The sequence below is a fragment of the Cynocephalus volans genome, chromosome 11, assembly GCF_027409185.1.
Source record: "Cynocephalus volans isolate mCynVol1 chromosome 11, mCynVol1.pri, whole genome shotgun sequence".
NCBI lineage: Eukaryota > Metazoa > Chordata > Mammalia > Dermoptera > Cynocephalidae > Cynocephalus > Cynocephalus volans.
This window is the reverse complement of record NC_084470.1, coordinates 53,892,770-53,964,858: the sequence shown is the minus strand read 5'-3', so window position 1 is coordinate 53,964,858 and position 72,089 is coordinate 53,892,770. Positions and strand designations below refer to the sequence as shown.

At 38.0% G+C, this 72,089-nt stretch overlaps 2 protein-coding genes, 1 non-coding gene and 1 pseudogene across 3 annotated transcripts; 1 reads left to right on the top strand and 3 right to left on the bottom strand.

Moving 5' to 3' along the window:
- Positions 1 to 1,681: 1,681 nt before the first annotated feature.
- Positions 1,682 to 1,793, top strand: LOC134391436 (small nucleolar RNA SNORA26). The gene has a single exon (XR_010024974.1). It is a non-coding gene; the product is annotated as a small nucleolar RNA SNORA26 (small nucleolar RNA).
- Positions 1,794 to 32,015: 30,222 nt separating this feature from the next.
- Positions 32,016 to 37,383, bottom strand: LOC134391120 (zinc finger protein 501-like). Its single transcript, XM_063115045.1, has one exon. The coding sequence runs from the start codon at positions 37,315 to 37,317 to the stop codon at positions 35,926 to 35,928; it is 1,392 nt and encodes a 463-aa protein (XP_062971115.1). The 5' UTR covers positions 37,318 to 37,383; the 3' UTR covers positions 32,016 to 35,925.
- Positions 37,384 to 39,194: 1,811 nt separating this feature from the next.
- On the bottom strand, positions 39,195 to 47,462 carry KRBOX1 (KRAB box domain containing 1). Its single transcript, XM_063115046.1, has 5 exons — positions 47,346 to 47,462; positions 44,898 to 44,978; positions 40,657 to 40,783; positions 39,935 to 40,048; positions 39,195 to 39,461 (listed from the first exon to the last, which is right to left on the bottom strand). Exons 2-5 carry the CDS (start codon positions 44,931 to 44,933, stop codon positions 39,349 to 39,351), a joined length of 390 nt encoding a protein of 129 aa, XP_062971116.1. The 5' UTR covers positions 44,934 to 44,978; positions 47,346 to 47,462; the 3' UTR covers positions 39,195 to 39,348.
- A 24,502-nt stretch (positions 47,463 to 71,964) lies between these two features.
- The window catches only part of LOC134391294 (UMP-CMP kinase-like), a 626-nt pseudogene continuing 501 nt past the window's right edge, over positions 71,965 to 72,089 (bottom strand).

Sequence of the window (72,089 nt, the reverse complement as noted above, 5' to 3'; positions counted from 1 at the left end):
ATTACTTTCAGAATTTCAGCTGATTGCTGGTTGGCTGCTCCCAGGTTGTTGGTAGGATCTCTGGTTACACCGTAGACCTTGCAAGTAGGAAATACTCAACTGAGGCAGACTGGTGCTAGAGCAGAATATTTCGTTATGCCCACCAGAGGGCGCTTCCACTTCATTAGGAGTGAGTATCAATTTCACCACTTCTAAGATTTTCAATTTCACCGCTTCTAAGATTTCCAGCTTGCTCTATGGATGTTTTGGGACTCTTATAAATTGATACCCCAGGTAGCAGCCCAGTTGGCCCACTCTTTAATGATTCCATGTCTAGCTCCATCCCAGACTTACCAAATCAAAAGGTTTGACCACTTAAAATTTTTTAAGCACCATAGTTAATTCTAAAGCACAGCCAAGAACTGCTGAACTGCTGAAGTAAGCAATTCCTCTTCCTTGGCTCCCATATCCAAACAGCCATTCTAAATGATTCTGGAATCTTTCTCCTTCTCACTGCTGCTTCTTTGGCTCAAACTTTTGTCATCACCGCAGCCTCAGAGAAAACCCCAAATAGTCTCCCAGGCTGTGCTTTTGCTCCTTCCAATCCATCCCACACATCACTGCCAAAATGTAAACATGGGCCTGCCACAGGACTGTTGTTCCACATAACTTTCAGAATTAAATTCAAGTTTCTCAGCATGGCTTTCAGAGTCCATCAAGGTTTGACCTGCCTCTCCAGGCCTTTTACACACTTCTAAATGTCTTAAGTGCAGTGCCCTCCACGTCAAGGCCTTTTCTTGACATACTCCAACTTTCAGCCTGACATACGTCCCCCACCTTTCCTCTCCATCCTGAAGACACAGCAGGGCGTGGCCCCTGAAGTTACCTTGTTGCAAATATTATCTCCTTTTTGTCTCACCCAGTGGAGGAAGAAATGATTCTGGGCCTTCTGTCTCCGTCTGCCTGGCATCAAGTAGCTACCCAGCAAATGCTTTTGAATAAAGGAATGAGACAGAAAATTGGGGTTCAATAGCATGGGTCCTCTGTAAAGCAACTTCCCCTCCACAGGCTTCAGGTTCCTCCTCTGACAAACAAGGACCATCATCCCTGCCCAGACTGCCTCCCTGGGCTCCTGCATCCATGTAATGTGTTCATATAAGTTACACATCCATGACAGGGCTTTTCGCATAGTAAACTCTCAAAAAGATTTGTTGAATCCATGAATGATGAAGGAGGAAGGACCTTCTTTTGTGGAAGAGAATGCTAATAACATCCAGTTTACTTTCTCTCTTTTTTCTTCAGTCACTGAATTCCTATATTCTAGGGGCCAGCAGTGTACTCAAAGTAAAATTATGTATTTCACAGCCTCCCTTGCAAAAAGGGACAGCCAATGAGAAGTAAATGGTTGTCATTGGGTAGGGCCCACAAAGAGCTCTTAGAGGGGCTGGGGTCATTTAGATTACTGTTCAGTAAATATTCAGTCCCCTTGCCCCTCCTGTGAGCAGAGCATGTATCTTTCTGCTCCACTGTCGTGAAGCTTGGACATGGACTAACTTTGACCACTAGGACGTAAGTAAGCAAACACAGGTATTACATGTGCATGTGCAGTGTTGCTTGGCTGTGCATTCTGGTGATTCACCATGTGACGAACAAGCATAGGGGTAATCTGATCTTGTGAAATTGAAGGGGGATTCTAAATAAGTTACACTTTTTAATAAAGAAATTGAATAACACAAAAGCGTAAAACAAGTCTCCATAAAATCCAGAGAAGAGATTGTAAAACTTCTCTTTGGATCCTGTCTAGAGTCATAGCTGGAAAAAAAAAAAATGAGAAAATACTATTTATTTCGGCTGCCCTTTTCTGGTGATAGTGTATGGAGTTCTGGAGCAGTCTTATTTCTAAAAATCAAGTCATTTTTTGCTGTATGAGTTTTTGTCACAACCTATACATATCAAATGACTCAGGTATAGTCAGTTCATCCTTTTTCAGGCTCCTTGTGGCCTCTTCAAGGATCGTCAGTTATGGAGAAACAGCCTGTAAACTTGTTTTACCATAATCCTTTTCTCCAGTCTCATCCTCAATATATTTCCAGATTAAAAAAGAACATTGTTATGAACTGAATGTTTGTATCCCCCAAAACTCATGTTAAAGCCATAACCCCAGTATGGCTATATTTGGAGATGGGACCTTTAAGGAACTTATTAAGGTTAAATGAGGTCATAAGGTGGGCCCTGATAGCGTTAGCGTTTTTATAAGAAAAGACACCAGAAAGAACTTGCTTGTGTTCCCCCATGTGAGTACAAAGCAAGAAGGTGACCATTTGCAACACAAGGGGAGAGCCTTCACCAGGTACCAACCCTGCTGTCGCCTTGATCTCGGACTTCCAGTCTCCAGAACTATGAGAAAATAAATGTCTGTTGTTTAAGCCACCCAGTTTATAGTGTTTTGTTGTGGCAGCCCAACCAGACTAAAAAAGAAATCCTTCTTGTCCTACAGTTTGAAAATATGATTTTATGACAGGTCAACACTTTAAAATCTTTTCTATGGCTGACAGCAATAGCCATGTCTAAAGAGATGCTTAAGTCAAAAATTTCATTAAGTGCTTCAGCAGGTTTTGAGGAAATTTAAAAGTGGCCCAAAACTTTTATTACAAAAGCCTCAGTGTCACAGGTGAGCAAATGACACTCTTTTCTAGCAGTGTTGTGTATGAGACATGCAGGTCATCTAGCAGGTAAGGTCTTTTCTTTTTCTCTGGTAAGAAGTTCATAGACTAGATGGAATTTGTCGAAATTTACATCTGCACTGTCTGCTGAATAGGCAGATTGATAAGGAAAGTCTAGTTTATATTTGGACAAGATATCAACAATCTTTTATGTTTTCTGCAGTTTTATCAAGATCTTAATAGAAATCAAGAAGACAATTTGAAACTCCATTTTTCAATTCAAAGTACCCAACAGACAGGGGAAACCTTTTTGTTGCCATGATCCGTTGCATCACTTGATATAATGTAGAAAGGATGATCCTTCGTAAGATTTGACAGAATCAGCTCTACACTCTAAGGGGCCAACAAATCTCCCCCTTTTGTTTGCCCACAGGACATTTTAGTTGCAACCTCTGTAATCAGGAAATGTAACTTAACTCAGTTTCATAGAGTAATCAAGGGAATGATACAATAATGCACATTGTTCAGCGGTATGCCCAAGATAATTCAGTGGCCTCTATTTTCAACTGAGCATTGATGTCTTTGGGGAAAGATAAGGCAGGGGGGGGAAAAAGATACTTTTGATTGATTCAGAGGTATTTGCCCTGTCTCATCTAGATTTTTGAGATTCAGTGTCCGTGTGTGCTTTCATATCTCGTTCACCACGCCCAATCCCAAATTCTTTTCTGTATAGTATTCTGTGTTTTGGTTACTCACTTTCCTAATCCAGTTGTATGTGCTCTTCCATCTGTCATTGAAATAAGTCATTTAGCCTTTTTTTTTTTTTTTCCCAGTGATGTCTAGGTCATGCTGACAATGATATAATTGTTCTCATTTTCATTATTTGAACTCTTAGAAAACATGGTCATAATATTCATAATGTAAAAAATTAAACTAGCACTTCTCAACACGAAGTCCAATAGTTAATACACAGGCAAAATTAAAAACAGATTGTTGATGCTCAGAAAATTACAACACACTTAAGTTGGACACTTAAGTCACATCACTTAGAGTGATGCTGCAATGAATGTTCCATCATTGTGAATCACAAGTCATGGTTTCCAACATCAACAGTCAAGAGAAAAATAAGCAACAATAACTACAAAAGGCAGATATCTATGCCTTATTCATTGGACTCTGAAAACAGTGTTGCTTTCAACCCCTATTTCTGGGCAGCAATGTGAGTTCTGTACTTTCCCCTCAATTGTCCCTGCCTATCACCAAAAATTGAGACTTTTTGTGTCCTCAGGAGGGGTTTCCTGAGACATGGGACTTTCAGTGCTAACACTAGGACACTGCTGAGCAAACCAGGATGGTTGGTCAACCTAGCCTAAAGGAAGTTTAGGGTTTATATCAGTTATATTCACTTCCAGAATAGATGAATTCAACTAGCAATGAACTACACTTACCGAGCATCCACATTCTCCACTTGATAAATGGATAAACTGAGACTAAAAATCTGGACTCCACCACTTATGGACTTGGAGAAAGTGGAAATGGGTTTTTGTCCTCACCCTGTCTAGAAAGGAACCATATCTTAGTAACCAAGGATCAGACACACCGTCAAAGAAGAGAGAATTAGATAACTCTAACGGAAAGACCACAAATTATAAGGGGGATGAGTTAGGGCCTACCAGTCCCACTATCCTTCGCTGCCTCCAGGTGACTCCTTCTGCTCCTGGAAGATTGGGGCCTTGTTTTATTAAGAGTTGCATCTCTTATGTAGTTCTTAAACTTTTTCCCTAATGGTAGACCAGAAAAAATTCAGACCCTAAGGCACATGACCAGGGATAAGTCTCAAGTCACCTCACAGCAAGCATGAAACTTTTTTATCCCAGTCCATTATATACATATATATTTGTTTTAATGTTAAAATAATGAAATTATTATTTAAATGTCTTAATACATTTCTGACACAGTGTCTCAGAATCTTCCTCTAAAATTATTGCTCCAGAAAGCAGTAACTGTGGGCAAGTCACTTAACATTTATAAGCTTCCATTTCTTATCAAAGAAAGCATAAAATTATGCTTTTTCTCTCCACATTTTATAAGAAATGAGAGGAAATAACTTACACAAAACATATTCTTTAAGCTTACTACTATTTGGTAGTGCTTGCATAAATCCCTGACATGGATTAATGAACAGTGTCAATAATTGTATTTTTTCTGAAAATTTTTTATTTTATTTATTTATTTATTTATTTATTTATGTTTCTTCCAAATTTTATTTTATTTTGTCAATATACAATGTGGTTGATTATTGTGACCAATTACCTAAACCTCCCTCCCTCTGCCCTCTCCCCGCTCCCTCCAAACAATGTCCTTTCTGTTTGCTTATTGTATCAACTTCAAGGAATTGTAATTGTTGTGTCTTCTTTCCTCCCCCCACCCCTGGTTTTTGTGTATTTATTTATTTATTTTTAGCTCCCACAAATAAGTGAGAACATGTGATATTTCTCTTTCTGTGCCTGACTTGTTTCACTTAATATAATTCTCTCTAGGTCCATCCATGTCGTTGCAAATGGCAGTATTTCATTCTTTTTTATAGCAGAGTAATATTCCATTGTGTAGATATACCACATTTTCCGTATCCACTCATCTGATGATGGACATTTGGGCTGGTTCCAACTCTTGGCTATTGTAAAGAGTGCTGTGATGAACACTGGGGAACAGGTATACCTTCGACTTGATGATTTCCATTCCTCTGGGTACATTAGTTCTCACTTGTAAAACAGTCACAGCACAGCCAGGAAGAATATATCACATTTAAAGTCTAATTCCCTGGCCTAGCCTAAAGAGTTAAGATCATCAGTATCTCATTTTCATACTTACTTGTGTTCCAAGGACAGGCAACTAGGTAAGTATCGATTATTTCCGTGAATATTAAGATTTGTTATCTCCACACCACTACAGATCTAACAGCCATTGCAATAAAGAGTCTAATTCCACTACTGATGTTGGATTGCCAGCACTCTTCAGTCCTACCCTTCCTTCTCTCCCTCTTACCCCACACCTGGACAAGCCTATAAGAAAACCTGTGGGCTCCCTCCCTTGGCACCAGCAGGAAGTTCAGATCATGTGAGCCTCTGAAGGCACACTGGGAATCCCACCCCAACCCTACCCCCAGACCAGAATTAAACTTAAAGCCACTCCCCCCTCCTCGCTCTCTGAAAGACTAGTCTGAAGACTAGATGAGCATCTTCAGACTAGTTTGGGTGCCTGCCCTTCTCTCCCCCAAAAGCCTCAATATTTAAGTAATAAATTCCCTCATATCCCCTTGGTATATGTGTGGCATCTTCAGTTTTGTCATCCAAACCAATTTGATTGCAGGGGTGGGTGGATGAGTTTCATTCCACCTGGCAGAGTGATCACAACAGACATAAAAAATAGAAAAGGATATTATGAACAACTTCATGCCAATAAATTTGATGCCTTAGATGAAATGAACAAATTCTTTGAATAATTTTCCAAAAGTGACAAAATAATAAATGTCTGAATATTGTTAAAGATATTAAATTCATCTTTAAAAGTCTTCCCACAAAGAAAGCTCTAGGCTCAGGTGAGTTCAAAGGTTAATTCTGTCAAACATTTAAGGAAGAAATAATACCATTTTACACAAACCTTGTCAGAGAATTAAAAAAGAGGGAAGACTTTCCAATTCATTTGATGAGTCGCTGATACCAAAACCTAACAATAACATTACAAAGACGGAAAACTATAGGTCCTTATCTCTCAGGAACACAGGCACAAACAGAAGTCTTAAAATATCAACAGATAAAACCTAACCATATGTATACATACACACACATATATATAATGAGATATATATAATAATAATAATATAATTATTAACAAGCAGAGTTTATTCCGATAATAAAATGATCATTAATGTAATCTACCATGTTAACAGAATAAAAGAGAAAAAAACATCTCAATAGATTTTGATAAAATTCAAACCCATTGACAATAAAAAAGAAAAAATTCTCATCAAACTAAAAATAAGAGGGCACAACCTTAATCAAATAAAGGTTTCTATGAAGAAACTATAGCTAGCATTATACTTAATGGCGAAATGCTGAACTCTTTTATGGGGATAAGGCAAGGATCAAGTATGACTTCTACTCAAGATTTTTCTGGATATCTTAGTCAATGCAAAGATAAGAACAAGAAATAAAAGATAGAGAAATTAAAAAGAATAAAAATATCATTATTCATAGATATATTATTTTGCACATAAAAATGCAAAATAACCTACAAACTATTATAAATAATAAATGGAGTTAGCAAGATCGCTAAATAAGAAATCAAGGCATAAATATCAACTGTATTTCTATATGCTAGTAATAAAATTTTGAAATAAAACATAAAATGTATCATTACAATAACATCAAATACTCAGAAATAAATGTAGCAAAATATGTTCAAGACCTCTACATTGAAAATTACAAAACCTTTCTGACATAAATTAAAGAAGAACTAAATAAAAGATAGCAAATGTATGGATAGGAAGAATCAATATTAAAAATATAAATTGTCAAGCTGATCTATAAATTCAATTATAGTAAGTTGTTTTGTGTTAAAATTAATAAGCTGATTCCAAAATTCTACATCAAAATGTAAATTACTTAGAATGCCTAAAATAATCTTAAGAGATAACAAAGTTAATGACCTACGATGTCAGGACTTATTATAAAGCTACAGTAACTAAGAAAGCATGGTACTAGCGACAGGATAAAGAAACCAAAAAAGATCATAGACAGTCCAAGACCTCTAAACGCGGGCAATAAAAGCAAAAACAGACAAATGAGATTACATCAAAATAAGTTTCTACACAGCAAAAACAAAAACAAACAAGCAAACAAAACCAATCAACAGAGTAAAGAAGCAACTGGCAGATGGAAAAAAATATTTTCAAACTATTCATCTGACAAAAGATTAATATTCAGAATGTATAATGAGCTTAAATAACTTAACAGCAAAAAACCCAAATAATTTGATTTAAAAATTGGCAAATGACCTGATTAGACATTTCTCAAAAGAAAACACACAAATGGTCAACAGGTATATAAAGAAATGCTCAATATCACTAATCATCATAAAATTGAAAATCAAAACCACAATGAGATATCATCTCACACTGGTTAGAATAGCTATTATCAAAAAGACAAAAAATAACAAAGGCTGGTGAGGATGCAGAGAAAAGGGAACTCTTACACACTGTCGGTAAGAATGTAAATTACTATAGCCATTATAGAAAATAGTATGAAGGTTCCTCAAAAAACTAAAAATGGAACTACTTTGTGATCCAGCAATCCCACTACTGGGTATTTATCCAAAGGAAAGGAAATTAGCATACCAAAGAGATATCTGTACCTCCATGCTTATTGCAGCATTATTCACAATAGCCGAGATACAGAACCAATGGAATACTACTCAGTCATAAAAAAGAATGAAATCATGTCATTCACAGCAACATGGGTGAGCCTGGAAGATGTTAAGTGAAATAAGTCAGGTGCAGAAAGATAAATACTGGATGTTCTCACTCATGTGTGAAAGCTTAAAAAAAAAAAGTTGAGGTGTAGAGAGTAGAATTGTGGGTACTAGAGGCTGTGAAGGGGAGAGGGGAGAAATGGCTAGGATGAAGTTGGTTTGCAGATACAAAATTATTGCTAGATAAGTAAAATAAGGTCTAGTGGTCTATAGTAGTGTTAGGCATCTATAATTAACAATAATTTATTGTATGTTCTCAAGTGGCTAGAATAGAGTTCAACACTCTCATCACAAAGAAATGATAAATTTTTGTAGTTATGGATATGTGTGGGGAAAATAGGATAATTTAGTCAGGCTCCCTAAGCTCAGGTCTGGTTGGGGATCGAGCAGCACATTTCTTGTAAACAAGTTATGTGTGGGTGGAGGTAGTGCACATATGCACCAATGTATCTTTTAGTTTTGTTGCTATTGTGTGTTCTTCAGTTTGTAAAGCAGAGGCTGGCTGGCAGAGCTCAAGTCTAAAAATAGAGCATGTTTATTCTGCTGGCAGTTGCTCAGTTTTTCTTTGGACTTTGCCGGTAGCAGTTGAGTTTCTGAGTTTCTGTTAGTATTTCCTAGCTCTGAGACATGTGTGTGCTGAATAAAGACTGTTCCTATTTCAACCAAGGCTCCAAGGACCTTTATGCAGGTTACCTAGCTCATAGACCTGCATGTGAAGGGTTTGTGAGCAGATTCGAGGGGTCTGTGAGCAATAGACCCAGCCCTAGCAATACACCTACCCTATAACAATTCCACTTACATATATCGATATATGTGTGTGTGTGTATATATATATACACATATATACATATATATATATATATAGTGTGTGTGTGTGTATGTACTATATATACACATATAGTATGAGGGTACTTCAAAAAGTTTGTGGAAAAATAAATTACACGATAATACAAATCTTTTCATGAACTCTTGAAGTACCATATATACATATAAATACATATACATATATCCAAGAGATATGACTAATTAGTCAAGAGGCATGTAAAAGAATATTTATACTAGCTTTATTCACAATAGTCCCAAATCTAAAATCACCTATTATCTATCAACCAGTGCTATTTTCAGTTAATGAACTAGTACTCAGCAATTTTTGAAACCCTCTGCTTATGGATAAATCTCACAGACAAATTATGGTGAGAGTGTTCAAACATAAAAGAGCACCCATAAATGATTTTATTTATATGTAGAATGGACAACACTAACCTGTAGTAACAGAAATTATAATGGTTAAACTTTGGGAGGAGATTTATTGCTAGGAACCATGAGGAAGTCTGTGCTGTCTTGATCTGGTGGGTACAATAAATCTCACTGTTTGCCTCTGCTAAAGACTACCTTGCTACTCTCAAGCTTGACTTTTTCTCACTTCGCAATATATTGTGATCATTTCCATGTCCACAAAGGTAGCTCTGCTTCATCATTTTTAAGTTGCTGACATCTTTTTCTTATTAAACAAATTTTCAGAAATCTTGTCCCCTAAGTAAGTTATAAATGCCGCAAGGACAGGGGCTCCATCTTATAAATCCCATGAGAACTTGGAGCTTTGGAAATAGACCTGGGTTTAAAGCTGAATTTCATCACTTTGAGCTATGCTACCTTGGACAAATTTTTTACCCTCTTTAGGTTCAATTTCCACATCTATAAAATGGGGATAATGCCTACCTTATGAAGTTTGTTAAGAAAGTTTTAAATAGACAGTGAATGTAAGGAGCTTAACACCTTGTAGATGCTCACCAAATGATAGCTCCCTTCTCTTCCATCCTCACCAAGCCTTGCTCATAGAGCCCTTGGTAGCGCTGTGATGATTTTCTTACCTTATTCCTGTGCCCAGGCAGCAGTCTAGAGAATGAATGAAGGGCATATCAGCTCAACATTCTTCTAACGGTCAGGAGCTAGTGGTCTAGCTGACCATATCATTTAAGATCTGAAGATGAATTCTAAGAACTCACAGTAATGGGTATCCTGAATTCTTCTCACCAGTCATGCACAGTGATCCCCTCAAAAGAAATAAAAAGGAGGAAATGCACTGAATTTCAAGACTGGCAGGAGGGTTTGACACATCCAAGCTGATTCCAGAGCCAATGGTACAAGAAAGAAACGTTTTAAATAATGAGCATTTGAAGAAGTAAATAGCTCCACCATGTGGTCAGCATTACATACAGAAGTTCTATGCCTTAATTCAGCCTTGGGTCTTTCCTAGCTGCTGCATAATGTACTGGCTTCACAGGGATGGAGATGGAACTAAGACAAATTTAGGACAGTGAACACAGTTGATCTCACAGTCTGACCCTCAACAAGAATATCTGTGGCTCTGTGCCCACTGTGTGTTTAGGGCCTCCTAACTTCTCAACGAGGCCCCAGTTCAATAACTGGGCTATAGGCATTTTATAGACCTAAACAAACCCCACCCCACCCCTATTTATTGCCAGCTGACTTATCAGTGTGGGATTTATAAAACTATGTTTCTTGCCACAGTACTTGTCTTCCATCACATATGGCTCCCCATCTTAGCACCTATCATGATGCTTGGCACAGAGAATGAGCTTAATAAATGCTTGCTGAGTGAATTAATGTAAAAGTGATTCAAATGCCCAATATATGTTATCTACTGATTGCAGAAATTATTTTACTCACTCACTCTTTGGTTCAACATTTATTAGGTACGTCCTATCTGCCAATAACTGTGTAAGGGGATGGGGAGACAAAGATGACTAGAACATGGTCCCCTGCCCACAAGGATCTCTAGGTGGGAGACAGACAGTTGTGGACAAGAATAATATAACGAGAGCTATGAGAAAGGAATGAGCAGGCTGCTTGACACCTACAGGAGGAATTACACCTGCCTGAATAGATGAGCTAAGGCCTCCAGGACTTCTGAGCTAAACAAGTGTTTAGGATGAGTAAGGAATTAATTATCCAGGTGGACTATAATGGGAGGTAGGGGTGAGGTATTTTAGTTAAAGGGAACAGGATTGTGTGCATGAGGTTGAAGCAGGGTCATCCCTGCACTTAACAGAGCAGAAAGCTGAGCTTTCTGTTGTGTTTAAAGGACACAAAAGTCCTCTCTGTATAAGGGTAGCATTTGGAGGCATGATGGGAAGAAATAGAAAAAAGCCCTTAAAACCTTCCCATTAAAAATAATAATAACCTTTTTCTTGGCAACTGGAAATATTTGAATTCATTTTCAAAATGAAATTTTTTGAACTAAATAAAAATAAAGATAAAATGTTATTCATACAGGAAAGTCTAAGCCTAAATTCCTATATTGGGGGGAAAAAAAGGTAGAACACTAATGAGTTAAGCATTAGTCCAAGCAGTTAGAAAGTAAAAAAAGCGACATAAGCCTCTCTTTTTCCTCCTTGGCAATCTTTTGCCAGCTATGCCTTCCTGACCCCTTGTCTGTTTCCCTCTCTCTCCTCTCTCCTTTCTCCTCCACTTGTCCCTTTTCTCTACCCAGTCTCAGAATCCCTGCAAGAGGGCATGGCTGTCCCAGGTTAAGAGGGGGAAAAAAGATCTTGAGCACATTGTTTCAGGACCACAGACAGTGGCATGAGTTGTACCCACCCACCCAAACTTCAGTCACTCAGACTCAGACTCGTTAGGCCCTATACACACTTGAAAAAAGCCTCACAGTTAACGAAGTAAGCAAGGAAAAATGGAAAAATCCAGAAGCAACAGGAGATGTTAAAACAACTGACAGAACTAACAGACAAATATTAGTCAAGGTATAAAAAATTTGAAGAATACAAAAACAAAGATGGCTTAATGGATCCTTTTAAAATACTGCATTCAAAAATTGCAAAATGCATTATTTTGAAGTAGGAAACATTTCCCTAAATTAAGCATCCACCATACAGTCTTCAAATATTTCAAAGTACTGAAATCATACAGAGTATATTCTTTGACAACTATTCAAGCAAGCCAGAAATCAGTAATGGAAGAAAACTAGCAAGTCTTCACATATTTGGAAATTAAGAGATACATTTTTAAGTAATTCATGGGTCAAAGAACATATTCACAATATAAATTAGAAAATTTTTTGAACTGAAGAAAATGAAAATAAAATCTGAAGATGCAGATAAAGTAGGAAACTTTACAGCCTAAATTCAAATGTCAAAAAGTAAAAAGGTAGAAAACTAATGAGTTAAGCATTAGCCCAAGCAGTTGGAGGGGAGGGGAGCAAAAGCAAAAGGTATAATGAAGAAGTTAGTAAAGACAAGAGTAGAAATTAGTAAAAATAAAAAGCAAACATACAATAAAGAGTATTAAAGTGAAATGCTGGTCCTGTGAAAAACCTATGCTATGAATGAAAAAGACATCAGGACAGATTCTGTAATCATTTAAAAGAAAATAAAGGAAAATTATGAATAACTTTATTCCAGTGAATTTAAATTTTTAACAAGAAATGGGAAAAATTTCAGAAAAATACAACTTACCAAAAAGAAAAATGAGGAGCTGAAATAGTCACATTAAATATGACTAAATCTGTAATTAAAATCTTCCTACAAAGAAATCTCCAAGCCCAGATGACTTCAGTAGCAGTTCCACAAAATGACCATGAAAGATACGACACCAGTCTCGCACACAGTCTTCCAGCGAACAGAAGAATAACGTAAACACCTCCAAAACCTGTATGAGGCTATCACAGTCCTGAGAGCAAAACCTGATGAGGTCAGTATAAATACGAATGTTTGCAGCCCAATTTGATTTATGAGCACAGATGCCAAAATACTACATAAAATAATAGTAATCAAACATAGCAGTATGTGAGAAGGGGGGAGGGGAGGCCAATCAATCATGACAAAAATGAGTTCATTTAAAGAATGCAAAGTTGATTTAATATCACAAGTCAATCAATGTAATTGGCCACATTAATGGATTAAAGGATTAAAGGATAAAATCATATAATCATCTCAATAAACTCAGAAATAGCATTTGATAAAACTCAACCTTCGTCTTCTCTTTCTTAATTATAACTAAAAAAGAAAAAGAAAAAAACCCTAAAACTAGAAACAGAGGGATCTCTCTTCTTCTACGAGGGGTCCTCAAAAGGATTGTGGAAAGATGTGTATTATCTTTTAATTATATTTTTCCATGAACTTTTTGAAGTACCCTTGTAAGGAATATCTATAAAAATATTCTTTTTATGGAAAAAAAGATCATACTTAAGGATGAAATTAGAGTAACTGGGAATAAGGCAAGAATGCCCACTATCACCACTGCTATTTAACAGGGTACCAGAAGTTCTAGCTGTTATGATAAGACAAGAGAAACAAATAAAAATATGAGGATTGGAAAGACAGAAACAAAACTGTGATTATTTACAAATGATATAAATCTAATGTAATCAACATATAAATGATTAGAATTTGTAGTTTAGTAATATAGATGAGTAAAACTCAATATAAAAATATCAACTGTATTTCTAAAAAACAGTAAAATTTGCCATATAAAATATTTTAAGAGACACCCATGTTAGTTTTCTATCACTGCCATTACAAACTTCTTGGTTTAAAAACAACACAAATTTATCCTACAGTTCTATAAGTCAGAAGTCTGACAAAGGTCTCATCAGGTTAAAATCAAGACGTCAGCAGGGCTAATTCCTCTCTGGAGCCTCTAGGACAGGATCTATTTCCTTGCCTTTTCCTGCTTTTAGGGGCTGCCTTCATTCCTCAGCTTATGGCTTCCTTTCTTCATCCCCAGAGCCAGTAACATTGCATCACTCTGATCTTCCAAAGTCACAGCTCCCTCTGGCTAATGTGAGGAAATGATCTCCAGTATTAAGGTCTCACGTGATTAGATGGGGCCCATGTGGATAATCCAGGATAATCTCCCCATATCAAGGTCCCCCACCTTAATCACACACAGAAAGTTCCTTTTGCCATGTATAATATGTATAAGGTAACATATTCATAGGTTCTGTAATTAGGGCATGGACATTTGGGAGGGGCCATTATTCTCCCTACCACAACCTACTTTTTAATAGCATATAAATGTCAAGTATCTCAGAATAAATCTATCAAAAGATCTTTAAAATGCTACACATAAAACTATAAAACATTATTGAGGGGGAATGACTATATAAAATGGTGGCATAGGGCTGGCTGATTAGCTCACTTGGTTAGAGTATGGTGCTGATAACACCAAGGTCAAAGGTTCAGATCCCCTTACTGACCAGATGCAAATAATAATAATAATTTTAAAATAGAATAAAATAAACAAAATGATGGCATAAGAAACCCTAGGGATTGGTCCCTTCACTGAAGCAAACATTAAGCTGGAAAGAATAATTGGAATCAACTAATTCAGAATTCTGAAACCTGATCAGACACTTAAAACAACTAAGGTAGTACTTAATGAAGGGAAAGGGTGCTGGGATTTTTTGTTTCTGTTTTAATTTTTTTGTTCACTGGATGACCACAGATAATGGGAAAGAAACTTCAGTGACCACACACAAGGAATATATGTTTTGCAAAAGTAGTTTGGAAAAGCACAAATAGATGGCTTCAGCACTCAAAAAAGCAAAAATCAACAGTTCTTGAGTATGTGGAGAATCAGATTTTCAGAGTTACCATTCTAGAATTAATACTTAGAATGTCTGGTTCTCAACAAAATATTACAAAGCATGCAAAGAAATCTAGCCCATTCTCAGAAATAAAGAATTTGATGGAAACTATCACTGAGAAAGCACAGACATTGGGATAACCAGGCAAAGATGTTAAATCAATTGTCTTAAACATACTCGAGCTAAAGAAACTATGTACAAATAATAAAGAAAATCAGGAAAATGATGTATGAGCAAAGTGAGAATACCATAAGTTAGAAATTATAAAATGGAATCAAACAGAAATTCTGGAGTTGAAAAGTATAATAACTGAAAGGAAAAATTCATTAGAGGAATTCAGTAGTATATTTGGGCAGGAAGAATAAAGGATCTTGAAGACAAGGCAATTGATATTATGCAGTCTGAGGAACAGAAAGAAAAAAATGTAGAAAAATTAACATAGCCTGAGGGACCCTTGGGACACCATCAAACATACCAAATATGCATCACAGAAGTTCCAGAGGGAGAAGAGAAAGAAAAAAAGGTAGAAAAAAAATACTTGAAGAACTGATAGCTGAAAACTTCCCAAACTTGATGAAATTCATGAATATATACATCTAAGAATCTCAATGATCTCCAAGCAGGATAAACTCAAAGAGATCCACAATGAGACACTTTATAGTCAAATCAAATAAAACCAAAGACAAAGAGAGGATTTTGAAAGCAGTAAGAAACAAGTGATGTATTTCAATAAGATTAACAACTGCTTTCTCATCATAAATCATGGAGGCTAGGTGGAAATGGAATGACATATTTTTAAGTCCTGAAAGAAAGGGTGAAAAAACCCTCTCAACCACAAACATCATATCTGGCAAATCTATCTTTCCATAATGAAGGAGATTAAGACATTTCTTTATAAATAAAAATTGAAGGAGTTCATTATCAGTAGATCTGCCCAAGAAATGCTAAAGGGAATCCTTCAGGCTGAAATGAAAGGATAGTAGACAGTAACTTGAAGCCAGCAGAGGGAGGGAGGGGTTAACACTGGTGCCATGGACTAAATATTTCTGTCCCCCCAAAATTCATATGTTGAACTCCTAACCCCCAAGATAAAGGCATTAGGAGGTGGGACATTTGGGAAATGATTAGGCCATAAGGGCAATGCTTTCATGAATGGGATTAGTACCTTTGCAAAAGAGGCCCCAGAGAGTTCCGTTGTCTCTTCCACCATGTTAGGACATAGCAAAAAAACAGCCATCTATGAACCAGGGAGCAGGCCCTCATCTGACACTAAATCCATCTGCCAGTGCCTTGATTTTGCACTTCCCAGCCTCCAGAATTGTGAGAAATAAATTTCTGTTGTTTATAAGCTTCCTAGCTTATGGTATTTTGTTATATTAGCCTGAAAAAACTAAGGCAACTAGTAAAGATAACTACACAGGTAAATATAAAAAATAGTATTATTGTAATTTTGGCTTGAAATTCCTCTTTTTTCCTATGTGATTTAAGAGGCAAAGGCATAGAACAATAAAATTATGTTAATGGATATATTCTGTGACAATAAAATATAAAGGGAAGATGGAAATGTATAGGAGCAGAATATTTGTATACTGTTGAAATTGAACTGATATTATTTAAACTAGGCAGTTATAAGTTTAAGATGTTAAGTGTAGTCTCCAAGGTAACCATTTAAAAAAACTAAAAAAAATATACAGGAAAAGAAAGAAGAAGGAAATAAAAATAGCACAGTGCAAAAAAAAGTCAACTTAATAACAAAAAAAGGTAGTAAAGTAAGAATAAAGAAAGGACAAAGTATATGACATACGGGAAAAAAAAGAGCTAAATGGCAAAAGTAAATTCTTCCTTATTACTGATTATTTTAAGTGTAAGTGGATTGAACTCTCTTATTAAAAGGCAAATATTGGCAGAATGTTTTTTTTTTTAAGACCCAATCATATTCTGTCTTATACAGAGACACTTTAAATCTTTAGATCTAGATACAAATAGGTTGAAAGTAAAATGACAGAAAAAGACTTTCTATGCTGATAGTAACAAAAACAGAGCTGGGGTGGCTATATCATTGTCAGGAAAAATAGACTTTAAATCAAAAAAGGTTATAAGAGACAAAGAAGGACATAATACATTGATAAAATGTTCAATCCATCAAGAAGATATAACAATTACAAACATACAAAGATTACAACTGAGCCCTAAAATATATGAAGAAAAAATTGATAGAATTGAAGGGAGAAATAGACAGCTCTACAATAATAGTTGGAGATCTCACTACCCCACTTCCAGTAATAGATAGAACAACCAGAGTGAAACTCAATAAGGAAAGATAAATTGAACAACACTAGGAATCAATTAGACCTAACAGACGTATACAGAACACTCCATCCAACAACAGGAGAATACACAGTCTTTTCAAGGTCACATAAAACATACACTGCCTGGGATATACCATATGTTAAGCCACAAAAAAAGTCTTAATAAATTTTAAAATACCAAAATCATACCTTTTCTAATCAATAACAGAAAAGAAAAACTGGAAAATTCAAAAATATGTTGAATTAAACAATATATCTTAAACAACCAATAGGTCAAAGAAGAAATCATAAGGACAATTAGAAAATACAGAGAGAGAGAGAGAGAGAGAGAAATATCTAGCATCAAAAATGTGGGGTCATTGGGCCGGCCCCGTGGCTCACTTGGGAGAGTGCGGTGCTGTTAGCGCCAAGGCCATGGGTTCGGATCCTATATAGGGATGGCCGGTGCGCTCACTCACTGAGCGTGGTGCAGACCACACCGTGCCAAGGGTTGCAATCCCCTTACGGGTCAAAAAAAAAAAATGTGGGGTCATTAAAAAAATAGGCATAAAAGTTGAACAGACATTTCTCCAAACCAGATATACAAATGACCAATAAGCACATAAAAAGATACTCATCATTGTTAGTCATTAGGGAAATGCAAATCAAAACCACAATGAGATTATCACTTCATACCTCCTAGGATGGCTATTATTTAAAAGACAGAAAATAAGAAATGTTGTCTGTGATGTGGAGAAATTGGAAACTTCACACATTACTGGTAGAAATGTAAAATGGTATAGATGCTGTGAAAAACACTTTGATGATTCATCAAAAAGTTAAATATAGAATTACCATATGACTTGGCAATTCCACACCTACGTATATACCCAGAATAATTTAAAACAAGGACTCAGACACTTGTATGCCAAGTTTCATAGTAGCATTGTTCACAATAGCCCAATGGTAGAAACAACGCAGTCTTTCAACAAATGACAAATGGATAAACAAAATATGATATATACATGCAAAACAACATTATCCAACCATAAAAAGAATGAAGTTCTGATACATGCTACAACATGGATGAATCTTGAAAACATTATGCTAATTGACACAAGGAGAGTCACCAGCAGAGACTGGGGAAAAAAGAGGAAGTCTCTCTCCTCAAAGCCCACTCCAGAGTAACAGAAGAAGCAATGCTGTACCAGATGACCAGACCTCAATGCAGAGATAATAGAAATATGAAAAACCAAGAAAATATGACACCACCAAAAGAATACAGTAATTCTCAAGTACTGGACTCTATAGAGCAGGAAACCCTTGATATGACTGAAAAGGAATTCTAAGCAACAATCTTAAGGAAACTCAATGAGATATGAGAAGACTCAGTTAGACAACATAATGAAAAGAGAAAAAAAATGCAAGGTACAATGGAGGAAGTTTATAAAGAGATCAATACCTTTAAAAAAGAATACAGAAGAACTCATAGAGCAGAAGGATTCATTCAACAAATTAAAAACACAACCAAGAACTTAAGCCATAGTAACTTAGAACTTAGGCCACAATAAGCAGAAGAAAGAATGCCTGATCTCAAAGATATTCTTTGTGAAATAAACCAGGTGTACAAAAAACAGAAAAAAATAATTTTAAAAAATGAAAAAAATCTAAGAAAGCTAGCAGACAACCTTAAATCATAAACATTAGAATAATGGGTATTCCAGAAGGGGAGCAGAAAGGAAAAGGCATTGAAGAACTATTCAATGAAATAATAATGATCTAACACTACACCTCAAAGAACCAGCAAAACAACAATCCAATCCTTAAAGTACTAGACAGAAAGAAATAATTAAGATCAGAGCAGAACTAAATGAAACAGAGACCCAAAAAATGACACAGCACAGAAGTGAAACAAAAAGTTGGGTTTTTAAGAAGATAAACAAAATAAACAAACCATTAGCAAGGCTAACTAAAAAAAGAAGAGAGAAGATCCAAATAACAAAAATCAGAAATGAAAAAGGAGACATTAAAACCAATACCAAAGAAATACAAAGAATCATTAGAGACAATTATAAACAACAATATGCCAACAAATTTGAAAACCTGGAGAAAATGGATAAATTTCTGGACACATACAAACTACCAAGATTGAAAATGTAAAAATAAATAAATAAATAAAATTCTTCTATTTTTGTCCAAGGAAAAAAAGAAAAAAAGAAACATTAGAGAAATAAGCAGTGCACAAAATGATCTGTTTTGCATTTTGTGTATTCTACTTGTTTGAGCTATTTATAATATGCAAATTTATAGAGACAAATTAGAATAGAGGTTACTAAAGACTGGGAAGAGGAGGAAATGGGAAGTTATTGCTTAATGGATACAGAGTTTCTATTTGGGGTGATGAATAAACTCTGGAAATAGTGGTGATGGCTATACAATATTGTGAATTTACTTAATGTCACTAAATTCTATGCTTAAAGTGGTTAAAGTAGTAAATTTTATGTTATGTATATCTTACAATAAAAAATTTAAAAATTTGAGAAAAACATATTAGAGAAATGCAAATTAAAATCATAATTAGATAACACTACACATCCACTAAAATGTCTAAAATTAACAATACATCTCAATTGATGGTTCACAGTCAGTTACAAATAGAAATTCTTGTTCTACTCTTCTCACTACTGCACTTGCCTAGTCTTAAAAAATTAAGTTAACAAGAGTGGTAATCCCAAGTTTTGAAAGGATGTGAATCAGTAGGAACTCTCATAAACTGCTGATGAGAGTGTAAATTGAAAAAGAATAAATTACACCTGATAACACAACTAAATGAATCCTAAAAACATATTGAGCATGGAAAAAATGCACACACAATAATATATAGTGTATGATTTCATTTCTGTAAAATTCAAAAGGAGGCAAACTAAACTAAGATGTACACACTTATGTGTAAAATACAAAGAAAAGCAAAGAAGTGATTTTCATAAAAGTCAGGACCATTTGGCGGGAGGTAAAGGTTTATGATTAGGAAGGGGCAGGCAGAGGGTTTTCAGAGGACTGTCAATGTTCTTTTTCTTACCTAGGGAGAATGTCTTATGCACTTTTACTTTTCCAAATAAAAAAGGTTTATAATTTTTTTAAAAAAGAAATGATTATAGTATACTTAGTTTGGCTTTCAATGTCCTTTGGGAGAGCCCAACCTGAATTGCCACCTTTATTTCCTAAGCTTTAGTTGGCTTCCTGCATTATTTTCTTTTACTTGGAAAATGCTTTCTAGTTTACATATGCCTAGCCATTTTTTGAGACTCAGTTCCAAAGAGATTTCTGTAATGACATCATTCTTTGTTTACTGTCTATAGGTTATCTTGAGTAATACCCAATCTCTTTTCTTCTGCAAATCCCATCCACATAGATCAACCAAATTAGTGTTGGACCCTTTGAAAAGGAAAAAAGGAATAGGTACTTAAAAGTTGAAAACAGCTCTCTCTACTCTGCCATTTTCATACATGTAAGATGCCTGGGTCACTGTCGCCACCACCAAGGCCTTCACCAAATATGTTCCCTGGACTTTGGACTTCCCAGCCTCTGAAACTATAAGCAATAAATTTTGTTTTCTTATGAAAAAAAAAAAAAAGCTAAAAACAAAAATAGCTTCTATTGCCTAACCTCCCTCTCATACCCCCTCCCAAACTGGAAGGCTCTGTACAGTTCACAGATGCTTCTCCTAGGGATGAATGTGGCTTTTGGCAGATTGGCTCCTCCCGGACTGCAGCTGGGTTTTCCTTTGGGTCTGTATTTCTCCCAACCTAGAGAGAGAGGCAGGAATAAGCTTAGGATTGAGCCTACCATCTTAACAGTAGAAATATAAGTCCAACTGCAGATGCCCCAGCTTATGACCAGGTCTTTTACTTTCCACTGCTCCCTCCCACATTTCCTCCGGAGTAGAATCAGCTTCTCACTAGCTCCTTCTATCCCCAAGCTATTACATATAACACAGGGGCCTTGCCTCATATTTGACTTACTTTCCCTAAAACCTGGACAAGGGATTGCTGAAGTCCAGCTTCAGCGAGGGGTGGGTACCCAAAAAGGGATGGAGAGAGTCGGCGAAAATAGCAAACACAGACGGAGACCTCAATGCATCACTATGCACGTTCTCTCTCTGCGGGCTGTCAGCGCTTTGGGGCTGGAGCCCAGTAGAGCATGAAACAATGCCTCTTATTTAAATTTACAACTCTGTATGGGGGCTTTGGGTACTATTTTTATTATATCAGCAAGCTTGAGTCAATAATTCAAAAAGCACAGGGGAAACTTTTTTGGTGGTCAGCCAGGTTTTTCCCTTCATCAGCACATCTCAGGTGATTGGCTCGTGCTTCCTCTTTTTGGTATCAGGTTATCAGACGGAACCATCTTCTCATTGTCCTGAAGTTAACCTGTGACCTTTTCCTGTTGGCAAGCTGTGGTTAATATCTACCCTATTAACAGGTTGGCGGCTATTGCAGTTACAAAGTGATAGACAATACTATTTATGAATTATGACTATTGTTAAATGTAAGTACAAATTTGCTAAAAGGAACAATGCTAACATTTAAATTCTAATGGGGGTCTAATGATTTTATGTTCTAATGGAATGAAAAGGAACAATGGATATTTGAGCAGCATTATCATGCACATTTTGAGGTTATGCATTGGCTGTGGCCATGTAATCTTGATCTAAATGTTAAAGTCTCCTTGTGCACAGCACCATCCCTCACAAAACTAAGTGGACTCTCTTATTCTTCTAAGATCTAATTTTGCAGGTTTAATAATTTTACAGCATATATTTTTATCCCAATACCTGATTTTTAATGATTTATTAAAACTGGACACCACCAAGTAAAGGGAGTTTTACAGTTTCATTCCCACATACTTAATTTGTCCCAATCATATAATTTCTTATTAATGCCAACCATTCTCTTGCCATTAATACAATCTCCAATAAATGATGTTTGCCAACTTACATCATATTTTGGACATCCCTTAGGGGGATACCAAATTTTTCCTTTCCCCATTTTGTATCCCATTTAACCATTTACCTAGATGATGGGAAGAGGATGGAGACTTCTTTTATTTATTAATTTCTCTGGTAAAGGCAATTGCTCATGATTAATTGTAACCAATGTTTTTGAAACATCCATTGGCGTAATTAATTGACTCAAAAGGGACAATTTGGAATTGTTCAATCTTCCCGGATCTTTGGTGGGACTATCTAATTTTATGACAACTGTTTGTGTGTCATTTTCTGCGTCTTTTGGAAACTCAGGAAACTGCCACGCTGACCAAAACATCAAAAGAGAGAGTAAAAGCAGTACCACTATGCCAAGGCAGAGATCCTTACAGAGAAAGCAAGTGCTCATAGCCGTGGCCCTGCCAGCAGCTCTCCCTCCGGCGGCCTTGCCAACTCGGGGAGGGCAGCTCAAGCTATTCTTTTCAGGACTCCGCCATGTCATGGACCGTGCCAAGGGATAATGCCCTAACTAGTTCTTCTAGTAAGATGTACTCACTGCATACAGGAACTCATGTTAATCACTCAGAGCAGGCAGTGTCCCAGCCAGGTTGTACTAATAGTTCAAAATTACTTTTGAATCATTTTATATTTTGAGTAAAACACATACTTCCTGAATCCTGAAAACTAGCACAGATGTGGAGTCTACTTTGTTAAGAGAAGAAAAACCAGCATCTGCTACTTTGGTGCCAAACTCCCTGAGTTCAAACCCTGGGCTTACAACTTATTATCTGCACAACCTTAGGCGAGTTATTCAACCTCTCTTTGTCTCAGTTTATGCATCTGTTTTATTAGCGTGACTTCAGAGTTAAGCATGTACTTATTAGACATTCCTATATTTTCTCTGGTGAAAATGAAATGTCTATTTCATCTTTTGCCTATTTTTAAATTGGTTGTTTGTCTTCTTTTTATTGAATTTGTTTGGATTGGTTTGGTTTGGTGGCTGGCTGGTAAGGAGATCCATTACTCTTATTGAGTTTTAAGAGTTCTTTATATATTCTGGGCATGAAGTACCTTCTCAGGTATATGATTTACAAATATTTTCTTCCCTTCTGTGCTTGTCTTGTCATTTTTCTAAATACTGCCATTTGAAGTACTAAGTCTTTTGATTAAGTCCAATTTTTTTATGTCTACTCTTATGGATCAAGTTTTTAGTATCATATCTAACCCAAATTGCCCAACCCAAATTCACAAAGGTTTTCTTCAAAAGATTTTCTAATTTAATGGTTATAGGTAGGTCTACAATCCATTTTGAGTTTTTCTGTATGATGTGAGGTAAGGGTCTAAATTCATCTCTTGCATGTAGCTACCCATGTGTCCCAGCATCATTTGCTGAAAAGACTGTCCATTCCCCATTGAAATGACTTGCTTTTGCTGAAAATCAACTGATCATAATTGTAAGGTCAATCTGTTCCATTGATCTATATATATATACCCTTATGCCTATACCACTTGATTGCTTTATAGTGCATTTTATGGTACGCTTCAAAATCAGGAAGTATACATCTTCCAACTTTGTTCTTCTTTTTCAAAACTGTTTTTATTCTAGGTCATTTGCATTTCCATATAAATCTTAGGATCACATTGTCCATTTCTGAAAATAAGCCAGGTTGAATTTTGACAGGAATTGCATGTCTTTTTAAATTTATTCCTAAGTTTTTCTATCACTTTGGTGCTATTGTGACTGGAAATTTTTCTTAATTCTCATTTTCAAATTGTTCATTGCTAGTATATAAAGTAGATTTTTATATATTGATCTCTTATCCTGTGACCTTGTTAAACTCACTTATAGTTCAAGTAGTTCTGTGTGTGTGTGTGTGTGTATTCTTCGGGATTTTCTTCATGCAAAGTAATCATATCATCTCAGGATTATATCATCTGTGAATTAAGAGTTTTGTTACTCTTTTCCACTATGCATGCCTTTTCTTTTTTCCTTATCTGACTGTATTGGCTAGACCCTCCAATACAATGTTAAATAGAAGTGGCAAGAGAAGACATCCTTGTATTGTTCCCACACTTAGGAAGAAGTCATTTAGTATTTCACCATTATGTATGATGCTAGCTCTAAGTTTTTCATAATATCCTTTATCAAATTGAGAAAGTTCCCTATATTCTTAGTTTGTTGAGAGTTCATGAATGGGTCTTGGACTTTGTCAAATAATTGTTCTGCGTCTATTGAGATGATAACGTTTATTTTGTTCTTTGTTCTGTTAATAAAATGGTATTTCAAAAAGTTCATGGAAAAATTCATATTATCTTTTAAATATATTTTCCACAAATTTTTGGGAAGACCCTTGTATGTTGTATTATATTGATTTGGGAGTATTAAACCAATCTTGAATTTCTCAGACAAATCTCACTTGGTCATGGGCATAATCGTTTTCATATATTGCTAGGTTTGGATTCCTGATGTTTTGTTGAGGATTTTCTATCTATGTTCATGACAAATATTGGTATGTAGTTTTTCTTTTCTTATAATGCCTGTGTCTGGCTTCATTATTAGGGTAAGTCATGCCCATATAAAGTGGATAGTGTTCTCTCATCCTCTTGTTTTATAGTGAAATTTGTAATTGTATTACTTCCTCTTTAAATATTTGGTAGAATTCACTAATAAAGTCATTGGACTTGGGCCTTTCTTTGTGGGAAGATTCTTAAGTTATTGATTTAATCTACTTGTAAGAAGTCTACTAAGATTTTCTATTTCCTCTTAATTTCTTTTTGGTAATTTCTATCCCATTTCATCTAAGTTGTTTCATTTCTTGGCATAAAGTTCTTCATAATATTCCTTTATAATGCTTTTTTTCTGCAAGGTCAATAGTAATGTCTCTTTCATTCACGGTTTTGGTAATTTGAGTATTATTTTTCTTTTCTTCAGTCTAGCTAATGGTTTGTCAATTTTATTAATCTTTTTAAATAACCAAGTTTTGGTTGAACTGATTTTATTGTTTTTCTATTTCATTGATTTTATTCTAGTCAATTATTTCCTTCCTTCTACTTCTTGGGGTTGAGTTTGCTCTTTATTTAGCTTCTTAAGGTAGAAGCTAAAGTTATTAATTTGACACTTTTATTCTTTTTTAATATACCAATTTAAAATCACAATTTGTCCTTTAAACACTGCTTTTGCTGCATCCGATAGACTTTGATATGTCATTTTTATCTTTTTCAGCTCAAATATTTTCCAATTTCTTTTCTTATTTCTCCTTTGACAAATGGGCGATTTAGAAGTATGTTTATTTTCCCAATATTCATAGCCTTGGGTAGCCAGTCCCCCGCAGTCACATCAGTAGGCCACTGGGCCATGATATGTCCTGCATGGGACCCAGGTCTGGTGCGGAGAGCCTCTCCTCCTGGGAAATGGGGAGCGGCCAGAAAGGCGGCTGCCTCCTCATCCAGCAGGCAATTATGTTCGTGAGGAACCTAGTACTAAACCATTTGCAGAGAATCTGCTTCTAGGTTGGGGCTTACTACATAGCAGAGCAGCTCCCTTGCTACAATCTACTGAGAGTCAGCCCTCAACATAAGGGCTTAAAAACAAAAACAAACAAACAAACAAAAAGAATAAATATTTGAAAGTTTCCCAAAGTTACTTCTGTTGTTGATTTCTAACTTAATTCCATTGTTGTCAGAGAACACACTTTATATGACTCAATCATTTTACACTTATTGAGGACTAGCCTAGTTCTATAGCCTACCACAGACTTTCCTGGAGAATGTTCTATGTATATTTGAAAAGAATGTGCATTCTGCTGTTATTAGATGGAGTGTTCAATAAATGCCTGTTAGGTCAAGGTCTTCAATATCTTTGAAATCTTCTATATCCTTGCTGATTTTCTGTACACTTGTTCTACCCAACATTGATACTGTGCTATTAAAGTCTCCAACTGATACTGATGAATTCTCTCTCTCTCCCCTTCAATTCTAATAGTTTTTGCTTCATCTATTCTGGGGCTCTGATGTTAGATACATACAGTCAGGCACTGCATAATGATGCTTCAGTCAACAATGAACCATAAAAGATGATGGTCCCATGAGATAACATCATATTTTTACTGTACCTTTTCTATCTTATGTTTAGATACACAAATACTTACCATTGTGCTATAATTGCCTACGGTATTCAGTACAGTAAGATGCTCTCCAGGTTTGTAGCCTAGGAGCAATAGACTATAACATATTGCTTATGTGTGTAATAGGTTATATCAGCTATATTGTGTAAGAACATTCTGTGATGTGGGCACAATGACGAAATCACCTAACAATGCATTTCTCAGAATATATATCATAAAGTGACACGACAATATATGTTTATTACTATACCTTCCTGATGAGTTGACCCTCTTATCATTATAAAGTGTCCCTCATTGTCTGATACTAATAGAGCCATTCCAGCTCTCTTATGATTACTGCTTGTATCTTTTCCCATTCTTTTACTTTCAACCTATTTGTCTTTGGATCTAAAGAGTGTCTTTAGCAAACAACACATAGTTGAATTTTTTTTTTTTTATTGTTTGGTGGCTCAATTTTTTTTTAATCCAATCAACCTCTGCCTTTTGATTGTGGTGTTTAATCCACTTACATTTAATTATTAATATGGTTGGATTTACATGTGACATTTAGCATTTGTTTGCTATATGTCTCATATCTTATTTCTCTGCTCACTTACTGCCTTTTGTGTAAAATAGTTTTTTTTTTTCCCCCTAGTATACAATTAATTCTTTTGAATTTTTTATTTTGTTTTCATTTTCTTAGTGGTTGCTCTGGGGATTACAATATACATCTTAATTTAAAACTGTATTTCACATTAATACTAATTTAACTCTAGCAAAACATAAATACTTTGCTGTAATGTAGCTTCATGCACATCTTTACATGTTATAAACTCAACATATAATTTTATGATCATTGTTTTATGTTATTGTCTTTCAAAGCAGTTGAGGTAGAGAAAATATATACTCAATCTGTCTTTTATATTTACTTACATAATTCCCTTTATTGGTGGTCTTTTTCTCTTTTTGAATATTTGAGTTACCATCTGGTGCTATTTCCTTTCAGCCTGAAGGACTTCTTTTAGTGTTTCTTATTAGACAGGTCTGCTAGCAATGAATTTCCTATATTTATTTGGGAATGTTTTTATTTTGCCTTCATTTTGAAAGCATCATTTTGCTTAATACACAACTTTTGGCTCTTTTCTTTTTCTTTCTTTCCTTCCTCTCTTTTCTTCTTTTCTTTTCTTTTAGTACCTTTGGCCCCCATTGTTTCTGATGAAAAGTCAACTATTAATCTTACTGTGGTTTCTTGTACATAACAAGTCTTTTTTCTGTTGTTTTCAAATTTTTCTGTCTTTGGTTTTCATCTGTGATTTGTCTGGGTGTGGGTATTGGTACACACACACACACACCCTTGGAGTTTGAGCTTTATAGATATGTACACTTTTTAAGTATCAAATTTGGTGGTTTCAGCCATTATTTCTTCAAGTATTTTTTTTCTGACTTATCTCTTCATCTTCTGGGATTCCCATTATGCATATTTTGGTTTGCTTGACAGTATCCCACAAATACCTCTTTCTTTTTCTTTTTTCTTTTTTTCTATTCTTGGGATTAGATAAATCTTTATTGATTACCTTCAAGTTCACTAAGTCTCTCTTCTGCCAGCTCAAATTTTCTGTTGAGCTCTAGTAAATTTTTAATTTCAGTTATTGCACTTTCAATTCCAGAATTTCTATTTGGTTCTTTTTTATAATTTCTATCTTTTTATTGATATCCCCTATTTAATGAATCACTGTTGTCATACTTTTTAAAATGTGACTTGCTTTGTTCTTTGAACTTGTTATTTTAATAACTTATAAATTATTATTTATAATAGCCACTTTGAAGATGAGTCCTCAGAAACAGTTTCTACTTGATGCTTTTTTCCCTGTGTAGTCACACTTTTCTGTTTGTTTTATATGGCTTGTAAAATTTATTGAAAACTGGACATTTTAAAAAATATATTCTAGCTACTCTGGATTCTGATACTTTCATATCTCTCTCCTCTCTCTCTCTCCCTCACACACACACATGCGTGTGTGCGCGTGCACACACACACACACACACACGCAGCTGTTGGGTTCTTCTGTCTAGTGACTTTACTGAACTAATTCTATAGTCTATCTCCCCTACAGTGTGCATCAACTGATTGCTATGCTGGGGAGTTTTGTTAGTTTATCTTTAATTCTTGCTTCTATTTTTTAAATTGGCTTCTATTTTTTAATTTTTAAATTACACCTGGGTCAGCATAGCTTGATAGTCAGCCAATAATTAATCAGAAGTTGTACTTAAAGACCTAGAGCCAATAAAGTTTCCAGGTTTTGTGAATGATTCTGTGTGTTTTGAGAATGTATTCAATTTTTAAGCAGTTTACAAGTTTCTGTATGGGTTTTACTCTTTCCCCCCTACTTTCAGTGTTCTTATGGCCTCACATACAGCCTGAGATGAAGCAGAGTAGAGCCCTGTCCAGTCCCTCCCTGGTGTGCAGCCTTGCATAAGTGTGTGGCGTCCCAGATTTCTTGCTGGTCTGTTACCTGCCCCACCGGTGTCACAACTTCCAGCTAGCTGCAGTGTTGGCCTTCCAGGATTGTGTGCCATTGGTCCCAGACTATCCCACTATTGTTCTCAACACACCTCGGCATGCATTTTTCCACACTCACTACTGCTCAAATGAGCAACCCCACCACCCCAGCAGCAAGCTTTCCAGTCAGTCCTCACAGGCTGTAGAATTACTAGCCATGAAGTTGGGTTGGGGGTTGGGAATTGCCCCAGGCTAAACCACAGACACCCACTGTTCTTAGTGAGGTTCAGTACGTTTTCATGAGTAAACACTTCTCAAATCGATGTATGCCTTGTTCAACTTAACAGCATCCCAAAGTAATGAGTAGCATTTTTTCAGTTTTGCTGATCTTATGGGAGGGTATTTTCCATGCTCTTCACTTGTCACTCCCGAAGTCCTGCCCCTTACTCCCATTCACTTTTCATTGACCAAAACGAGTCTCATGGCTAAGACTGACTTCAAAGGAATAGGAAGTGTGAATCCTCCCCCCGAGAAAACGAGTGAATCTTTGAACAGTTATACAATCTATTTTACAAGGTTCTCTTGATCACTCACTGGCCATCCGGATGGTCTCCCCTCAGATATTAAGGTCCCAGACCAGCAGAGACAAGCTGACATTTCCATTCAGAGATCCACCAGATTCAGGAATTAGGGGGCAGCCTACAGGGTTTCTCCTACTTTTCATGCCACCAACCAGGTACTGGCCTTAGTTTTCTCTTTGATCCAGAAGCCCTGCAATCAGGTCATGTTTGTAGTTTCCTTCTTTTTCTTATTCCTTCAAGTCAGAGAGAAGGCCTATCTCTCTTTGGCTTTGTTTAGTAGAGCTTCTGTTGCTAATAGGCTTTTGCAACAAATAGTAGATTCTCATTTGGTCCTTCCAGCCACTCAGCATGCCCTACCTAGCACCTCCAAATTCAGGGCATTAGTAAAATCTTGCAAGGATATCCTCTACTTGCTATAAACTTTCTCAGAAAAGGCTTTGAGTCATCCCTTGGGACAGTACTTCAGTCCAGACCACCTACACCAACCTGAAGAAAGTCCTCAAGAGTCAAGGCAATAAGGTGGTGCTATGACCTGAATGTATTCCCCCAAATTCTTGTGTTGGAAACTTAATTTTCAATTAAGTTGAAGTGGGGCCTTTTGGGAGGTGTTTAGGTCATAAGGGAAAAGGCTTGATGAAGAAAGTTTGGTTTCCTCTTGCCCTTCTGCCTTCTCCCATGTGAGAACACAGTGCTCAAGGCATCACCTTGGAAGCAGAGATTGGACCTTCACCAGACACTGAATCTTCCAGCACCTTGATCTTGGACTTCCCAGCCTAAAGAACTGTAAGAAATAAATTTTAGTTCTTTATAAACTAATTAATGGGGGAGGCCATGCATGTGTTGGGGTAGGTGGCATCTCTGTATCTTCTTCTCAATTTTGCTGTGAACCTAAAACTGCTCTAAAAAATTAAATTCCCTGTGAGAAAAAAGTGTGGAAAAATGAATAGGTGCACACCAGGTTAATACATATTTTGTAAATCTGGGTGATAGTTACAGTGTACTTATTCTTACCCTTTTTAAATTATGAAGTATTTTAAACATTCAGAAAAATACAGAGAAAGTTGAAACAAATATATTTGAAACAGACTCAATGAACGGATAATAGCCCTATCAGAAATTAATTTCCAAACAACTAATAATTAATAGTGTAACATACTGCTGGGAATTGAAAAAAAAAAAAGATTCAATGATTAATGGAGGAAAATAGAAAGCCTGAAAATCAAACCTATTATATGTTAGAATTTAAACACACGATTATGGGGGCCATCATAAATCAGTAGGTCTCAAAATACTTATTTGCTATTATGAGAATACGCTTAGGTATTTAAAAATAAATTCCACGCGATTAGATGCTTTTATATTGAATTATATTTTTAAAATACCATAAAGTAGAAATGAGTAAATATCACTTCTCTGGAGGTTAATTAACAATGGTTTTTTACATATTATATTAAAGATCTCAAATTCTTAAGAAAACATTAGGAACTCAGTGATTAAAATGCACATGACATGAAGAGAAAATTTTCACAAAAATTAAAATCAGTAAACTAACACAGAAAAACATTCAACCTCACTAATTATAGTAAAGAAATAGAAATGAAAACAAGTAGCATTTTAGATCCATTAATTTTTAAAATATAAATTATAATACTTATTGTTGATGAGACTGAAATCAAGTGAGGTACTCATACATTTCTGGTAGCAGAGTAAATTGGTACAATCTTTTAAAAAGGCAATATGGCAGCATGTTTTTAAAACATAAAATGATTACATCCTTGGATTTGGATTTGGTTCTCATTCCTGGGAACTTATTTCAAGGAAATCATTCAGAAAAGGGGTTGGGGGAACTATATTCGTGACACTGTTGATAGCAACATTATTTACAATAGCTCACAAATAGAAATTTCCTGATGCACATCAACGCACTTCAATAAAAATGAACTACCACCTACTTGATGGATGCTAGAGGGGGAAAAATATGATTAAGATACTATTTCTACCCTAAAAAGAATTCACAGTTTGGAGAGGGAAGTATAAAAGGGTATATCTACTCACAAACAGTAATTATGAAGAGTATACAGAATTGTGGAAGAGGGAAGATTCTTAAGACAATTATAACAAAAGGAAAGCAAAGCATAACATTTTATCTGTTATGGCTCAATTATGTGTACACTTGGACAAGGGCTAACAGTGGTCACGAAGAAATAAAAATGGGGATCTACTGGGATAGTAGATTGGAGATACATTTTTCTTTAAATTTTACTTAGTTATAATTTCTTTGTACAATACTGAGACAAATTTTTCATTGTCCTATGATAATATTCACAATACATGAACAAACTTTGAATTATATAGGCTGAGACTGCATAATACCAGTGTCATAATCAAATGAAAGTGTATTGCTTAAAATTAATTCAATTTTTAACAAGTCCAAGTGGTTATTATCTTCTTGGCACAACTGCCTATCTCAATAGTTGACTCTGCTCCATACACAATATAATCCTCACACATACAGTCATTTATGTACCATCTGTTTCCAATCAACACAATTTTCTCTAACCCTCTTCCCTATTCCCAAGCTGTGATCAAGGATGCAGTTGCTCTCCTCAAGCCCTCTCTCTTTTACCCCTATTTTTTCTTTAAGCGTCTGGCCCCTCATCAGATGGGCCCTTAAACAAGATCTTTAGCTGCTACCAATCCTGAGTGTGGGAGGTTAAATGGAGGCTGTAGATCCCCCCCCCCCACCCATATGTGGGAGCTGTATCACGGGAGGTATTTTAGTGGTGCAGAGACAGGAGTAGGAAAGAGAAGCTTGGAATTCCTGACCTCGAAGATCCTAGCTTAGGGTATGTATTAGTCTGTTTTGTGTTGCTATAACAGAAATACCTGAGACTGGGTAATTTATAAAGAACAGAGGTTTATTTGGCTTACAATTCTGGGACAGCTGCATCTGGAACAGGCCTTAGGCTGTTCGACTCATGGCAGAAAGCAGCAGGCAGCCAGCAGGTACAAGCAGATCACATGGCAAGAGGAAGCAAGAGAGAGAGGAGGTACCAGGGTCTTTTTAAACAACCAGCTCTCGTGGTAACTAATACAGCGAGAACCCACTCACTACCCCTCCTCCCCCAGGGAGAGCATTAATCCATTCATGAGGGATCGGTCCCCATGACTCAAACACCTTCCAGCACTGCCACATTGGGGATGAGATTTCTGCATGAGTTTTGGGGGGACTACACATCCAAACTCTTATCATTCCACCCCTGCACCCCCAAAACTCATATCACTCTCACATACAAAATACAATTATTCCATCCCAACAGTCCCAAAAGTCTTAGCTTGTTCCAGCACCAACTTAAAATCCAAAGTCCAAAGTCTCATCTGAGACCAAAAGCAAAAGTCCTTCCAGCTGTGAACCTATAAAAACAAAACAAATTTATCTACTGCCAAGATACAATGGTGGAACAGACACTGGGTATACAGGGTACAAAGTACCAAGAAAGGTAGGTGAATAAGGGAGGTGGATACACTGTGATCACGTGTGGATCCTGGAGTCACTCTCTGGGTTTGAATTCTGACCTCTCAGTAAGTCCCAATGTATTCACCTGTAAAAAGCTGCCACTTAACAACCCCTTCACTCACTGTTATTGTAGGACTGAGATAAAGTATATAAAGTCCATAACATAACACCTGGTTCACAGTAAGTGCTCAATAAATGGTAGTGTTACTACTGTTATTTTTATTATTGAAACGAGGACTTTCTGGACTGCCCTGTTCTCCATATTAGGCTCACTGCTCACATAAGGGAGGCATCAAATATCTTATGGGCTTCAATAACAAAGGGTAAGCCACATAAACAACTTACTCTGAGCATTGTCTACAACCAGCCCTCCCACCACCCCTTTGCCTCTTACACATTACACCCCACAAGGATACTCAAGGTTGCCAGAAGCAGGAAGAGTTATTGATGCCATCACAAATGGATATTGAGATTTCAGTCATGTAACCAAACTGGACACTCCAGAGGAGCGCCCAAACTGTAGATTTCTAAGCGTGACTCCAGCCAACTTTGCTTTGATTCACTCTTTAAAGTAGACTTTTTCCACAGCACCCTCTTCTTAACACATTCAGAGTCCTTTTAAGAACATATCTTTATTGCAGTGCAACAATCTGAGAGATACAAATTACACAGTTGACATAAAACACAATCACACAATGTCAATTATTCAAGAAGGGTTCTTGATGGTTCCAGTCATCCCTCTTGAGAATTTTAAACTGTGGCCCAGATCCTAAATCCAAAGCTCTTGTCCAATCACACTACTTCTCTCTCATTCATTAGGGCCTAATGGAGTTCACTCTGGCCCCCAATATCCCAGAAAAAGCAGGGCCTTTTGCCCCAAGGTACTCTGACTGCAGGGCCTACCAGTTCTTAGTTGTTCCAAAATTGTTCAAAATCCACTAACCTCAATTTTCCAAAGCTAATCCAGAAAAGCTTATCATACTGGTTAGCTGCCGTTCTGATTTCACAGAACAATTTTTAAAACATGAATGCCGGGGGAGGAGACAGAAATATAGCATGGCCATTTTTTATTTTCCAATAAAGGGCATTAAAAAACAAAGCATAACTAACAAAAGCTTATAATTCTCATGACTATTTCATGAAGAACAATATTAATGCCAGGAGAAAGGACAACTTCAGTGTAAGTTTCCAAGAATTGTGGGTCATCCTATGTGGACATATATAGCTCCATCTCTATATGTAGATTTCTAGTACATTTTCATTTTCTCATTTCAAATTTGTAGAAATGTTGTGGACTTTCACTAGTCCACAGACTCCCATTTAGGAACTGCTGGTCTATCTAGTTTTCCTGACTTCTATTTCACCTGTCCTTAATTCTTCCCATGCTGCCAATGACCTTGTCAGAATGCAAATCAATCATACATATACCCCTACTTTAAACTCCTAACTGCCTTCCACTGGCAAGGAAGAAGTTCAATCTCTCTTACAATGGCCTTAGTGATTTAGGTGTTCACCTCTCCAACATTAATTCTTAAGGTAGCCCCCAGCACCATGCAAAACATTTTCAGTTCCCTAGCATGTTCAGACGGCTCAATATGCCCCAGACAAAAGGAGTTCCATGCAGGCCAGTAATTACAAATATGTGAGATTAACAAAATCTACTTGGTCCCAGCTTAATATACAGGACTACTTAATGTGAGAAAGCTCAGTCTCTTTTATCTCCCCCTTGACCTGGTTATTTTCCTCTCAATCTCAAGAACAGATCTCAAGGACCAGTTCCTTTTGCCAGATATCCAAAAACAGCCCATGGATTCAACTATCAATCATCTATCACTTGCAATGTAGCTATGAGATAAAGCACTCAGGCCACAAACATCACATTCCAGGCAGCAGTCTGGCCCTCCAGGGATGTTTCTCCTTGCTCTCTTGATTGATGGACCCATCCTGTGGTTCCCAAACCTCTTCACTGTTTAAATAAACCTGGGACTCTACTAACTGAGGCTCTTTTTCTTAGCTCATAGTCTCTTTCCTCTAGGCCACTTCAAAAAGTGACAGTGCTGCTTGACTATCCTAGCTTAAAGTCATCAACTTCTAGCTCACTGGTATTTTTCTAAAATGCAGCTTGCAGCCAAGCATAACCTTTGACTATAGCAAAAGAAGGTAACATTTGCAAAGGGGGATATGGAGAAGGGAGGTAATCTATCACTCTATTCCTGAAAATGCCATCTAAAAGCAGTCAACCTACAAAGGCTTACATCTTTTCATAAAGGAAGCTACTCAAGCCAGCTATGGAGGGAGGGACAGATAGACTGATGGAAAGTAGACAGCAAATTATTTCTTTGGATCTAGAAAAGATATTCCATATGGAAAAATAACAAATTGACTTTCTGTTTAACAAATCAATCTCCCGTGAAATGTCAAATGAGTTCAGTGGCTAGTATTTGCCTGTATATGAGAGCCCTGATAAAATCATCCCTGAACAAGAAAAACCGAGGACCAGTTCCCATTTATTACTAGGTTAGAGCTTCCTATGACGTCCAAGTATAAACAGCTCTCTACAAGGTCCATTTCTTACAGCAATACCTTCAGTTTCTATTTGAGTATCTCCTTTCCTGAGTTGAAAGAAATTCCTCATTTCTACCATTCCTACAATCTACACTCAAATGGTCATGCCATATATTCATTTACAGTGGAAATATATTCATACTTTCTGACCTTTTCTCATCTAATCATGTGACTCCTGCCCTTCAGAAGTGACAACTTGGGGGGCCGGCTCATGGCTCACTCAGGAGAGTGTGGTGCCAATAACACCAAGGCCATAGGTTCGGATCCCATATAGGGATGGCCAGTTTGCTCACTGGGTAAGCATGATGCTGAGAACACCAAGTCAAGGGTTCAGATCCCCTTACTGGTCATCTTATAGGGAAAAAAAAAAAAGAAGTGACAACTTGGCTGCAACAGACAAAAAAATCCTGAGTCCTCTTCAGGGTTGAGGGGGAGGGGAACACCCCAGCATATATCTGATTAGCAAAAGTACTGCAGCTATCTACAGGTAGGTAACAATGCAAGGTGTGTGAGGGTGTGTGTAAGACTGAGTGCAAAAGGCAGTATCAAAGTTGCAAACTTCAAAGGGCCTACGTAAGTCCAGGAAAGAGATCACAGAAAGGGGGAGAGAAGAGGAGAGGGCATCTGGGGGAGGAGAAAGAGTAAGGGCTCTGAGGTAGAAAGTGAAAGGGTGTGTGGTATAGACAGTGGGGAAAAAGAACTGGCTGGAGCAGAGGGAGCCCCCTGGGGAGTGGCAAGACAGACGGCTGGATTGATATGACCAGGCAAAGAAGGGGAGGGCCTAGTAACCTGCACTTGTGGGATACAGGAACCAACAATTTCATTTAAAAGTTTCTCTCGTGAGTGAATGCTCTGATGGCGAATAAAATTTGAATTCCGAATAAAGACTTTCCCACAATCCTTACATTCATAGCGCCCTTCCCTATCATGGAGTCTCTGGTGCTGCTCTAATCCTGAACTCTTTTTGAAATTTGTCTTGCAAGGGTGGATTCGTTGATGTCGATTTAAATTGCTTTTCTGCCTGAAGGCCTTCCCACACTCCTTACATTGATAGTTTTTCTCTCCAGAGTGAATTTTCTGATGCTGGACAAGGTTTGAATTCCGGGTGAAGCTTTTCCCACACTCTGGACATTGGTAGGGTCTCTCTCCAGTGTGTAGCAATTGATGATTATTGAGCTGTGAGTTCACACGAAAAGCTTTGCCACACTCTTTGCATACATAGGGTCGCTCCCCAGTGTGGATCCTTCGGTGATGTATAAAACTGGAATTAAAGGTAAAAGCTTTCCCACACTCCTTACACTGATAAGGCTTCTCTCCAGTGTGAATTCGGTGATGTGCTGTGTACTGGGAGTTGCCCCAGAATGCCTTGCCACACTCTTTACACACATAGGGTCGCTCCCCAGTGTGTATTCTTTGGTGATGTATAAAACTGGAGTTGAAAGTAAAAGCTTTCCCACACTCCTTACACTGATAAGGCTTCTCTCCAGTGTGAATTCGCTGGTGTGCTGTGTATTGGTACTTGCCCCAGAATGCCTTGCCACACTCCTTGCACACATAGGTTCGCTTTTTACTGTGGATCCTTTGGTGCCGAACAAAAGTGGAGTTAAGGCTAAAGGCTTTGTCACACTCCTTACACTGATATGGCTTTCCTCCAGCTGAGTTTTTCTGATGCTGAGAAGAGTCTGAACTGTAACTGCAATGTTTGTCCCATAAATTAGATTTGTAGGAAATCTGTACAGCTGGAACTTGCAGATGTGTTTCATGCTGAGAACTAACACTAACATTTTTTTCTGATTTCTTTTGTGGATGGCTTGTATTTTCTATAGGAAGTTTTTCATTATTAACTATCTCCTTCACAGCATCTCTCTCATTTTTATTCATTTCATCCTTTGTGAAATTTTCTCTATGTCTCTCTAACTTGCCATCTGTCTTGCAGGTATCTTGAAAATCAGGTTCCCCTCGCCAATATTCATCTGATACCATGCCACAGGATTTGTTTTTATAAGAAATTATTTGTTTTAAAGTCAAATGTTCAGTCTTAGCCCAGGTTTTTCCACCTGATAAGAAAAAAAAAAATACATGAAAATACCACCTCTCAGCAATGCTAGAGAGAAGTACACCAGTGGTTAGCAAATTTTTCCTGTAAAGGGCTAGATGCTAAACATTTTAAGCTCTTTAGGCCATATGGTTTTTGTTGTAAGTACTCAACTCTAGCACTGCAGTGTGAAAGCAACCACAGACAATAAGTAAATGAATGAACGTGGCTATATTCTAATAAAACTTTATTTACAAACACTGAAATTTGAACTTCACATAATTTTCACCTGTTACAAAATATTATTCTTCTTTTGATTTTCTTCAACCACTACAAAAACTCAACCATTCTTATCTTGCAGGCTATACACAAAAGGACAGGTGGCAGGCCAGATTTTGGCCTATGGGCCATAGTTTGCCTGAACTAATCAACAGGTGAGATTACTATGTCCTATTAGTACACAGCTTTCATATGCTTATAAAATGCTGTTAGAGCACGTAGGGAATGAAGTGAGGCAAGGAAAAGTCCTGAATCCCAAGAAGGAAGAGAAAGCTTTATCAGGGCTTAGAGCTCCAAGGAGAGTTCAAGATAAAAAGGTAGCTAAGAGGATAGAGTCAGTAAAGGAAGGTCATGGGTTAAAAAAAGACATTTAGATTAGGAAGGAAAAAGTAAAACTATCTCTATTAGCAGATGACATAGTTTTGTATAGAAAATACTAAGGAACTTCATAAAAATTTTAAAATTTTGTGCTTCAAAGACACTATTATTTATAAACCATGTATCTGATAAGGACTCAATATCCAGAATAACATAATGATTCCATATCCAGAACTCTCACAACACAAAAATAAAAAGACAACCCAATTTTAAAACGTGTAAAGAATTTGAATAGACATTTCTCCAAAGCTGATACACAAATGCCCTATAAGCACATAAAAAGATACTCAACATCATTAATCATTAGGGAAATGCAAATCAAAACTTCAATGAGGTATCACTTCATATCACTAGCATGGCTATAATAAAAAAGACAGACAATAATAAGTGTTGGTGACGATGTGGAGAATTTGGAACCCTCACACATTGCTTGGGGGAATTAAAATTGTTCAGCTGCTTTGGAAAAGATTTTGGCATTCCTCAAAATGTTAAACAAACAGTTACCATATGACCCGGCAAGTATATGAGGTGATTTCAAAAAGTTTGTGGAAAAAGAGGATTAAAAGATAATACAAATCTTTCCATGAACTTTTGAAGTACTCTCACATATCTAAAATATGTACCCAGGAGAAAAGAAAACATATGTCAGCATAAAACCTGTACATTAATAGCAGCATTATTCATAATGCCCAAACAGTGGAAACAACCCAAATGCCCACCAACTGATGAATGGATATGCAAAATGTAATACTATCCATCCAATAGATATTATTCATACATAAAAAGGAATGAAGTACTGATACATGTTACAAAATGGATAAACCTTGAAAACACTACGTTAAGTGGAAGCCATGTGCAAAAGACCACATATTGTATGATGGCATTCATATCAAATATCCACAATAGGCAAATCTATAGAAACAGATAGTAGATAAGTGGTTGCCTAAAACTGAGAGTTGGGAGTGGGGAATGGAGAGTGACTGCTAATGGACACAGGACTGCTTTTTGGGGCGACAAAAACAATCTAAAAATAATAGACTGTGGTGATGCTTACACAATTCTGTGAATATACTAAATACCACTAAATTGTATGCCTTAAATGTTTGAATTGTATGGTTTGTGAATTAAATCTCCATAAAGCTGTTTTAAAAAGGACATGAGAGCTTACTTAGTATATCAAAAAGAATCATTTTAATGAAATGAAAAATATTAAATCTGTGGAAATCCGAGTCTACAGAAAAAGAAAATGCACATTTGACATCATTTAAGGTGGCTCTTAAATCAACTTCTTACTTGGAAAACTGGTATTTAAAGGTCAAGAATTAAGCCTTTCTCCTGTCTTCCCGGCACTGATGATTTTGAGAAATTTTTAATTTTATTATATGTGATATTATTTTAGCTAAGCGAGTAAATCTTCTCAGTTGTAAGATGTATCCTAAAGGAAAGAAAATCATAATATCTTTAAGCTACCTTAAAGTATTTCAATATTAAAAAATGACTTAAATGTTTTAATATATCAATTACCATAAGTAGCAAAAATAAATTTTTCTACTTCTTCTATTGTTTAGTGGACAAGATAATACTGCACCAAGTTTATCAGTCTTGTAAAAGGGGGAAAACTGGAAAAAGGTAACTTACACATAACCAGTAAAGTAGTTAGAAAAACTTTCGATATCCCCAGATACACAAGTATAAGCATCCCAGTGAGTGAAACAATGAAGAAGGATGTTGTGTACTACAGTTTAAAGGGATGGGAAGCAATGAATAACAGACCAGCCAGAAAAAAAATAATTAGGAATCCCAATGTACTCCATGATATGGGCACAGAGAAAACAGAATCTTTCATTCTGATAAAATGGAGGCAAAGGAAGAGACAAAACTGGAGAAGATACCCCATGCTTAACTCACCTCTGAAGCCTGCTCTCCAGCCCCTTCTGTTTAGGGCTCCCTGTGGCTGGGTGAACCATGGCTCCTTCCCTCGCTCCAGCTGAGAGATCAGAGCTGGTTTGGAAGTGGGTGATGCTGCTTGAAGGAAAGAAAACACAACACAATGATGAGCAGAGTCAGAGAGATTGATTTCAGCCTGTGGCTGCAAGGACAAGCAGATGAGGTGAGGAGAGTAATGCTTGGGTGGGCTGTGCAAAAGATACTCTAAAGAGGTACAGGGAGGGATGCTGGGAAGAAGCCTCAGGATAGTGCTTCCAAGGAAGCCTGAAACACCCTGGGAGGCAGATTTCTTTTTAAAGAGAAACAATATTTCTTACCTTCTTTGTCAGAGGATGAAAAATTCCCCTGTGGGAAACAGACACATGGCTCCTAGGAGCAACTCCCAAAGGAAGACAAAGGGCTGGATTCTTTCAAGATAATTTGGAAGTTCAATACTAGATTGAGGGTACCAAGATAAAGCTCAAGTCCTTCTGTACCCAGAGAATCAATCACCTCTAAAGCAGGTAAGGAAAGAGGGTAGCTTTCATGATGGAAAAAAAAAAAGCCCTTTGGAGGTTAATAGACATCAGGGCTTTCCATACCTGGCAACCTCTGACATTGCCATTTGGGGTCAACTAATAATTATAAGAGATCCCTTCAACCTCTGAGGGCCCAGGCAGAGACCAGCAGCAGAGAGGCCTTACCTAGGAAGGCCACAGCCCCATAGTTCTCCAGCATCACATCCCTGTACAAGGCCCTCTGAGCAGGCATCAGGCTGGCCCATTCCTTCTTAGTGAAGTACACGGCCACATCCTCAAAAGTCACTGATTCCTGAAACGACAAGTTCCTGCTCTCCCCAGACCCCAAGATTTTGGTGATGGTCCAAACTGTCATTGAGAGGTCTGGGAAGCACACCTACAATGATATATACTTAGTACTGGGTCCTTCATGCACCTGTAGAGGTTTTGTGAAAAATTTGGAAGGTGCTGAGGAAGAGGATGCAGAATTAAAAGCAGCCATCCAGAGTTCAGCATAGTTTCCCAGTTAGAATCAAGTACATCTCTACTATGAGCTTCTAAATATGTGATCTCTACACAGACACTGAACTTGATGTATAGGAGCTGGGCTTGGGCCTGAGAACGAAAGTACATATATGGAAAGAGAACTGACCCCTGGATATGGCTGTCACTTTAGCTCTAAGCACCTCCCCACTTTGTATTATCCCAGTGATTATTTGGGTTACTCATATTACTGCCATTTCCCAATTTTGCTGTCATCCCAATCCTTCCTTTATGCTTGTCTCCTTGCCCATGACACCGGGCACAAAGCTCTCAGTTGTGTCAATGACCTCCTACCCCCATCCTACCTCCATGCACAGACAGTGAGGTTACAGAGGCATGGAAAATACTGCTTAACTGGAAAACTTGGTGCATGCAACTAAAGATGGGCTTAAAAAGGCAGCTATTGAAAGTTTCAATCCCTAGAATAGGAGCTTAGCTCTGTATATCAGCAACAGAGCTCTAGAGGGAAAGGTTCTAACTTGGAGCATGGGATTAAGGGAACCTATAACCCAGGTGCCAAAGAAAGTTTTGTCAGTTATCTATCTTTTCCGTATATTTTTAAATTACCTTAGAGAAAAACCTTCCATGTTATATTAATGTTACAAAATTATTTTACTTCCCTACCAACAGTGTGTCACAGGATACTCACGGAACTGAATGGGAGTTTAAAAATACGTACATACATGTATGGTCACCAAATTTATGACGAAGTAACCAATGCAATTCAGTGGGTAAAAGATTTTTCAATAAATGGTCCTGAACCAACTCAATATCCATATGTGGGGGAAAAAAGAACTTTGACCCACATTTTACTCACTTATTTTAAGATGAATCACAGACCTAAGTAGAAAGCTAATAAATCCTCTAGGAGAAACACAGAAGAGTATCTTCATGATCTTTGAGTAAGAGAAAATTTCTGGGGGCTGGCTAGCTAGCTCAGTTGGTTAAAGTGTGATGTTTGGTAATACCAAGGTCAAGGGTTCAGATCCACATACCTGACAGCCACCACAAATGGAAAAACAAAAATAAAACAAAAAACAAAAACAAAAAGGAAAAGGAAAAAATTTTACAGAAAACAAACTGGTATAGTGCACTTCATTAAAAATAAGAAAATCTGTTTATCAAATGATACTATTAAGAGAGTGAAAAATCAAACCACAGACTGGGAGAATAAATTTTTTAATACATATATCTGACAAAAGACTTACATCCATAATAAATAAGGAACTACTACAACCTGGGGGAGGGGAAAGGGCACGTAATGTATTAAAAAATAGGAAAAACATATGAACAGAGACTTCACATAAGAGGATATCCACCTAGCCAACAAATGTATGAAATGGTGCTCAGCATCACTGCTTATTGGAGAAGAGGAAATTTCAAAAATCCCCATGAGGACTTCTGGTCATGATGGCAGAACAGATGGTCACTAGCATCACTCTCTCCCACAAATCAACCAATTTACAATAATAAAAAAGCAATGACAGCCAAGCTGGGGCCGCTAGAGCTCAGAAGAAGAGGAGGAGAAACCTACGGAGTGCAGGAAGGCAGGAGAAGCCACACTGAGAGAAAGAAAAAACTACTCCAACCATTTTGAATTCTGGCCACTTCCAGGCTGGAGCTGCTGAGCACATGGATCAGGAGCTGGCAAAAGCCACAGCAGCTGCACCTTTCAGATGAAGTTGCTTGGAGGCGGCAGGGGAGAAGAGGGCCTTGGTGGCCCCCAGGCCAGCAAGACCACTAATAGAGCTCCCGTGGACCTACACAGGAGCGAGGAGCCACAACAACTGAAAAAAAGGAGCCACTCAGAGGCTAGTGAGTCATCACAAGGGACTGAAGCATGGCCCGTCCCATGGGAAGTGTTTGGAGCATGGGCAGTGGGGGGGATGGGCCCACAAGGGCAACACTGGGCACAGCAAGGACAGCTGATCTGCCCCCCAATCAGCACAGGACCACTCAGAAGAGACTGGTCAGGAACACAGAACTGAACTGCAGGGGGTGCAGTTTGCTGAAAAGACTCAAGTCCAGACAAGTTTCTAAACAACCCAGGTGTACCAGATCTCAAGAAAGCCGGAAGTACCTATAAAGTCAACCATTAAAACTTGAGCTGCACAAAAGGCCTTCCCTAGGGAACCAGCAGCAAAGCAGCAATTTAGCTCAACCAAAGAGCTCAAGTGCTGGTCTCCACAGGAAGTTCCCCTATTTTAGAAGTAAGCAAAGGACAGCAAATTAGTGCCAGTGCAGAGTTTAAGTGGTGGGAAGAGCAAATAATCCAACACAGAACTGAAAGAAAAAACAAAGTACCTACAACCAGTGACAAAGTTTGATATTAACTAGTAAAGGTCTCATTTCACCAAAGAACACCTATAGCACCTAGAAGGACCGGAAGTCCCCTGGGCTACCAAGCCAGAAAGGGGGGTAGGCTGGGGTCCTCAGCCATGCCCCCCAACACCCACAAACAGTCTGGGGGGGCCAAGGGCCTTGGTCACACCCCACTGACATGCACAACCAGCCCAGCGACAACCACTGAGCTACCACGGGAAGTGCCCCGGGCTCTCAAGGGCCTCAGCCACACTCCCAACACACACAACAGGCCCAGTGATGACCACTGAGCCACCACAGGAAGCACCCCACGCTCTCCTGAGCCAGGGCGGTGGGGGACCAAGGGCCTCGGCCATGTCCCCCCAGACCCCACAACCAGCCCAGTGATGACCACCAAGCCACAGCAAGAAGGGCCCCGGGTTTCTGAGCTGGGGTGGTGAGGGGCAAGGGCTTTTGCCACACCCCTCTGACATCTGCACCCAGCCCAGCAATGGCCAAGCTACTGCTGGAAGCCCCCTGGTCTCCCCTGTGGGAATGAGGGGGGTGCCACAGGCCTCAATCCTACACCTCCTCCTTCCTCCTTTCATTCCATTTCCTTCCCCTTCTCCCTCTCCCCACCAACTGCTCCACAACAACATCATAGAATGTAAAAAAATAATATTAATTATAAAAAAAACCCCACTGAAATACTATAAATGAGTAACAACAAGTGTTGGTAAGGATGTGGAACAATAGTACACTGCTGGTAAAAGTATAAACTGAAACAACCATTTTGGGAAAATTGATTGGCAGCATCTACTAAAACTAACTAAATGTATACCCTATAATCTAGCAATTTCACTCCTAGACATATACCCAAGAGAAATGAGTGTCTGTGTCCACCAAAAAACAAGAATGTTACCTGTATTCTTATTCACAGTAGTCAAAAACTGGAAACAACCAAAAGTACATCTACACTACAATGAAAAAATAAAATGTGGTATAACATATAATGGAAATCTATTCAGCAATGAAAAAGAACAAACTACTGCTAAGTGAAACAACATGGGTAAAATTCGCAGACATGATGTTGAACAAAAGAAGGCAGGTATTTAAGAGGATGTGTTGAATGACTGCATTTACATGAAGTTCAAGAACAAAGAAAACTAACCTATGGTGATAGAGATTAGAATAGTAGTTAACTTTGGGGTAGCAGATTGCTTGGGAGGAGGCATGAAGGAGCCTTTTGGGGTGCTAATAATGTACTATGTTTTGACATAAGTGATGGTCATACAAATGTATACATTTCTAAAAAGTGAGCTATACAGTTAAGGCTTGTGTTGCATGTAACTTAAACCTCGATGAGAAATTCATATATATACACACATAAAACAATATACATATATAAAATATACATACCAGTATATTATATATGAAGGTACTTTAAAAAGTTTATGGAAAGACTCATGTTATCTTTTAATTCTATTTTTCCACGAACTTTTTGAAGTACCCTAATACATCTTTACATAATATATATGTATACACACACACATATGTACAGAAGCAGAGGAAACCCAACTCACCTGGGGCCTGACTGTTAAGGACATTGCTGTCATCATCCGACTTTTTACCCCCAATTTAGGGAAAGGTAAAAGTCTCAGGAGCTGAAGGTAAAGAAAGAAACATTAGTGATAATAACTCAACTGACCATATTCCTGTATACTCTGACACACCCTGTTGGAGGATACGCGAATACTATTCTTCAGTTATTGCTTGCTGTAATTCTAGTCTCACTGAGGTGAGACAGCAGGCATATGGGGGAACCCAGAAAGGAAACAGAGATCATACAATGAATACGTGATGAGACGGTCGACTGAGAAAACTGTAATTTTCACTAACCAAGAGAAGACATCATAGGAAAGAAGACAGAAAAGGAAACTAGGGTAGAAAGTAGACAAATGTTAGGAGCTAAAAAGAAAGCTGGAATTACGAACAATTAAGATCCCTAGCATCCACACACTATAAGTAGGAATGAGTTGTGTACAAGAAATCCATCAAACACTGTTAAGACCTCAGCATCTGTTTTCCCTCCTACTTAATGTTAGGACAGGAGAGTTTCTATGACTGAAGTAGTAAAAGTCAAACAGAATTTGAAAATAATTTATTAAGAACATTTAATGTCTCCCTAGTACTATTTTTCCCCTAAATACACAGATTGCTTATAAGATATTCATGGGGGTGGGTGATGAGAAGGAAAAAACTAAAACCATACTAAAAAACTAAACCATACTAAAGGAATCCATTAACTTCATGACATGACCCAAATACTCCAAGCTCCAAATATTATAGTATAGGGAAGCAAAGCAATTTCATTTCTAAACTAGTTCTAAGTCCCATCTGGGTCAATTAATTAGCCCATCATTACGAGGTAAGCCTTCTGCCATTGAAAAGAGGGAATCAGCAAGATTTACACATTAAAGACACAACTGAAATACAAATAGCTGCCAACAGGTCAGAGATATTTAACAAGCATATAAACAAACATATAAAAGTGCATGTATTCATATACCTTAAAAACAACTTCCATTTCTATTTTATGGCCGCAGTTTGCTGTAAATATTAGAGTACTAAAACAGCATCAAAGACTTTATAGTCAGTGCACTGCCCCTCCCTCCTTTGACCCTGCTTAGTGAATCCAGAAAGCCATTCAGGAAGGTAGGGAAAGGTGAAGCTGTCAGGGAAAGAGAGCTGTCAGGAGAGGCTAGAATCCACATCTTGAAAGCTACAGAGATTCCAGTAAGTAGAAACAGTAGTTATAAGTGTAAACAGAAGAACTTAAAAAAAAAAAAAAAAAAGTAAACCTACACAAGTAATGCTGCTAAATTCATGGACAGTTTCTGTCCAAGGGTAACAAAAGCAGTGATTCATGCTGGGTAAATAGGCAGCTCTTGTAGCTGTGTACTCTAGTTCTCTAAAATCTTGATACTGTCATCCTTTCGGTAATGTCACTTACAATAAATACTTAATAAGAATGACAAATTAAACAATCATAAGCAAAAAGGTCTGATCTGTACAGTTGACAAACTGTGAAAATCAAAGCATCTGTAAGTAGAAAAGCAGCAGAGGCCATCCTACAGAACACTAGAAAGTCCCTCCAACTTTCCTATGGGGAATACCATATGGAATTGAAGCATAAGTAAGAAGCTGGGATGGGGCACAAATCACAACCCAATACACTTCACTCATGGCAGCAACCAAATGTTTAATCTGATTATAAACCTTGAAAATTAGGTTATAACAATGTAGTAAAAGTTAAGAGAATGTAATGAGAAGAGTACAATGAAGGAATGTGAAGGGAGCTAGATAAAAAAAAATCCTTCAGTATCTCCAGTACTGTACATCGGAAACTATATTAAACACTGGACACATATTAGATACTTCATGGATATAACTCGTCTCTAAATTTTAGATTTAACATTCATATGAGCCAATCCAAATCTCAGGGCTCCACACTCTCCAAAACGTGAACTAAATAAGCTCCGTCCTGAGGGGATAAAACAAACATTTCAGTATTCTCAAAATTTTGGCTGCTCTATTGGTTGTACAGGCAAACAAAGTATCACAGAGTAGCAAATGAAAAGGGAAAAAGAGCGTAAACTGTACACAGGCCCATGAGTAGGGCTAAGGTTTCCACTGCCGGGGCAAAGACAGAAGGGCTGGAGCAACCGAGGGGCGTGTTTTGTTACCAGAGTGTCCTGGAGCCTGGAGAGTTAGAATTTTCTGAGTATCTCGATGTCAGCATTTGAATCTGTGTCAGTACCCAATCTGAATAGACCGCGGACTGAAGTAGGTATGGAGAAACGAGGGGGCGGGAGCCTGCGGCCAGCGTCCCAGCCCCCCCCAGCGCCCTCTCTCGACGCCACCGAGCCAAGCCCAGGGGTCGGGATGAGGAACCCAGTAGTAGCAATAGCTGCGCCCGCCTCCCTGGGGGTCCTGTCCCGTCCTTCTCAGACCAAGCCAGACCCGCTCACCGTGGGATCCCGGCGGCCTCTGCAGCTTTTCAGTAAACAGAAACTGAGGGAACCACGAAACAGTCTTGACAAAACAATTCCTCAACCGTTAAAAAAAAAAATGGCTGCGCCGGAAATGCGTCACAAACTGACCGGCCTACCCATACCCTCCCTGGAATTCTCTCTAGGAATCTTGGAGGACTCCACAGCTTGATGGTTCCCTCCTAGTTCCCGCGAGCAAGCCTGAGGAAAAGGGAGGGTAGGCGAGATAGACCCCTACTTTCCTCCCAGAGCGTCGTTCCGAGTCGAGTCACCTGGACCCGGGTTATTAACCAACAGACCTCCAGGGAAAGGAGGCGGGAGCTTAGGGCGGGAGCAAGAGGCGAGGCCATTTATTCTATTGGATACCGGCTGAGGGGCATGGCCCAGTTGGACCAATGAGCAGAAGAGCGCACGGAAGCCCTCCCTGCCCTTGGGGCCCTAGCCAGTTTCCTGCCCCGAGGGGCCCAACCCCTGCACTGCCATTTTCCCACTTTGTGGGTCCCTCCCTTCAAGGCCTAGAAGACGAACCTAGGTTTGGCTGGAGATATGAACGGACTGAGTTTATTAGGAATATCTGAATGTCCCCCAAGGTATCTTGAAGGGCCGGCTTGGAAGGGGTGGGGGCTTTCCAAGGATAGAGGAGTCTCGGAAACCCTTAGATGAAAGTCAAGTAGTAGACTTAGCGATCTTATTGTATACCCAGAAGACCACCAAGAATGAGTGAGGGAGGGCCAGGAGCTGAAAGACGTGAGGTCAGGACCCAGCTAGGGGCCTACAGAGAGTACGGTTTTTTCCTAACCTCACTTGTCTACCACCACCAGATGTTCTCACCTGTCTTACTTGTGTAGCCATTACGATGCCCCACATGGGTCTCAAAGTTTACAACCCTTTTAATGTCTCACTCATGCTCAACCACTGTTACCAGCAAAACAACCATTCTGCTGAGAATGCTGAGTCCAGAGGAGCAACCAGCCCTCAGCCATACACTACTGAAGCCATCACCTCCCCAGGATCCACTTGGCCCTTGTGTGGAACCCAAGTTGCCTCTTTTCAACGTAATTTTATCTCAAATCCTCAGTGGTCGAATCTGTATAGGTGCTTTACTGATCACCCCCAAAAGACTTAGAAATCAGGGACAAGGATCTCAACTCCCTTCTCAGAGGAAACTGAGTCATTACAAGATACATGGTTGAGTAGGTATGCAGACGCAAAATCAAAAGAAACTATGCCATGGTGTTTGGTATAATATTCATTTTAGAACAGCAATTTAGTTTCAGCAAAACATTACTGTCCTTAACATTAAATTAATGTAATTTGAATATTATTGAATTTGAAGTTTCAGTTGTAATTGTGTAATAACCTATAAATATAAGGAATTTATGTCAACCTCTAAGGGTACACATATTAAGTACCTTTTTCACACATTTTTACATAATTGACAAATTCTTACACATCCAATTGCTTTAAATATAACCCACATGAGCATATTTTAGCCATTTAGAGCCTGCCTGCTATGCATAACCCCTGAAACTGTACCTAACATCTGCTAGCCATTGATAAGAAAAACCCTGTGGCTATAAAAGACCCCAAACCACTGCCCTTCAGAGCTCTCTGACCTGGAGACTCCCACCTTGCTGCTAAGGAACATTGCCTAGACATGTAGGCCCCCTCTCCAACTTCCCCTTCTCTTAGGAGTTCTTGTGCTCTCTTCCCCTTCTGGGTGGTGGCCTCAGAGTCCCCAGAAAGTGTCCTTCTGTAACAAATGTCCCCTCTCATGCAATCCTGTGCAAGTGCTGCCCAATAAAACTTGTCCAATACTGCCATCTTATGGTCCTTTCTTTTCTTTGATCAGCCCTGAGATCCTCCAACTCACCACCATATTGAAACAATATAGATCTTCTTGCCTCTTCGGTTCCCTAATACCATTTATTTAATGCTGCTTATATCATTATTCATGACATTGCATTATCATGCTACCCATGAATACTGGCTTCCAATGATTTTATCAAAGTTTGTTACAATGACTGCAAATACAACTCTCACACAGTATATGCAGGAAAATGTGAATGGTAACATGTTTTCTGGTTGTGTTAAATTTACCATTTGGAATGTTACAGCGTAATGAATCACACATTGTACTTCTCTTGAATTGCTGTAATGAATGACTTCTCTTGAATTGCTGTAATCACTGCAATCCTGCAATGTGATATCTTTCAGTGTTACTCATGTGATAGAGTTTGGATGTGTTGTCCCTGCCAAAACTTATGTGGAAATTTGATCCTCAAGGTGGCAGTGTTGGAAACTGACTGAGTCATGGGGGCGGATCCCTCAGGAATGAATTAATGCTCTCCCTAGGTGGGGGGATTAATGAGTGAATTCTCGCTCTGTTAGTTCCCATGAGAGCTCGTTGCTTAAAAGACCCTGGCACCTCCTCTCTCTCTCTCTCTCTCTCTTGCTTCCTCTCACCATGTGATCTGCTTGTACCTGCTGGTTGCCTGCCACTTTCTGCCATGAGTGCCCACACCAGTTGCAGCTGTCCCAGAATCATAAGCCAAATAAACCTCTTTTCCTAATAAATTATCCAGTCTCAGGTATTTCTGTTATAGCAACACAAAATGGACTAATACACATGTGCCTCTCCCTCCCATACACTGCCACCAGTGGAGAGAGTAAGCAATTGGCCCATGAGCAGAGTGAGAAGATGACTTCAATTCACCAGGGAAATATCCATCCCCTATCCAGCAGAGTTTAAGACTGACCGTGGACAGTACGGCGTCACTGCAGCAATCAAAGATAAGAGAGGATACCTATCAAAAAAGCCTATTGAAAACCTTCAGAGACAGGTGTGGCCAGTCCCAGAGAACTTTCTGACATGTTGTGCCAGAGCATGTGGAGGGGGTACAGTGACCACACTGGATGCCAACAGTGAGGAGTGCAGAAGATAAAAGACATTTCCTGCCACCTCTATTGTTCTTGGGTGTTGTAGACCATAGGCAGCATTGCAGTAGGAATACAAATGAGCAAAAGCTGACACAAGGGCCAAAACATGCAGCTCATACCCAAGGGTTGGCAGTGGACCCCTAGTGTCCCAGAGCCCCGAATTCACCCCATGCTTGACATGAGTGAGCGTCACCCAAAATCATTGTTGGCACCATTCTGGGGGCCCAGTGATCCTGTGAAAGAAATACCAAGTGATCATGTGATCCTGTGAAAGAAATACCATGCCAGCCCCCCTCCTGGAACTGAGGTTCAGCCACAGGGCCTTAGAAAAATCTTCTATGTGTGCATTCTGGAGCTCATCAGGATACCTAGTCAAATCCACATACTGGGAAAAAGGTCACAGAGTACCCCAAAGAGGAAAAACATGGTCTAGGGCTCACATTGGTCACAGTGTATTCTTGGAACACCCCGTTTGACAGCATTGCTGGGCCCAGTCACTCCCAGGCAAAAGTAAGCAACAAAAAATATGAAGGAAGAAACTTCAAAGTGCAGTACCCCCTGAGTACATGCCCTGGAGCAGAACCCTACTTTCCTAGATTTAATGGTGGTACTGGGCATCCATTTAAGTGTATGACAAGAGAGTTGCACATATCATTTCATCACAATGGTCAGAAAGTGGTCAAATGGCCAAACCTACCTATAGGAGCAACTGAAAAATTTAGCAATTTCTATGGAAGCAGAAAAGAATGGATGCCAGGACAAGTAGCAGTTGGTGCCATAACTGTTACAAAATAGGCTGAAAAAGTGAATATTTAGTTTTTCTATATAATGAACGTCAGCAACAGAGAAAGGAGCTGGGAATGGCCAGAATAGCCAAAGAGTTGACAAGGAGGTGGGGTATATAACAGCCCACCCCTCTGAACAGATACAATCTCATGGGTGCATGACATGGAAAATGGGGCAAGGGCAGGAATTCAACTCCCATTTGCCCCTTAGGCCACTTACCCTTGTCACGGCACAATTAATACGCCCATACAGGGTAGACCTAAAACTGGCTCTGGGGTCAACCAACCAGTAGTGCTATCACATACCCCACCTCCTTGTCAACTCTTTGGTACTCTTTCAACACATTTCTCCATACTTACACAACATGTAAAAAACATATAGAGGGTCTGATCTGCCTCCACACACTGAGAAAGCCATACCCTGCAGAGGCCCTAACTCTCTGTGCCACAGCTAGACAAATACAGTATCCTGAGGAGAGAGTCCAAGTGAAGGTGGGATTCATGCTATGTGCCTCCTCTCTCACAAAAAATCATCACATTCAATTGGGTTGCTATTGCATATTTGCAAATGGTTGTTTTATATATGTTGCCTAGGATTTACTGGGGAGGTTGTTCGGTTGTGTTTATTATTGTTTTGTTGTTTGTTGTTGTTTTTATGATGAGAAAGTAAGTCCAACACCAGCTACTTAATCATGGCCATTACCAGAAGTCTCTTTTCTTTATATTTCAGTGTTTTTTTTAAGTGTGGTTCTTCTTGAAAAATAAAATTTTAAGAAATCCATCTTCTTCTCAAGATATAGAAAACTGAAAAGAACATGGTCCCATCCTTACAGCAACAAAAAAATAGCTGGATAATCTGAAAATTTTCCTTGAATGCATCAGAAGTCTGAGGTCTCAGGGCAAACAAATTACCTAACATCTAAGCAAAGACAGACACTTCCAAGAAGAGGTGGGCATAAGCACTTGCTTACCTAGGGCAGATGTCTCTGGATGCCATACAAACTGTTAAGCAGAAATCAGCTAAAACGTTTAGTGAATTGCTAAAGTCCAAATATTGGCTAGCATGAGAATATGGAACTTCTGAGAACCATAGACACAGGGGCAATTTCACCCACTTGCATGCTGTTCTCCATGGACATCACTAGATGTATGTATGTGTGCATGCACACACACACACAAATGTAGGTAAGGCAAGAAGAATCCTATGAAAGCCTTCCTCCTGGGAAAGACACAAAGTCCCATCCAGATTCTTCTTCCATATTTCTCCTACAAAACAAAATCCTTAAGCTTCTGGGGACAGAGAATCAAATCCTGCTAACCTTAGAGATGTTAAGATCCACTGAAACAAGGATAAAGGAAGAGAAAAAAAGCCTCTCATACAGTAGGGGTAGGATTACATCCTGGGTCCAGACCATAGAGGTCTCCTACAGCTGGAGATAGAGCAGTATCACTTAATAGACTCCACCCTCGATTCTCAGAGACACAGTGCCTACCTAAGATTAAAGCTGAATCACAAAAACAGGAAATGCTATCCCTCCTGCCACTATCAGAATATTGAATATTGAATATATTGAATGCTGAGTAACAAATAATAGCAATCTACCGCTAGAAGATAAGAACATGGCAAGAGACACTCTGAGGCCAGGGAATAAAGTGAAGGTCTGAACTTGATAGTGACTGAGAAAATCCCTGTTAGCAAACCAGCCTACACTCTAAACACAAGGCAATAGAAGAATTGGAAGCCTGTGGGTAACCAAAGCAGCATAAAAAACCTAAACACAGTTCAACTCCTGATTAAATTGACTCAATCCTCTACAATAAAGACCTAACAAAAGAAAAAGTATGTCCATTTTATTTTTGCCTCAGTCTCTATTGTTCTACACAAGGTTTTGGGCTTTCAACAAAAAAAACTTACAAGGCAAACAATCAAAAGCAAGAAAAAATAACACACACCATCAGAAGATAAAATGATCAACAGATACAGATGTTAGAACTATCAGAGAGTTAAAATAACAAATATGAATATGTTAAAGAGCTTAGTGGAAAAAACAATTAGATGGATAATTTCAGCAAGGAAAAAGAATCTATAAGAAAGAAATGAAAATTCTAGAAATCAGAAACATGGCTATGGAAATGCCTTCAAGGAACTCATCAGATCCAAAACAGCCAAGAATCCATGAACTTGAAAATTGTTCAGTAATAATTACTCAAAATGAAACACGGAGAAGAAAAAGATGCCCGCCCCCCCCACAGAACAGAGTATCCAAGAGCTATGGGACAATATTAAATGGTCTAACGTACACGTAACTGAAATATCAGGAGAAAAATGTATGTATGTATGTTTGTGTATGTATATGTGCATATATGTGTGTATACTATATGTGTGTGTAAATATATACACACACATGAATATTTGCAGGCAGTTAGAGAAAAAAGACACCATTACATACAGAAAACAAAAATAAGGATTACAACTGATTTTGGAACAGAAACTATGCAAGCCAGAGAAAATGCAGAGCTAAGAGGGAAGCCCTCTAGTTCCAGTTCAATGAGTGGAAAATAATCATCTAATGCTCTGGAAGAGGGCAGTAATCCTCAGATTTCTTTTCGCTGTACTTTCATGCCTCAAGTAGTCTGGGATGGGGATGGCATCAAGAGTAATGAGTTTTGGCAGGATCCTAAAACTCAAAGGAAGTGAGAAACTTCCTCTCTGATCAGAGGAGCTGTGATTTCAAGAGGGGAGAAAAACCCAAGTTGCTTTTTTTTTCCCTGTGTTCTCTCACTGCTTAGTGTGACTATAAAAGGATAGCATGCAAGTACAGTTGCAAAAAGTGTGTAGCATAGAGGGCTAAATAAAATCCCAGATTTCCACCCAAAAGATAAGAAAAGAGGCACACAAATGAACCAGAAACAACTAGAGAGATTTCAGAGAAGGAGTATCTCAGGAAAATAATTTCATAAAGTTGTCTATAAGTTCCTGGGCTCTCCCCTGAGCTACATATGCATGGATCTGACCCTGAGCAGCACAGACAACTGAAATATGGGATATACCACCACCCACATTCTGGAATGGCCATGGGGTGGCCTGCATATTTGACATATGGATAGTATTATAAACACTTTGAAAAATAAACTGATGTTAGAACAAAAACTCAAAGAAAAATGATCAGATCTTGTGCCCAGAACTCAAAAGGGTTCAATGCCTGCTTTTTAAAAAAAGTAACATTCTCCTTAAAATTTAAACATGTCTCATTCAAAATGTCCATGATACAATCCCAAACTACTCAGCATGCAAAAAAACCACAGAAAATTGTCAACTTGCATTGGGAAAAAAACAATCAACAGATACCAATATTAAGATGATAGAATAAAGACATTATCAGATTAAGAGAAACTAAGATAATTCATTACTAACAAAATTACTCTAAAGTAATTCCTAAAGAAATTATTTTCAGATAAAAGGGAAATGATACCAAAAGGAATTTTGAAAGGAATGAAGAAAAATCGACAGAAATAGTAATATCTGGGTAACTAGTTTTCCTATTGAGTTTGATGTCTAAAAGCAAAAAGTATTAATATTATCTGATGGAGTTTTCAATGCATGGAAATGTAATATACAAGACAACTACAAGGGAATAGTATAAAAATATCTATATGGTGGTAAGATTTCTACATTCCACTTAATGTGTTAAAATACTGATTTGAGGTAGAATGTGAAAAGTTAAACATGCATATGGTAGTCCCTAGAACAACTTCTCAAAAAATTATATAAAGCAGTATAGTCAAAAACAATGGATAAATTAAAATGGAATAAGAAAAATATTCTAATACCTCAAAACAGGGTATCAAAAAGCAGAACGAAGAGGAACAAAAAACAGAAAGAACAAATAGAAAACAAATGAGAAAGTGTTACACCTAAATTAAAACATATCACTAGTTACATTACATGTAAATGTAACATCAAGTAAAACATAAGGATTGTCACAGTGAATTTTTTAAAAATGACCCAACTATATGCTATCTACAGGAAGCTAGTTTTAAATATGATAATATAAATAGGTTAAAAATAATAGGATAAAAAAAGAGATGTAATTCAAACACTAATCAAAAGAAAGATGTGATAGCTATGTTAATATCAGATAAAGTAGACTTCCGAGCAGAGAAAATTACCAGTGATAAGGAAGACATTACATGATGATAAACAGGCTAATTCAGCAAAAAACCATAAAAATCCCAGGTATGTACGTTCTTAAAAACAGAGCCTCTAAATACATGAAGTAAAAATTGAGAGCAATGAAAGAAGATGTAGAAAAATCCACAATTACAGTTGAAGAATGCAATACTCCTTTTTTAGTTAATCAGTAGAACTAGTAGAAGAAAATCTGCAACAACAGAATAACCAAACAACAGCACAATCAATAAGTGAAAAATATTATTTGGACTCCATTAAAATTAAGCACTTATGCTTTTCAAAAGACACTGCTATGACAATGAAAAAACAAGCCTCAGACTAGGAGAAAACATTTGCAAATTGTATATCTGATAATGAACTTGTATCCAGAATGTATAAAGAGCTCTAAAAACTCAATGATAAGAAAACACACAGCCCAACTCTTTCAAAAAATGAAAAAAAGTTTTGAACAGTTACTTCACTAAAGAAGATATATGGACAGCAAATAAGCATATGAAAAGACATCATTTGTCTTTAGGGAAATGCAAATTAAAACCAGAAGATGCTACTACATACCTACTAGAATGGCTAAAAGAATAAAAACCTGACAATATATCTATTGTAACTTGTGATATTGAACAAGCCAAGAAGGAGAGGACCTACTAACTTATAATTGAGGAACACACAGACTAATAATTAGTTAAAGTTCTTCTCCAGGATGAATACTCTGATGACAAACAATTTGATTTCCAAATGAAGATTTTCCAACAATCCTTTCATTCACAGTATTTTTTTCTCTAACATGGCAACTCTAGTGCTGGTCTGATCATAATCTCTTGATGAAGCCCTTCCCACACTCCTTGAACTTTTGGAATTCCATTCCATAGTGGATCCTCTGATGTTGATTTATGCTAGCTTTCTGTTTGAAAACCTTCCCGTATTCCTCACATTCATAGGCTTTCTCTCCAGAGAGAATTTTCCAGTGCTGGAGGAGTGAGTTACAGATGCAGCCTTTCCCAGACTCCTTACATTGATAGGGTCTCTCCCCAGTGCGCTGTCATTGGTGTTGAATGTGCTGTGAGTTCAGATTAAAAGCTTTGTTACACTCCATATATGCATAGGGTTTTTCTCCACTCTCTGTCCCCTGATACGAGATTAAGATATTTTTTTGACTGAAGACCTTGTTGCACTCTTGGCATTTGAAGGGTTTTTCCCCAGTGTGGATTTGCTGATGAAGAAACAGTTTGGACCTAAAGGTGAAGGCCTTGTCACACTCTGCACACTCATGGAGCCCCTTCCCCATGTGGATTCACTGGTGTGCAATGCAAAGGAAGCTAGAGAAAAAATTCTCGCCACAATCCTTACACTTGTAGGTTCACTCCCCTGTGTGAGTCCTCTGGTGCAGACCAAAAATAGACTGGAAGTTAAATGCTTTGCCACAATCCTTACATGTATAGGGTTTTCCTCTGGTGTGGATTCTTTGGTAGTGAGGAAAGTCGGAATTGCAACTGAAATGCTTGCCACATGTTTCCATTTCATAGTAATTGTGACTACTGGGAACTTGTAGGTCTTACATGACAAGAATTCATATCAACACTTTTCTCAGATGTCTATCTTCTGTAGGAATTTTCTCATTATTTGCTTCTTTCTTCACTGAATTTCTTTTCTCTCTCTCTCTCTTTCTTCATTGCATCCTCTGTGGGATTTCTTGAATGTCTCTCTAGCTTGTCCTCTGAATCACAGGTGATATAAAAATGGGGCCCCTGAGGAATATGTATTAGATGTTCCTCTGAAGCCAAGCCATGGGACACTCTATTTTGAAGCAAACCATCAGCTACAGTTACTTAGAGAAAACACTACTTTCAGAGCAATGCCAGCTAATAAGTGTAGTATAAATTAACAAATTAGAAAATCACCATTTATAACCTTGAAAGAAATTATGATTTAGGCAACGATTACCAGTTAGTGTTAAACTATAAGATGAATGACTGACAGGGAACAGGACAATTTTATAGTGCCAAACAATACCACCCAGATTATCTTACAGTTGCAAGGAGAAAAACAAAACCTTTCAATGAGGGATTAGGCTGTCACTTTCCTAAATACACCTTAGCATGACTAATGGTGAGGCTACCAGATAATGTGTGTCTCCTGATGCTATAAATATATAACATCACATATGATGACATCTTGTCACAATGTTCACCTTGTATCTAATCAAGAGTTTAGATTTATTAGTTTGGAGTAAATGTGGGAGATACAAACGCTAAACGGTATCATGAAGAAACAACAAGACAAATTCAGACACTGAAATGATCTATAGAAATTACCCAATCTTTTCAGCCATTACCATAAAAAAAATGACTTAAGGGACATAACTAATAATTACAATGTATGGTCCTGAAGTGGTAGAATCAGGTAAAATGATTGTTTCTTAAGGAGAATAGGGGTCATCTGAGTATGGACTGGCTAACAAATAATATTAAGAGAAACCAATTGATTTTCTTATATATGAAACTATTATTTTGGCTATGTAGAAAAATATTATTTTTGAGAGACGTGCCCAAGGTATATGGGGAAGGAATACAGTAATGTTTGTAATCTACTATTTAAATGAGATTTAAAAATTTAAAACAGTTACATGTAAATAAATACAGCTGCTAGTAAAGTTTTCTCCCTCTACTATTGGTTAGTGGGCAAGAAAAACTGCATCGAGGGAATGTAAACTGGGACAGCCATTCTGGAAAACAGTATGGAGTTTCCTCAGAGAACTAAAAATAGAACTGCCTTATGACCCAGTAATCCCACTGCTCGGTATATACCCAAAGGAAATGAAATCAATGTATCGAAGAGACACCTGCACTCCCATGCTCATTGCAACACTATTCACAAACACCAAGAAATGGAATCGACTTAAATGCTCATCAATGGATAAACAAATAAAAAAAAAAAAAAACCTGTAGCATATATATACACAATGGAATACTATTCATCCATAAAAAGAAATGATATCCTATCATTTGCAGCAACATGGATGGACCTGGAAACTATCACATTAAGTGAAGTAAGCCAGACACAGAAAGGCAAATATCACATGATCTCACTCATATGTGGAATCTAAAACAAAAATAGTGGTTCTTATAGAAGTAGAAAGTAGTCTAATGAGTAGAAGCCAGGAGGGGAGAGAGGTGAGTGGGAGAAGTGATGGATTAACGGGTGCAAAACTAGGCTGTCTACCCTAAGTGAATCACTGTACAGTATATGCACATATTGAAACAACACACTGTACCCCACGAATACATACAATTAAATCTTAAAATTAAAAAAAGAAAAACTTTGTTGAGCTTATGAATTTTGGAAAATGAGCTGAATGAAAGTAAGATGTAATGTAACTTTTCTTCAAATATACCTAGGGATAAAAACATTCCAGAATAAAAACACAGAAGCGGCTGACAAATAAAAGAGTTTAAAGGGATGGGAAATAATGAATAATGAACCAATCAGAAAGAGTGTGATCAAGGATTTCAATGAATTTCATCATGAGAACAAACATTTTGTACTTTGATGAAATGAAGGCAAAGAGACAAAGCTGAGGAAGATACCCTCTGCTTAACTCACCTCTGAAGCCTGCTCTCAGGCCCCCTACTTGGGGCTCCCTGTGGCTGGGTGAACCATGGCTCCTTCCCTTGCTCCAGCTGAGAGATCAGAGCTGGTTTGGAAGTGGGTGATGCTGCTTGAAGGAAAGAAAACACAACACAATGATGAGCAGAGTCACAGAGGTCGATTTCACCCTGTGACTGCAAGGACAAGCAGGGGAAGTGAGGAAAGTAATTCTTGGGTGGGCTGTGCAAGGACACTCCAGAGAGGTTCAGGAACCCTAGGAGAAGCCTAAGGATTGTGTTCTCAGGAAGCCTGAGACATCCATGGAGGCAAATTTCTATTTAAGGGAAAAAAATGTCTTATCTTCTTCGTGATAAGAAGATATCCATGGTAGACATGGTAGGGAAACAAACACCAGGCTCCTAGAAAAAGCTACCAGAAGTAGAAAAGCAGGCTGGGGTTCCCCCAAGATATTTTATAGGATGAGAATACTGGGGGCTAAGTCCTACCTGTGGGTACCAGAAGGCCACTCAGTTCCTGCCCAGAAGACAACCTCTAAGGCAGATAGGGAAGGGAAGATAGCTCTCCATACTTATCAACTGTGATGTTCAGAGACTTAGGGTCCAAACCCCCCAAAACCATAACTCAGTTAATAATTATAAGAGACCCCTTCAGCCTTCAGGGGTCCAGGCAGAGATCAGCCGCAGAGAGGCCTTACCTAGGAAGGCCACAGCGCCACAGTTCTCCATCATCACATCCCTGTGCAGGACCTTCTGAGCAGGCACCAGGCCGGCTCATTCCTTCTCAGTGAAGAACACAGACACCTCCCTGAAGGACATTGATTCCTGAAATGACAAGTTCCTTCTGTCTGAGGGCAACCCATCCTCAGGCCTTTTGTAATCTACAGTGTATTTGGTCCTTAGTCCCTGAAGTGGTGGAGGGGTTTGTGTGTGAAACTGAGAAGGTGTGAATGAAGACAACACAGGAGGTAAGGCAGCCAGCCAGAGTCCAACATGCTTTCCAGTATGAGCTACCACACAACTGTGACTTCCTGTGGACATTTAAACTGCAGTATAACTTCTAGTCTTGGGCTTCACCATGAGTATGTTTATGGAAAGAGAACTGGCCCCTGGCCGTGGCCATCAATGTACATAAATGCATATATTTGGGTGATTATGTGGGCTGCTCACCTCATGCCATGTAAACATGTCATTCATTGCCTTTTACCTTAATTCTTCCTTCATCCTTAACTCTCCTCACCCTGTTTGTGGTTTTCCAACCTCTGCATTTAGAAAATAGTTTACTAGTGACCTAGCAATAGCACTGAGAATTTATGTTATGGTCATCCCATAGACACATCATGATCTCACCCAAAATTTAGTTTGGATGTCTCTAAACTTAAGACACCACACGTACACCAAGAGGGTAGAAAAAGGTTATTTCTCCCAGAATGAGGCTTTCTTGAGAGAGCAGAACAGGCTCCCAAGCTGGCCTGAAGGGCCTGAGAAAGCAGGGAAAGAGGACTGGTTTGGGGTTTTATGGTGGTTGGGAGGTGGGGCTGAAGTGGGGGTTCTTCCACACGAATCAGGGATTGGGTGGTTTAAGCTCTTGCCCAGCACCAAGAAAAGTAACACCTGAGTTTTGGGGGTTTTTTTCCAGCTTGACTAGATAGAGGCAGAAGGAGATGCAGGAATGATGTGGTCTCAGCATTCCCTGGTTATCTGGCTGCTGAAGACAGGGTAGAAAGTGTCTAGAAAACTCAGTACACTCACCAACAATCACTATATCTACTCATCCCAGTGCAGAGAAGCCTAAAAGCTATGGAAAAATCTGAGGCTAGAACATTTGAGGGGATATGAAACATTTCCAAAAATCAACGGTATCACCTCTCTCCATGCTCCTTTTGGCCTGTATATACTGCCAAAGAGAAAACCCAAGATCATCACTCCCTGCCCAAACACCCTCACTGTCTAGTTCAGTTTCTACAATCCCTCGCCCAAAGATTCGAGCTCCATACTCACTCTCCAGCCTGGCTCACCCTCCTTCCCTGCACGCACATTTCACTGCAGCTACACTCTAGCGTTGTCTGTGCCATAAATATGCCTCTGCTTGTGCCTGTTCTCTCTGCCTGCAATGCCTGCCTGCCCTCCCTTCCTTTTTGTCCACATCCCCACTGCCAAAACTAAATTGATCCTTGCCGATCCAGTTGAAATGTCACCTCCTCCATGAATCTTTACCGAGATCTGGATCTAAATAGCTCCTTTCCCCTAAGTAAACTTGTGATAAATGCTATACTCCCCATGCTACTTACAGAAGTCTTCTCACTATTCTAGGTATTACAGATATCTGGTGCCTGTAGGAAACTCTTAGCTGTCCCTCAATACCTGTTTTTTCCCACACCCATCTTCAAAATCTTCTGATGTTCAAAAAGCTTCCCATCCTACTCAGAGCAAAATCCAAAGTCATTATCATGGCCCAGTAGGTCCTATGTGACTTGACACCTGGCTCTGTCTTTGGTGTAATTTCCTCCTGTATTAGTTTCCTGGGGCTTCCATAACGAAATATCACAGATGACTGAGTGGCGTAAACAGAAATGTATTTCCTCACAGTTCTGGAGTCTGGAAGTTCATGCTCAAGGTGCCAGCAGAGTTGGTTTCCTCAGAGACTCTCTCCTTGGCCTGCAGATGGCCACCCTCCTGCTGCTGCTTCACATGGTCATCCCTTTATACACGTGCACCCCTGGTGTCTCTCTGAGTCCTAATCTCTTCTGCTTATGAGAGCACCAGTCAGATTGGATTATGGCATACCCTGATGGCCTCATATTAATTTAATTACCTCTTTAAAGGTCCTATCTCCAAATACAGTCACATTCTGAGGTACTAGGGGTTAAGTCTTCAACATATGAATTTGGGAGGACACAATTCACTCCAGCTCCCATACTCTGAACACATCCTGCTCCTAAGCATTGCTGCCTCAATGTCTCCCTCTCTATTTATTCCCTCCAGGCATGCCCTCCTGCCTCAGGGCCCTCATATTTGCTATTCCCTCTATCTTGAATGCTGTCCTCCTAATTATTAGTACACCTTGCTCCCTATCTTCCTCCGGTCTCTGGTTCAAATGTCCCCTCATCAGAGTCTGTCCTTACCACTCTATCTATCTTTCTCTATCCCCTTTCCCTGTTTTATTGTTCTTCACAGCACTTACCGTTATGTGGTATAAAAATGTATACATTGTGGTATTTTCCCTGTGTTAAAAATGTATCTGGGATTTATTTTAATCAGGTATGATAATTGACAGACAAGAAAACAACTGCTTTTGAAAGAAGCACCTACTATTTATAGTTTCCAAGAGGAAGAGGCATGCCATGCCATGCAGAGCCACATGGGAAAGTACCAGGGCAAGTCAGGGGCAGAGGAGTGAGGGGAAAGCATAGGCAAAGGCCTTTATTACAGTAGTGGCAGGGAGTTCCTAGGTGGGGATGTCCTCTATTGGGTAAGAAGCAAACAGACATTGGAGTCTATGGTTGGAGGGTATGAAATATGATTTTTACATGCCTGCAAAAGCCAAACCACAGGAGAGATGTAAATAACCTTGGCCTTTAGTTTCACCCTGTCACCAATGGATACCAAATTATAAATTATAAAATCTATAAATGTTGGTTAGAACACCTCCACATTTTGTTGTTTTGCCAATATATTCAAATATTTGTTTAATAAGAGAATAGGGAATAGATTTCCATATAACTGGTTTATGCTGCCCTTCAAGTACTTCCATGTCCTTCAGGTTATTTCCTGCTGCCACCACCCAGCTCCCAGACTTCATCCTGTTCTCTCAGGACAGGTGCACCTCTTCTGTTAATCTATCTCATTGTACCTGCCCCTGCCCCTGCCCCTGAAAGGAACCCCTGACCCTGAGAGGTTATCCTGCTAGTGAGTACAGAGGGATGCATCTTCACCTTTGGGCACAGTTTCAGTGAAATACCTGTATTGACTTATCTCAAAACTCAAGTGGACAGAAGGTCAAAGGAACCAAAGCTCAACTGAGGCTTGGCTATAAAGGACACGCTTGTTATCCTCTGGCTTAATTGTTCTCATGGAGAGAAGTATGATTCTCAGTAGCGGAAGGTAGAAAAAGACATATCAGAAAGACTGGACTGATCACAGATCCCATATAAAACTTCTACCCCAAATTCTATTTTTTTTTTTTTTTTTTTTTTAAAGATGACTGGTAAGGGGATCTTAACCCTTGACTTGGTGTTGTCAGCACCACGCTCAGCCAGTGAGCGAACCAGCCATCCGTATATGGGATCCGAACCCGTGGCCTTGGTGTTATCAGCACCACACTCTCCCGAGTGAGCCACGGGCCGGCCCCCAAATTCTATTTTAACATTTAACATTGTTTATATTGGTGACGTGATTCTATGGTCAAGAAAGGGAGATAACAGAAGTATATGAGAAAGCTGAGATGAAGCAGAGAACATTCTAGGAAGGAGCCTGAGAAAACTATACATTCCATGAATCCAGATCCATAATCACAGGATCACAGGAGAAGAGACTGGGGGAGTTGATGAATAGAGAATTTATGAGACAAGAAAAATGAAGCCTCAAACTGTGAATAAAGTTCTCTGGAATCTACACACAAGAAATAGGAAGTATTTATTAAATATGCATACAAACACTGGGTGACCTTGGGAAAGTCCTAAACTCTCAACCTTTTTTTTCTTTGTCTATAGAAATAAGAGGGTTGGACTAGACAACTTCAAAAGTCCTTTTTAGCAATAAGTCAATGATTCAAAAGAGCTAAACCAAAACAGGACTTTAGTTTACCAATAAGATAGTTTACCAACAGATGATTCCCTAATACTATTTTTTCCTAAGACACATAGATTGATTTTAAGATGCTTCATTAATTTTATAATTCTGGGAAGATTAGGGAGAAAATAAATTGGAAGAAAAAAGAATAGTAGTCATGTTAACATCACATACCAAGTTGTAAGGTACTCTCCAAATATCACAGTATTGTAATGGTAAACTACCTCCAAATGTGTCAGCTACTTAGTTCATCATTGGGAAACAGCAATTCTGCCCTTCAGGGGATTGATTCTGCAAGGTATACTCATTAAAGACAATGCCTGCAACACAGCAGCTACAACTGGTTAGACCAGAGATTCCCAATTAGTGTATAACTGCATGTGCTGGTTGATGTTGTTTGCTTTTTAGCTTCTGAGGTAATAGTGACAAATAAAATGTGATGTATTTAAAAGATACAATGAGATGATTTGATAAATGTATATACTTTGTGAAATGATTACCACAATCAAGTTAATTAACATATCCATCATCTTACATAATTACCTATTTATTTATTTACTTTTGATAGATCTTTAAGCTTTAACTGGTTTGGTTTAAGCCAAAATGATTGCCGTAGGCATACTCAGTTCTCCTCCCTCTGCTCATATATCACAAGCAAACAGGACAAAATCCCACAACCCAATCGCAATTCTGCAGTTTGCCCAAGTCTATGCCATTCTGACTCTAAAGCCTTCCAGGAAGGTAAGTGTATTACTCCATTTTGTGTTGCTATAACAGAAATACCTGAGACTGGGTAATTTATAAAGGAAAAGAGGTTTATTTAGCTTATGATTCTGGGACAGCTCCATCTGGCATGGGCCTCATGCTGCTTCTACTCATGGCGGAAAGTGTCAGGTAGCCGGTGGGTACAAGCAGATCACATGGCTAGAGGAAGCAAGAGAGAGAGAGAAGGTGTCAGGGTCTTTTTAAGCAACGAGCTCTCGCGGGAACTAATCGAGCAAGAACTCACTCATTACTCTCCCCTCCCCCAGGGAGAGCATTAATCCATTCATGAGGGATCCGCCCCCACGACTCAATCAGTTTCCAACACTGCCACATTGGGGATCAAATTTCCACATGAGTTTTGGAGGGGACAACACATCCAAACTCCATCAGTAAGGAAAGCTGAGGAATGCGGGTCATGGGAAAAGTCATCAGATGATGCTACACACCACATCTTTGTGGGTAGAAAGACTGTAATAAAGACCAAGAGTAGTTAAACCCATGAATTGAAGGACATAAAAGGAAACACAATGTAAATCCTCACATGTAATGCTAATTTCACAGAAGGCATCTATCCAATATTAACACAAGTAATAATTCCTTGTAAATAGAGTAAAGAAGTTCTTTTTGTACATAGGTGTTCCGTTTCTCTTAAATCATGATGTCGTGGATCTTTACACCTCTATGTTCTATATAATAGATATTTCAGAGACTGGGACTTCAAACAAGAAGCCTCCAGAGCAAGGTCAGATCAAGTGGCTGGGCTGTAGAAAATCATATGCTTTAAAAATATTGCTGTGAGGGCCGGCTCGTGGCTCACTTGGGAGAGTATGGTGCTGATAACCCCAAGGCCATGGGTTCGGGTCCCTATATAGGGATGGCCGGTTAGCTCACTTGGGAGAGCGTGGTGCTGACATCACCAAGTCAAGGGTTAAGATCCCCTTACCGGTCATCTTTAAAAAAAAAAAAATATATATATATATATAATATTATATTATATTATATTTATATTATATTATACAGTTCCAAGTATTTTGTTTATGCAACAGAAACAGACTAATACAAATATTAGCCCAATGTGAGTTATCTGGAATATTATGGACCTAGAGATTCCCCTAAGCAGCCCAAAACACTCTAGAACCTGATGCCAGCCATGGAAAAACTTGAACATTGAGCCAAAGCCCTAATAATAAGTCTGTTGCAGACCCAAGTTACATCACTAACAGAGGCTAACTGTAAAACCCAACCAAGTCTGAATCCTCAGAATTTTAGTGTTATGATACTGGGTAAAAGAAAGAAGATGCAGTAAGAAAGGGACAGACAAACGTGAAAATAAGAATTCTTTATCATCACCCCAATAATTTGCAAAGAAATCTATAGGCTTAACATTGAATATACATTTTAAGTGTACATGAAGTGACTTTTCATGGGATCCTAAGGTTGAAGAAATTCCATATGCCAATCCAAATTTCGGAGATCCAACTCTTTAATTTAGACTTCCACTTGGTGGACTAAGCAAGTTCCATCTTAGAGTGAAAGCTCAAAACTGCAAGATCCTAAATATTGGCTGCTCAGTGGACAGACTAAAGCTTCTGGTCTGGGCTAAGAGCCAATCCTAGAGAATTAAGTGTTTACAATTTTCTATGGCAACCTCGAAAGAAAGGGGGATGCTGGATCTGGGCATCCTAAGAGCAAAGGACTGGGTGTTCCTGAAACCCAGAAGCAAGTGAATAGTCTGGGACTGCCAAGGGGTGTGTCCCCGCTGTCACCAGACTGACCCACAAAGGCGGATGGTGATAACTCTGTGGGGCTCTCAGTAGTATTGCCTTACACAAAAATAAACGAGCAGCAAGAAACCTGGTAGTGGTTGGGGCGTGCCCCAGACATGTCCCAGTCATTTCTCGAGGAAACCAAACCAACCACCAGTCAGGCAGAAGGTACAAGTGACAGCAGCAGCTCCACCCACCTCTCCCAGGATCCTTCTGTCCTTCTCCATCACCAAGTGTCTCTTCTCACAGAGGGTATCCTCAATGATAAAAAATGGACGAATGAATGAGCGAATGAATAAATGAATGGATGAGTTTTTTTTTAAAAGCCCCACCTGAAGAGGATTCTCACTTTGACCAACCTGCCCATAACTTCCCTCGGGTTCTCTCTAGGAAACCTGGAGGACTCCACATGTCGGTGGTTCCTATGTCTAGACCCTTCAAAACAAACCTGATCGGGGGCAGCCGGGCATGGCCGTAACCTTTAATTTTCCTCTAGGTCTCCCGGTTCTGAGTAGGGGCACCCAAACCAAGCTTTTTCTCTAACTAATCACCTAGGAAATGTACCAGAAGTTTAAGGTAGCAAGAGACAGGGCCATTTATTCCATTGGATACTGGGTGAAGGGGTGGGCCCCCACTGGACTGATGAGCACTTGAGCCCATATAGGCCTCTTCTTGGATGCTTAAGCCTGAATCCTGCCTTGTCAGGTCCAGTTCCTACCCAACCAATTTCCCTCAGAGCCTCAAAGAGCAATCATGGTCATGACAGGAAAACTTGAAAGGGACTGATGGAATTGTCTAGGCAATTAGCAATATTTTTGGATACTGATCAATATTTTTAAAAATAAATTTAATTTATATATAATAGGAAATTGAAACTTAAAAACTGGTATTATTTGCAATGGCTTCAAAATATATATTTAGGGATAGATTTGACAAAAGATATGGCAGACCTGTACACAAAAACTATGAAATTAAAACAGATATACCATGTTCATGGATCAGAATACTCAATATTTTAAAGATGTAAATTATTGCCAATATGACCTATAGATTCAACCAAAAGTCAACCACAATCCCACAGGCTTTTTTTGTAGAAATCAACAAATTTATTCTAAAATTGATATGGAAATGCAAAGGAATGAGAAAAGCCAAAACAATTTTTTTTTTGGGGGGGGGGAACAAAATTGTAATCAAAACTCTGATTTCAAGAGTTATTATAAAGCTATGATTATGAAGTATAGTATAGAGTTGTATTGGCATCAAGATAGACAACGAAATCAGAGAGTCCAAAAATTGACTCATATCTGTTCAGCAAATAGTAGTAAAAAATTAGACATATCCAAAAAATGAACCTTGATTCTTTTTCTCTATATATAGACAAAAATTAACTTGAAATGTATTATAGGCTTAAATGTTAGAGCTAAAACATAAAACATGTAAAAGAAAACACAGGAGAAAATCTTAATAACCTTGGGTTTAGTTAAGATTTCTTAAATGCTACACAAAAAGACACAAACTATAAATGAAAAAGACTAATAAATTGGACTCATCAAAATTTAAAACCTTTACTCTTCAAAAGACATGGATATGCATATGACAAGGCATACCAGAGACTAGAGAAAAATATTTTTAAATCACATATATTTTGAACTTCTATCCAGAATATATAAAGCACTCTCAAAACAAAATAAGAAAATAAACAACCCTATTTTTTAAATGGGCAAGAGATTCGAAGAGACAGTTCACCAGAGAGCACATAAAAATGACTAATAAGCAAATGATTAGATCCTCAACATCCTTAGTCATTAGGAAAATGCATATTAAAACCACTATAAGATAGCAATGCACATTTCTTTAGAATGGCTTAAATTTAGAACATTGACCGTACCATCTGTTGATGAAGATGTGGAGCAACTGGGACTCTCATACAAGTGGGAGTGTAAAATGGTACAATCACTTTGGAAAACAGTTTTGCAATTTCCTTAAAAGTTAAACATTCACCTACCATATGGCCATACCATTCTACTTCTAGATGGAAGAGAAATGAAATTATATGTCATATAAACACCATTCAAAGACTTGTATATCAAAATTCATTGTATGTTTTGTAATAGCTAAAAACTGGGAACAACCCAAGTGTCTATCAACAGGTGATGGACAAATTGTGGTATATCCATACAAAGGAATACTACTAGGCAATAAAAAGAAATGAACTATTGATATATGCAACAACATTGGTGAATCTCAAAATGATTAGTCTGAGTGAAAGAATCCAGACCCCACTCCCCCCAAGAAACAGTATAATAGTTACCCCTTATCCACGGGGGATATGTTCCTAGACCTCCAGTGGATGCCTGAAACCACAGGTAATACTGAATCCTATATATACTATGTTTTTCCTATACATACATACCTATGATAAAATTTAATATACAAATTATTCACAGTAAGAGATTAACAATAATAACCAATACTTATTACTAGTAAAGTATTATTAAGCAAAATAAGAGTTACTTGAACACAAGCACTGTGATACCTTGACAATTTGATAACTAAGCTGGCTACTAACAGGTGAGTAGCGTATACAGCAGAGATATGCTGGAAAAAGGGATGAGTCATATCCTGGGTGGGACAGAGCAGGACAGTGTGAGATTTCATCACACTACTCAACACAGCTTGCACTTTAAAACTTATGAATTATTTATTTCTGGAATTTCCCATTTAATATTTTCAGATCGTGATCAAAAACTATGGAAGGCAAAACTGCAGATAAGGGTAGACTACTGTATACTGTATGGTTCTACTTATATAAAGTTCTAGAAAGTACAAATTAATCTATACTGACAGAAAGCAAATCAATAGTTGCCTGGGGATGGGGAAACTTTGGGGAGTGATGAATATGGTCATTATCTTGATTGTGGCAATGGCATCACAGGTGTATATATGTGTGTCAAACTTATCAAATTGTATATAGTACTTTAAATATGTTCAGTTTATTATATGTCAATTACAATTCAATAAGGCTGTTTCAAATATAAATTGTAATAAGCTAAGTTGTTCACAAAGACATATGAATATAGATTGTTCTTCTAGCATGATCTATAAATGTGAATAGTTGGATCAATCTAAATGTCCAGCAGCTGGGGATTGATTCAATATATTACAGCATATTTATTCATTTATGCAGCCAGCAAAATATTGTTTTTCAGGAGTTCATATCATATGAAAATGTTCATGAGCAAATTACATAGGGAACTGTAAGCATGGTATATAGAATAGTTTCCTAATTCTGCAAATCTCTGGATAAACAGATAAAGGATATAAAAATTAGAGTTAGATATAAAGATATGGATAGATATATAGAAATATATATTCACACATAGAAAGACAGTCAGCAAAATATTAACCATAGTTATTTCTCAGTAATGGGATTTCAGGTGACTTTCAAAAACATCTTCCTTTCCATAGTTTTGTGTATTTTACAAATTTCCATTTTTTTCTTTTTAGCAAAAATTACAACACAAAATTTATTGGGATTATTTACTAAGTCATTTATATACATCCAACATCACTGAATGGAAATAATGTTAATTTTTAAAAATTAGCAAGGCTCAAATCAGGGTCTTTTAAGAAACTCAAAAACTTCTTAGTGACTGCATCTGTAACAAATTGAATGACAAAACTATTGAACTCAAAGGTATCTCAATCAACTCCAAAACTCAATATTGTCAACATGTTTTTCTACTTAAAAGCAAACAAAAAGCAAAGCCTCATAATTTAATAATTACCATGTTTCTTGGTTTCTGTTCTGAAATGCCACAAAAAGATATCCGATAAAAGGAAGAAAAGCACCTAGTCTCAACAGTCTTCTTCAAAACTTGAAGGTTGCTTTCAGAATATCAGTATAAATATTTAATTCCCATCTGACAGATTTCTTCACTTATGTGAGCAGGAATACTCTTAAAACCTTAGTCTTTACTCTTGCTTCCTACTATAGCTGTTTGATTAAACCATCAATAAAGCCCCTGTTTAATGGCTGGACTGAAACACTAGATAAGAACTCATAATCTCTTCCAAGAAACCAAGATAATCTCAATACAAATTTTAGTGACCAATATGTTACAGTACTTAGAGATACTTTGTTTTCTAATGGCAAGAATGTTGAAAAATTTATCATTAATAAGTGAATTTCTTAACACACATAGAAATAATATTCAATTACAATATACAAAGGTACTTCAAAAAGTTTGTGGAAAAATATAATTAAAAGATACTATGAATCTTTCCATTAACACTGTAAGTAGAGAAAATGAGAAACATTTTAAGAAATCTCATATTAAGAACCTTGGATTCCACCTAGCATTAGTGATATAAGGAAAAGAAAAGAAATGAGAAAACAGATTTCTCAGAGATTTTTAAAGGAAGAATGCATATACAAGAAAACTCAGAAACAAAAAAAGAGAAAATTCCTTCGGACTCTATAACCTGTTTAAAATTCTGTACCTTTCAGTGCTTCAACATGAGGCCAAAAAAAAAAAAAAAAAAAAATTACTGAATAAAAGTAGCCAGGAAGGGAATCAAACATTTATAAGATATATTTATTATTTTTCTGACCAAAGTGCAATGATTTGTAAATCTTCTTAAACAAATAACTATGAAAAAAGTGTTCAAAAAAAAGGGGGGGGGTAATTTAACCATTAGATTGCTTCTTCTAATTTATCTTAGCCCCATATTTAGTCTAGAAAACAAAACAAAACAAAAAACTGAAGTGTTACTAAAATGCTAATTGAATGATTTTAGCATAAATCTAGCACATGCACTTCAAGGTTTCACAGCGAGGAATTTTGTTAAGATCTGTTTAATCATGAGTAACACTGTATAATAGAGCATAAGGAACACAAGCCATTAGATGTGGTCCTTGCCCCCTATCCTCAGAATATATCAGAATGAAGCTAACAATTCTGCCAGGCTCTGAACCCCCAGTGCCCCCAACCCAAACCTTGGAAGCAAAGACTATGCCCTGTTATACAACTTTGTACAAGTCGTAGTAAAACGAAGCCTAAATTTTCTTACCTTCCTATAGGAAATGGTCAGTTATTTTATATTTTATAAATACTAAAACAATGCTAGAAATCCATTTTATGAGTTTGTTTACCAAACACATTGAGCAAGAACTGACTACACAAAAAGCTCCTTTGTAATTTGGTCCACAAATTCACTTAAGGTTGGAAATTTAAAATCTGCAAGAAAAAGAGAAAGTGGGGATCCCTAATCCTAACATGTTATAATTTCTAAAGGGATATACATGCATACTAAAAAGTTTTGCTCACAGAAGGCACAAACTATAAAAGGGATTTTTTAAAAATAAAAACAAAGAACTAGCTGATACCCTTCTTTGTTTTGTGAGCACCATAACTAAGATGAAGTTAAACCTGAATTCACTGTCTACTCCTGTGCCAAAAAAAAAAAAAAAAAACCATAAAAAATTCAATTTGTCTTACTATATACTTTCCAGCCATTAATGGAGATGTGATTACGAAACATGAAAATTGCTGTAAAAAGGGATTGTGATAGCAGCTAACAAAGCAATATTCAAGGGCCGACCCCGAGGCGCACTCGGGAGAGTGCGACACTGGGAGCGCGGCAGTGCTCCCTCCGCGGGTTCGGATCCTATATAAGGATGGCCGGTGCGGCCGGTCACAAAAAAAAAAAAAAAAGCAATATTCAAGCATGATTTCAAAGATGCGTTCACGTTGGGAGTTAGCCTTCTTTGTCAAAAATCTTTACAACTTCATCAACAGTTTAGAAGCATCTATTTTCTTGACTTTCCCCGTTTCTTCATGTAAGTCAGTAATTGGCTTTGTTGACTGAAGACAGGCCTGGAT

What these genes read in the sequence shown, in the direction of transcription:
- LOC134391120 (XM_063115045.1), bottom strand. Translation starts at nt 37,317, where the DNA reads ATGGTATCAGATGAATATTGGCGAGGGGAACCTGATTTTCAAGATACC.
- KRBOX1 (XM_063115046.1), bottom strand. Translation starts at nt 44,933, where the DNA reads ATGATGACAGCAATGTCCTTAACAGTCAGGCCCCAG. An exon ending in CCTTAACAGTCAGGCCCCAG is followed by an intron (nt 40,784 to 44,897) that starts GTGAGTTGGGTT and finishes TTGTCGTTTCAG; the next exon opens with GAATCAGTGACTTTTGAGGA. An exon ending in CTGGAGAGCAGGCTTCAGAG is followed by an intron (nt 39,462 to 39,934) that starts GTGAGTTAAGCA and finishes TCTTTCCTTTAG; the next exon opens with GATACATCTTACAACTGAGA.